General features: G+C 46.1%; 1 protein-coding gene across 1 annotated transcript; it reads left to right on the top strand.

Moving 5' to 3' along the window:
* Positions 1-13,364: 13,364 nt before the first annotated feature.
* LBH (LBH regulator of WNT signaling pathway) lies at positions 13,365-43,366 on the top strand. Its single transcript, XM_069233816.1, has 3 exons — positions 13,365-13,677; positions 18,904-19,000; positions 41,224-43,366. The coding sequence occupies exons 1-3, from the start codon at positions 13,652-13,654 to the stop codon at positions 41,410-41,412; spliced, it is 312 nt and encodes a 103-aa protein (XP_069089917.1). The 5' UTR covers positions 13,365-13,651; the 3' UTR covers positions 41,413-43,366.
* Positions 43,367-72,089: the final 28,723 nt, after the last annotated feature.

Raw genomic sequence — 72,089 nt, 5'->3', positions numbered from 1 at the left:
TGGGCTATCTGGGACCGTGCAGGGGACAGGGATGAAAGCTTCAGTTTTTGACAGCGGAACCTGCTTTACAGATCCCATTGTCAAACACTGAAGTGTTTGCTGTAGCTTGCCTGCAGCTGCAGAGCTGCAGCCAAGCTACAGCAAACAGCTATGTCCTGGGGGTTTGCACCCTGGGACATAGCAGAAGCATAGCAGGAGGGCTGCGGGGACTGGTGGTCTCTAGAGCCATCAGATGCTCCTCGAGGGGGGCTGTGCAGCCTCCTCCAACAAGCTCATAGCGCCAAAGAGACCCCCTTTCTTTTTTTAAATATTTGCCCTGGGGAGATGGTGGTCTTCAGGGCAGGGGGGGGGGGTGCAGCCCCCACTTCAAATCAATAACATTTTGCCCCAGGGGGCAGTGGTCCCTGGGGCAGAGGGTGGGGCACATTCAATCAAAGCCCTGGGAAGATGGCAGTACACGGCCTCCCCACATATCATATAATAGCCCCGGGGAGGTGGCGGTCCCCAGGGCAGTGGGAGGGGACCAGGAGGCCCCCACCCAGAATTTCTACAGAAATGCCTCCAGGACTTGTCCCAACCGCAGGCTCTATAGTAACCAAGCGTGAGAGACTGTGCTTCCATTGTTTTTTATGGTGGATCTGCAGATCCACTGTGAGTCCGCTCGTAAAATTTTAAAAAATGCTTCTTAGCCCTGGGGAAGTTCCTTTGGGACCCCAATAAGGGGTCAGGGTGTTCGTACCCTGGCCCTTTTTCTTTTTTTGTTTTACTTTTTTTGGGGACCCGGCTTCTTTAATTCCTCCAAAACAACCGAACAGAAGTAAACCAAAACAAAAAAGGTCACTTTCTGGACCAGGACCTACCTTTCTCCCAAATTTGGTGTACTTCTGTCCAGTAGTTTTTGCACTATTGCTGTTCAAAATCCCTATGGAAAAATTAATGGGGAAAACGTGTTTTGGGACCTTCCACTTTTTCCGAAACTTTCCAGGCAGCAGCTGACAAGACTGCTAATTTTTTGGGAAAGTTTTGTGAAGATTCGTCAAGTGGAGCCAAAAAAATGCTTTTTATATAGAAACTAGGTCCTAACTATAAATACCTAGTGGCAACTCCCAGTAGGTAATACAAAAAATATATATATATATATATATATATATATATATATATATATATATATATATATATATATATATATATATATATGACTGCAACTCCCAGGAGGCCCTGTTTCTCTAACTCCAAACACCAGACCAATGGTCACTTGCTCAAACATATGTGTTAGTGAACTCTCAAATGAAGTGTACTCACTAGGGCCGAGAACATGGGTCAAGTGTATGTACTAGAGAGAGTCACATGACTGCAACTCCCAGGAGGCCCTGTAACCGTAACTCCAAACACAAAACCAGTGCTCTCTTCTCCAAAGACCAGTGTATGTCAGTTCCCAAATGAAGTTTTCTCACCTGGAGGGATAACATTGGTCAAGTATTGGAAAATAGTGAGAGTGACATGACTTCAACTTGCAGCAGGTTCTGTATCTGTAACTCCAAACAACAGACCAGTGTTCTCTTTTCCAAAGAGCAATGCATGTCAATTCCCAAATGAAGTTTCCTCACCTGGGGGGATAACATAGGTCACGTATTGGGGAGTAGTGTGAGTGGCATGACTGCAACTCCCAGAAGGCACTGTAACTGTAACTCCAAACACTAGCACAACATTCTCTTCTCCAAAGACCACTGTATGCCAATTCCAAAATGAAGTTTACTCATCTGGGGAAGAACATTGATTAAGTATTGTGGAGTAGTGAAAGTGACATGACTGCAACTTACATCAGGCCCTGTATCTGTAACTGCAAACACCAGGCCAGTATTCCCTTCCCCAAAGACCCCTGTGTCTCAGCTCTCTATTGAGGTGTACCCACCTGGAAGCAAACCATGTGTATAGTGTGTATAGTACAGGAAGCAATATGACTGCAATTTCCAGGAGGGACTGTCCCTGTGATTCCAATCACCTGCCCAGTGTCCACTTGTCACAATGCATCTGTTAGTAAAATCTCAAATAATGTTTAATCACCTGGGAGGATACCAGTTGTCAAGTGTTGGAAGTAGAGGGTGTGACGTGACTGCAACTCCCAGGAGCCACTGTTTTTCCAACTCCAACCACCAGCCCAGTGTACACTTGTCCATATACCCAGGTTTGTTAACTTTCAATTGAAGTGGACTCCCCTGGGAGGATAACATGTGTATAGTGTGTGTAGTAGAAAGAGTGACCTGACTGCAGCTCCCAGGAGGCACTGTTCTAGTGCCTCCAAACAGCAGAACAGTAGTCACTTGTCCAAAAACCCTTGCCTGCTAACTCTCAATTGTTGTTTACTCACACGGGAGAGACCTAGAACAGATCATGCTCAACTCAAATGTAACTGGTCACTTATTTCCATCTTGAACTGCTAAGCCAAGATTAAACAATTGGGGACAGGAAGGACAGCTCACCCAGTGTACAACAAAAAAGATCTCCAAGGCCTCAAGATGCATCACCAGAATGGTATTGGCAGCAGACACATTTACAATGCACGGATCACATGATGACTTCAATAACATATACAACAAACTCCTGGGACTGCCTGCATCACAATCCGCTAGGTCTCAAAATGGACAAAGCCACGTCCTGCCCAACCACTGTTTTGCCTGCACTGGTGGCAAGATGGCATTTTTAGCCCATCCTACCAAGTGCTAATGACCTGCACAATTCAGCAGCTGCTTGACTGTAATGGAATTGGCATGCTTCACAAATGCCAGGTCATTACATCCAATAGCATGGGTACCTGTCTCAATAATATTAATTGCAAAACAACTATGTACAAGGGCATTGCAAAATGTCACTGTAAACTTTTGGAGGTAGATGTCACAATACAAGCAGTAATATTGTATCTTTCACATCAACAGGCTGCCACTGGCTACTCAGAGCTCACAGAAGAGACTGCCACTACTCCCACTGATGAAACACTCAGTGAAGAAGAGACTCCTGGACGTCTGAATGTGGAGGACAGTTCTAGCCCATCTGGACAACCTGGTCAGACACCAACAGTGAGTTTACTGTGGCCACATCAACACCTCTCAGCCCAGTTGCCTCAACATGACATGCAGTCATTCGCCACCCAACCTGTGTCCCTAGCACAGTGGCAACCATTTTGTGTCCCCCAGTCCAAGATCCTGAGTCACAGCATGACAACTTGGACAATGATGGTCCTGTAACCAGTAGGAGGGGGCACCCTGTGGCAAGGGTACAGAACCAGTCCTGGCCTGCTCCTGAACAGGACACCATCAGCCACGTCTTGGAGTCTGTTGGGAGTCCCAAGGCATGATGGGCCAGGGTCTTGCAGAACTCTGGGAGATCAAGCAGCTGCAGAGGGACATCCATGAGGATATGCTTTGACAATGGAAGGTCCGCAATACCAACATGGCCTCCCTAACAGGGGTTTTGAGGGACATAAACACCACCCTGATCAGGGATCATCAACAACAACCTACCCCTTCCTTTGGCGCAGCAACACCTGGCCCTTCATCGGAGCCAGCCACTGGAAGGGAGACCTGTCAGGGGAAGAGCCCATTTTAGACACCCCTCCCTCTGTAGCAGCAGATCAACCCCAAAGAAAGCTGGGATGTCCAACAAATACTCCAGGAGGTACGGATGGCAAGACACTCACCACTGCCAGCAAGTGACCTCTTCCAAAATTACTTCTTTTGTGTACCACATATTCACTCTGTTGACTGTTCTTCAACCACCTCCCACTTCCAATGGAAGGAGTACACTGGACTTTGGACTGACCATTGTGTGGCATCTACTCCATTGATTACATCCACCATGACTGAACAATTCACTGTTCTTTTTAAACCATGCACCAATTCATTTTAAGGCGTATTTTCTCAATAAATCCATATTTTGTTATCTAGAGATGTAAGACCATGTAAAGTAAATGAGGAAGACACAAGATACTAATGCAAGGAGGGATATGTAACAGGTACAATGTCCTGCTAAGGGTTGCTACCAACACACGCAAACACATCGCTACACGTGTCTGGTCACACCAAACATTTTATTTCACTGTACAGCACATAGGCTGTCCATATGTCTGCACTGTTTGAGATAAGAATGGCTGACTCAAATTGTGTCAAGGTAGCTATACCAAGGTACAGCCCACAAAATAAAGGGCCTTGTCAGACATTGCCTTGTAGAATAGGCAAACAGAAAGGTGAATGCTGTCACCAGCTTGAGCCTTATTACATACAAAACCAAAGTAATCCAACGTCACATATACCAAGGTACAGAGGGCAGTACAACAGTCCTTGATCACAGGTCCAACAAAAGACAATGACCATGCACCTGGTGGTATGACACAAACCTATGTCAGTGTTATGACACAGGCACTGTGGCCTGCAATGACGAAACACATCTACAGCTACATAACGGTCATACAAGAAGAGTATTTAGCCTATGTGAAGGGTGAATGCCTTGCTTTCACTTGATGACAACATATTTCATGCCTGTATGATCACACACATGATGAAATTGGCCCAACACAGTACAATAAACAAGTGCAATGTGCACATCAGGCCTTCCACACAAACACATTTCAAGCTGCCTTGGCTCAGGTCTTATACACCCCAAATCTGTGACCTACATTACCTGGAACAATCCATGTCCACTTCCTATGTCGAAACAGCATCACATACCTGCCAATTTTACAACTCTGAAATGCCCACATGAGGATGTCAGGCTGGAGGTACCTGGACAAAGACAAAACAAGGAGTATAGGCTTGAAAAAAGTCTGATTACACAATTCATATGGCAAGCATCTGGAAAGGAAAGTACATTGCCATGAGACTGACAAAAATAAAGTAGCTACCTCAAGATGGGGATGTGTCAAAGACTAACCCTTCAAGCACCGATTGGCTAAATATTGCACAGCATATGCTCCCCAGTTTTTGCCAAAACACTCTACTCAATACATTTTGACAACTACAGTTCTTCATACAATCACAGTCATTATGTCACATGACATACTTACACTCATGAAAAGTAGCTATTGATGAGATCTTCCAGCAAGTCAGCTCCTTACTCTTCACCACTGTCATCCTCACTTGGCATTTCAGAAGGCTCATCCGGTGGCACTGCAAGCTCCCCCCCTCCTCTGGGATGTACGGGATATTCCTCCGCAGGGCAATATGTGGAGCATTCAAAATGCCATAGTGATCTGACACACCTTTGCGGGGGAGTAGAGGAGGGCTCCAGCAGTCCGGTGCAGACACCTAAATCTGGCCTTCAGGAGCCCAAAGACCCCCTTAACTATCTGCCTTGTTCTTCTATAGGACTCACTGAAGCCAACTTCCTGTGGCGTAGTTGGACATCAACAACCAAGGAAGGTATGGATATGCATAGTCTCCTGTTAAGAAATATGACATATGTGCAACAATTGCAACAATTGTGGCACCAGACATTGCAAACACACAAACAGGACAGATATGACTTACCAACCAGCCAGGCTCTCTCTGGACACAGTCTTGACATCAGCCGGGGATAGAGCTGTTCCGCATTATGAAGGAATCATGGACTGATCCCATTTAACAAGCACAGACCTGTGAAATGTATAGGTCTGCCAAACATACAACATGGACGTTGATGGAATAGAACTTCTTTCTGTTGCGATATACTTGTTCATTGTCACGCGGTGGGACCAACCCAACATGTGCGCCATCTATAGCCCACACCACATGTGGGAGGCGGGCAAAATCATAAAAGTCAGCCTTCACATGGGCTAAATCCTCACATCGAGTAAACTGGATGTGGCCTCTAAAATGGCAGCTGCTTGACCTAATCCACTGGGCATTAGGAAACGCCTGCGACAGTAGGTGGAGGTCGTCATGGCGGTAGGCAGTAGCAACCGTGGCGGACACAGGCATAGGCTAACATTGTTTCCAGTGAAGGTCTGCGTCCGGTACCTCTACCCCGCCCTCGCTGGTGCTGCTAGTTCGACGCCCTCCACCACCCGCGGGCACCCATCTGCGCCTCAACCCTGGTGTCTAGTGGTTGCCGTAAGTATTGTGTGTCTGTCTTGTAACTGTCTTTCTATTGTGCCTTTTTTACTGCTTTATCTCCATTTTTCAGCGTCTTTTTCCATCCTGTTAGCCCTTTTGCCTTCTCCTCCTTATTTTTGCCTGTTTTCAGCTTGTCTTAAGCCGTTCTCTCTGCTCGCCCTCTCCCGCCGCTGTGTCCCCTGCGGCCCGCACCCCTCGCGCCCCTATTCGCCCACCGCTCCCGCCTCCGAGCTGCTCGACCCTCCCTCCTCCCCTTCTTAATGGCGCCTGCTGCATAGTGCAAAGATTGACCCCTGACCTGATTTAAGATTGGGATTTCCTCCCCACGCCGCGCAGCTCCACCTGACTGCTTCCGTGCTCTCTACCCCACCCTCGCTGCTGCTGCAAGTTCGAGGTCCTCCACCACCCACAGGCACCCGCCTGCGCCTCATCCCTAGTGTCTAGTTGTTGCCCGTAAGTATTGTGTGTCTGTCTTGTAACTGTCTTTCTATTGTGCCTTTTTTACTGCTTTATCTCCATTTTTCAGCCTCTTTTTCCATTCTGTTAGCCTTTTTGCCTTTTCCTCCTTATTTTTGCCCGTTTTTGGCTTCTCGTAAGCCGTTCTCTCTCTTCGCCCTCTCCCGCCGCTGCGTCCCCTGCGGACCTGCCTCCCTCGCACCCCATTCGCCCACCACTCCTGCCTCCCAGCTGCTTCTCCCTCCCACCTCCCCTTCTTAATGGCGGCCGCAGTGCGGCCGTGCCGTTGGAGCGCCAGAGGCAAGCCTGTCTGCGCCCGTCTGTGGCTGGACCGCGCCTAGTGCCAGACCCCCACGTTCCCCATGCTGCCCGACGCTGCTACAGTGCCAATGATCTCCATGCCCTCAACACAGGCCGCTATGCCACCCGCTTCCAAGCCACCCCAAAGTTCAACCACGGACCCTTCTCCTGCCAGAACTGCAGCTTCACCTGCCCCCAAGCCGCCAAGCATCCCGTCAGAACCAAACACAACCACCTCAGCTGCATCCTCCTCAACACCTGCTCAGTCCCCAAGCACGCCGTCAAACTTTGGGACCTACTCACCTCATTATCCCCAGACGTCGCCTTCCTAACCGAAACCTGGATGAACCTCTCCTCGGAACCCGACATCGCCATAACCATCCCTGAAGGCTATAAGATCACCCGCAGAGACCGCACCAACAGACCAGGAGGAGGGATCGCCATAGTCCACAAGAAAACCATCAGAATCTGGACCAACACCGAGGACGCCCTTGACGCCGCCGAACTCTTACATTTCCAGATTCACATTTCCAGATTTCCTCAGAGGAACTCTCGTCTACAGACCCCCCGGGCACCAGCCACAGTTCAGTGACTCCATCACCGATATAATCAGCACCCACGCCCTTGCCTCTACAGACTACATCCTGCTCGGCAACCTCAACTTTCACCTCAAGAACGCCAACGACAGCAACTCCACCACCCTGCTAGACAACCTCGCCAATCTCGGTCTCAAACAACTTGTCACGACGTCCATCCACTCCGCCGGCCAAATGCTCGACCCCATCTTCTCCACCAGCAGCCACGTCAGCTTCAGCCATACCACCGAACTCCACTGGACCGACCATTGTTGCGTCCACTTCACCTTCCAGAAACCTGCCACGCACCACCACCCACAACAGATCCCCCGCCGCAGCTGGAACAAGATCACTGAAGACCAACTGATCTCTACCCTCACCCAAGCCCTGCCACCCATCACCACCGACCCCAACACAGCCGCCCTCAACCTCAGACAATGGATAGATGACTGTGCCAACACCCTCGCCCTATCAGGAAACCCTCCAACAGATGCACCAGCACTAAGGCCATCTGGTTCACTGCCGACCTTCAGGCCTCCAAGCGGGAGTGCCGAAAAATCAAGAAGTGGCGCCACGAACAAACAGAGAGCAACCACACCGCCCTCAAGATCGCCTTCCGCAAGCACCACCAGCTCATCCGGACCACCAAGAGATCCTTCTACAAAGAACGCATCGACAACAATGCTCACGACACCAAAGAGCTCTTCAACATCTTTCAGGAACTGGCCAACCCCAGGTCCTGCTCCAACGACACCCCACCTTTCGCAAGACCTCCGCGACTCCCTCTCCACCTTCTTTCACCGCAAGATGACAGACATCCACGACAGCTTCAACACCTCGACCCCACGACCGCGGCTGCCACCACAAACCCCGACGCACCGGACCCCAGCCACACCAACCCCTTGCTCTCCTGGACCCACATCAACGACGAGGACACCATCAAAACCATGAGCACCATCCACTCCGGCTCACCATCCAACCCCTGCCCCCACCATGTCTTCAACAAAGCAAACGCCATCACCGCCCCCAACTCCGTATGATCGTCAACAGCTCCTTCAAGACCACCACCTTCCCGGAAAGTTGGAAGCATGCTGAAGTCAACGCCCTGCTAAAGAAACCTGAAGCGGAGCCAAGAGATCTCAAGGACTACCGGCCCATCTCCCTCCTGCTTCGACACCCTCCGGATGCTCTGCAAGATCTTCAGATGGATCCCCACCGAAACCAGAAGGATGGTCACCCAGGCTCTCGTCAGCAGCAGAATGGACTATGGCAACGCTCTCTACACAGGAACTACGGTCAAGCTCCAGAAAAAACTGCAACGTATACAGAACGCCTCCGCACGCCTCATCCTCGACATCCCACGCCGCAATCACATCTAAGCCCACCTGAGAGATCTACACTGGCTCCCCGTCCACAAGAGGATCACCTTCAAACTCCTCACCCACGCTCACAAAGCACTCCACAAAACCCACTGTTTGTATTTTTTTTCCTAAGGAGTAAAACACATCACCTCTTCATATATCAGGAAGTCCCACAGAAATCTACTGCGTTTAATCCATTTGAACTTCTGTGGTGGAGGGTTAAGAGTTGCTTCAAGTTGATCAGAGCTGGCTGACCGTGTAAGCACCAAGACCATATTGAGACTGTGAACATACGGCAGTACCTCTTGGAACTTGGAATTCCAGGTCCTTGGCAACCAGCTGATGGCACAGACTAAGAAGATGCAGAACAGGGGGCATTACTGCCATGCCAACTCATATAATGAGTGGCAGGAAGTCTTGCTACTAGTCTGCAAGCAACAGGACAGGATTGAAGCTACTTGGACAGGGCCTGGCAAGGCGGAATGAACTATCAATTACACCAATTGTGAGGAAGCACCCAAGGACAAGCCTGGGGCTCAAACATGTATCATGTGAACATGATAAAGCACTACCACAGGCAAACTGGGGAGGCCTTGTTTGACTTCAGCCAAGAAGACCCACATAAAAAGGATGACCAGTCCCCTGATCTTCTGGTTTGCTACCTATATGATTCTACTTTTGAATCTGTGAAGTTCCCGGGGGGCTCATGGAGCCCCGGTGGGGGGGGTTATAGCAGGTGCTCCACACATTTAAAGACACCTTCTCTAGCTGGCCATGCCACTATACTAACGAGCCCCAGGGTCAGCCCTAGTGCACATCAAGCGGAGATCATAGTAATGTTAACCTAAAGGTTTACTGGGTGAGCCCTACATTCCCAGTTCCCAAGGCAAAGAGGACCACCAAGTTCTTTACTGATTTTACTGACATCAGGGTACTCAACCAGGTCACTAAAGGAATTGCCTGCCCTCTGACTACAGTGGATGAGATCATAGACAAGCTGGGACCATCTCAATCCATCTTTACAAGTGATTTGAGACAACAGAACTGGCTGGTGTTCATCTGAAGAGGCTGCAAAGTACCCCTACAGGAAAGTCTTTGTGCTCCAGACTGTCCACAACCCACTGACCTGTCTGAACCCATCAGGGGATGCAAGTGGAAAGCTACTCAGGTGGTCCACTGCACTGCAAGGATACAAATTTAGTGTAGGATACTGGCCACGAAGCAGGAACACCAGCACACATGGTCCGCCACGAATGCTCTATGAAAAAAATGGTTAGTGTTCAGGACCATGGGGACCTGATTTCAGCTGCACAACTTCCAATCCAGGGCTGGTGTCATGTCAGAGCATATGTGGTTGCAGATTGGAGCTCTCCCCTGAAGGTGTTTTATTTTCTGTGCACTGTGTATTTTGGAATGTCCATATTTTTCTCATGCATGAGTGGATTGCATATAGAGCTGGAAAATGTTCATTGGTCGTGTGTGTGTGTGCGACAGCGAGAGGCACAGTGGTATAATATATGTGTAGATTATGAATGAGTGAAAAGATGTCTGGGGTTTGTTCAGTCTGTTCTATGGGCCAGATCAGGTCTTCATTTTAGGTCTGCAAACCCACCTCTTTACACTATAGTAACAAAATGGAGACCACGCAGAAGGGTGTGAGGAGACACTGCCTGTCATGCTCAGTCTTAAGGAGGTGGTTGTCTACCCAGGAGTCAAGTCTACATTAAGCATGCCCAGTAATACCTGGCAGAGGTGGGAGTCACTGTCCCAGAACCCCTCGAACCATAACCACACCATTTACTCACCCCTTGCTCCAAATGCACACTATGATGTTATGGTAGGGAACACTCTCAGGGAAGGCCTATTGAAGAATGTTGATGGGTTTCCCAGATTATACATCTTAGCCTGCAAGGGAGGCTCTATTGGTCCTGGGATCTTATCTGGAGAGGAAAGGATGTGGTCTGCGCTTGTTCACAGAACCCATCCTTGGCTGTCTTGAATCTCCCATGTGCTTTGAGGGATAGGGATGTCTGTGTTGAGGCGTAAGTGATGCGTGTTTCGTACTCCCATGTGCACTTTCTTGATTTAGTGTTTACTACAGTGTGCCTTTTACAAGAGCTGGGTTTAGAAGTATAGAGTATATTCTTTCAGAAACCTGCTGTTTATTTTACGCTGGTGGATTTATGCTTCCTGACCCACTTTAAGGGAAACTCTTGAGCAGGAGCGTCGTGAACACCCCGCTTTAGAAGGTACAGTGGGTGTGGGGTTCTTGATGGTTTCGTCTGTCTGCAACTCGACAGATAAATGCTCGTAATTCACATGAAATGTGGGTGGGTGAGTGAATGTGTAAGTGAAAGTATGGGTGGACGGATGGGTGCGTGAGTGAAGGGTTGCTGGAAGGATGAGTGAAAGTGAGGGTGGACAGTTGGGTGGGTGAAAGGGTAAGTGGGTGAATGGGTGGGTGGATGGATGGGCAGATGACTGAAAAAAAGATGGATGAGTGGAAGGATGGTTGAGTAAAAGAATGGATGGATGAGTGAAAAGTAGGATGGATGAGTGAAAGGGAGGATTATGAATGGATGAGTGAAAGAATGGATGGATCAGTGAAAGGATGGATGAGTGAAGGAATAGATTGATAATTGAAGAGGGTGGTGGATGAATGGGTGGATGGAAGGATGGGTGATGGTGAAAGGGTGAATGGATGGATGAGCAAAAGGATGGATGGAAGCGTGAGTGGATTAGTCAAAGGATGGATGGCTGAGTGGAAGGATGATGGATAAGTGAAAGGGAGGTGAACGGATGGATGGAGTGAAAGGGTGGATGGATGGGGGAGCAAAAGGATGGATGAATGGGTGGATGGAAGGGTGGATGATGATGAAAGGGTGAATGGATGGAAGAGAGAAAGGTTGGATGGATGGATGGAAGCCTGAGTGGATGAGTCAAAGGATTGATCGCTGAGTGGAAGGATGATGGATAATTGAAAGGGAGGTGAATGGATGGAGAGTAAAAGGGTGGATGGATGGGGAGCGAAAGGATGGATGATGGATGGATGGATTAGTAAGTGAAAGAGCGGATTGATGAGGGAAAGGATGGATGGGTTTGATTAATAGGTTTGTAAATGGATGGATAGGTTTGGATATTGATGGGCAGACGGATCTACGGAAGGACAGAATGATGAAAGACTGAAATATAACTGAAAGAGTACAATGTACAATGTAAATATGAAATGATGGATACCAGCGAGTGCATTGCAGGAAAATGGATAGGTGCTTGGATGAAAGAGACAAGAGCTCTTCTGGGGAGGGCTGAAGTGACTTGCTTTGGTTGCTTGGTTGCCATAAGGGCTTTGCTTCAAAGTGTGGGGTTCGGAAGGAGGGGGTGAGCCGAGGAGGGGGATGGAGGGTAATTTTCTGGCTGCTCCCTTGCTCTTGAGGGTCAGGTGCCCAGGCACCACAAGGGAGTGTTGTGCAGTGCAGACTTTTCTTCGCTCAGGGCCTCTGTGTCACGGATAAATATATACTGAAATGTCCACAAAATAAATACAGAAAAACTGGAAGCCATAATCGTAAGATATAAATGCCAAGACATAAAAAATGAGTCGGCTTTGATCACCGTGGCCAACGTTAACCTCACAACAGTGCTAAATACGCATTTCATTGAGTGTTGCAGGGACGAATAATGCATGTAATCCTGCTGCAGGAGCCAGTCTTTAAGGTACGGTATGTACTATAAGGAGCAGCGTATGCGAGCGGGACGGTCACGGGGGAGGGTGATTGGTGCAGAGGAGGATGAATGAGCTGTTGCAGATGCCGTCCTACTGCACTGGAGGATAGGACTGCAGGAGCTGGTGACTGGCTGGAATTTGCTGGAGCCTCTGGTGATGCAGACGCTTCTACAAGGGTGGACCGCCCTCTGAAAGGACAACTCTTTCCCTCCGCCTTCTGCCATTGATCTTGCCTCTTTAAACCAGCCGCCTGCGCGTTCCTCGATGATCTAAAAATAGCTCCCCATTGATAGGGACAATAAACCCGCTATACCTATTGTGCGCATGCGCAGCAGCGCCCACCCGCGCGCTTTAGATGAAAGACGTCACTACAATGGTGAAGCCCACCGTTTGAGCGCAGCCAGCAGAAGAATAGAACAAGGAAGTCTAGTGAACAAACTGTGCAGCCGACTTGGCATATTGTAGTACAGAGCTGAAATATTACATGACATACCATCAAAATGTGCATGTTTCAACATATTTTCAAATCGCACACGCTAGACTACATTTGTAACATACAGACAGAAAATTTAAATAAAAACACATTTTTTTAATCCATCGGGTTTTAATAGCATATAATAGGAAGTTGGTAGACAAAAATGTTCTTCTCTTTTTTTCCCCAGAAAAAAATATGTTTTTACCTTACATCTTCACAACACCGATGTTTTTATGATACCTCCTGTATCATTGACACATCTTTTTATTCTATCAATTAATCAGCTGCTCAGGCCTGGTTAGCTGTGCGCAGCCGCATAATCCACCATGTGATTGGATGTCGCGCTCGAGACAGCTCCCCAGCCCACTGGCTGAACCTGAACCTGACGCCAGCCATCAGCAGCGCCTTCTCTCAGAAGGACCTGGCACAGGCCATTCATGAATTTGGTGACGTTAATGGAGGGGGCGTGCTCTCTTCCGGCCACGCCCCTGACTTTATAAAAGCCCCTGGCCGACGTTCTTCATGTAAGAGTTAGTGTGGCAGCGCGGATAGTTCTTAGAGAGTAGTGTCAAATCGGGTCCCTTTTGTAACCGTGCTTCAAACCCAGTGATCTGCTGCAGCTCCCCTCTGGCGTGTCATTACCAAAACCAGGACTGTGTGCCTTCTTCCCGGACTTCATGTCTGTATTTTACCCCATACACTGGTGAGTAGCTCTCTCTGCCTGTTTTGCTCGCGGGAAAGTTAGGATGTCTTTGCGTAGTTTCCTTAAGCAGCGCGAGGGCAGCTTGGGTTAGGGATGCTTTGCATGGTGTCAGTATAAAGGGTTCCCGTTTCTCAAAGAAAAACATATATTGATTTATTTTCTTTTTTTGCAAACTATTTATTAAGGAATTATCCTACCCCCATTCGATATTCTGTGGTTAATGAAATTAACACGTCATGTTAAGGCTGCTTAACAGTGGACATTATGATTGCCATAGCTTTCGTGTAAGGCCCCTCCGCATGTTGTCAGCACGCTGAGTGAATTTGTTGCGCTCTTTGGTTTAGGAAAAGGTTGTCGCCTTTTTGTTCGACTTGTGTGTTTTTTGTGGGGGCTGCGTGGGTGCACGTGGTGTGTCATGCCTCTTCTCGGGTGCATTGTGGTAGCGTGGGGGTAATTTCTCTAAAACTCCCGGAGCCGATGCTGGTGGCGGTGGTTTTGCCCGTCGGTGGCCGTGAACTGCCTTCAGACTCACGATGCTTTGTATCGGTCGTACTGCTGCATTGTCCCCGTACGCCCCCTTCTCCCCAAACCCTGTGCGAATGTCGTCACAGCCCTCAATGTCTTTGTGAGCCTCGAGGCACAGGACAAGGCGCCCGGATTGGACCCCGATTGGCACACCGCGATGCCCTACGTCAAACCGCGAGAAGTCATGCGGTGGATTAAGGGAGTAAACCAAGTAGTGTGGAATTGTGCTCTGCGGAGTTCTGGTGGAATAAAGCGAACCACTGCGGCGGTAGTGCCCAGCATTGTCCTCGATGTGGGATGAGACCTCGCGGTTCAAGTCGTGGCGAGATGTCCTCGGGGCAGTTAACTAGTGGTGTGAAAAGTGCTGTACGTTGTCGTTTGACATGGTGGCGATATATGTGACAATACCGATGGGTTAACTTGGTGATATATTGGACGAGTCATAATTGTGGCAGAGATACGCTACAGTAACAGCAAAACCAGAATCCGACAGTGGGTGGTTTTAACTGGATTCTCTTGAGGCGCATTGACGATATGACGTTTCGTGTGGTTGTGGTAATGCAGTAGGCCCCATGGGGTAGAGGCTGACGTCCCTTGTGCCGCATTTAGTAATGTGGCAGAGAATATTCCGCTGGTGTAGTGGACTGTGCAACTCGTTTTAATAGCTTCATATGGCAATAGGTTTCGTTTAAATACGTAAACCACACAGGCGACGTGCTTCGCCAGGTCTTTAATTTAAATTAAAGCAATTGTGTATTTCTACACTTTGAAACAAAACGCATTGTTCCTGGAAAGAGTCGAGCTTCCAGCCGCGAACAGTTGCCCTCAGTATTCTACGCCTTGTGCTTCGTAGTTCGTACTGGTGAGGACTAATTGCTGACAGTGGTGTTTCCGTTCAGTGTCCCCTTAGCAGGTGTCTCTACTCTATAAAGTACGCGTTGCGAGTCTGCGCGTGTGAAGTTTGCAGTACGCACAGGGAGGCGCAAGGGGGCACCCGACTCCGCTTTGTTCTCAGCCAGGAGGACTTGACGGCAAAACCTAAGAAAGACGCCGCGAGAACCAACCAAAGTCTTAACATAACTTTTTCGTTAGTTCAACAACGCATTCTAAGTACTGTAAAATCAGTGGTAGTAATTTAAATTCGTTGGAATGCAGAGGGTGAGTTGGCGTTGCTTAGGTTAATTAATGCAGTTGTGCATTATAATCAGTGGCAAGCCGTTTCCCTTAATGTGGCATCACTGTCTCGTGTCACTTTTTACTGTGCTGCGGACGTGTAGCACATATTTTAATAGTGGCTTGAACGTAGTGTCTAATTTCATCTAAATAGCGCCAATTAAGGCGCGAACCTGTGTTGATACTTCCTCAGCTGGAGCGTATTTTGGTTCAGCTGGTAAGCCCACCCCAACACCACTGCATCCTTAACTGTGATGGGCGTTGCCATACGCTTGGGATAACCTTTATCAGCCGTTAGCTTGTGTCGCCTTTGTGCTATCAGATGCGAAGGGGACAGCGTGTGCCGGTTTATCTGACCACCCTTGTCCCTAGCTGATCCGAACGCGTATGCTATGCTCGGTTCTCTCCCGGCGTGCTCGCCTCATAATAACTTTGATTAAAGGCTGCAGCAAACCGTTTTGACATTCGCCAGCTGTGAATGTTGCTTGGCTTGTGAGTATCTCACGGTATGTACTCTTCGCAATAGTACCTTCCCTTTAAAAGGCGCCTTAAAGTCGTATCTAAGCGCTTTAAATAACACGTTTTACAACTGCCAGGAACTTATTGTAATCATGGAAATATGCCCCAGTTTAGATTCGGTTGTGACCTGTTTTATGTGCTTCAGTCGTCCCCTCGCTCCTCTGAGCCCTGGTGCCACTACTCGTGTTGCACTAGTGTTACCTACGCCCATTGTTAATGGCCATTTTTTTAACTTTGCCTTGGGTATGGCTGGAGATAGACAACCGCACCATTCTCAGCCCACTGTGCAACAAACATGCTTGGGACTGCAGGGACACATTGCTTCTTTACCGCTGCCTTTCAGGGCATGCAGGTATTTGCGGCGGTAAGGGCGTTGCTTCTGTTGGTGCAACAGGTGCAGTGGCACCATGGCCTGATTATTTCTGTACTCTGATTCTAGCAGCAGTCAGGGGGCAGTTTCCTTCCACTAGGGTTCCATGACAACCTGGCTACGCTGCTGTGCGGAGCCCCTGGGAGGTGCCTGCTCGATGCCCAGCAGGGCCCCGCGGTACACAACGTTGGCGCGGCTCGAGTGCTCTGAACGCCGCGCTTAGAGCTTGTCAGTGGCTCACTTATCCACGCACGCGAGCTGGGCACCGAGGCCACAGTGTGACCCTCTGCCTCTGTTCTACAGGCGCGTGCCGTGGGGGCAGTGACTGATGGGCGTCTGAGCTGGGTGAGGTGGGCGAGAGAGACTGGCATGTTGTAAAGCTGGCTGCATGACGTAGTCTAGCGCACTGGATGGCACACACTGGGTCAAGTTTTTGTGTTTTACGCTCACTAACTCTGTCATACGTGTCTGAGTATTTTGTGCACGAGGCATCCCCGCACCCACTGTCTACTCCTGGGGATCAGTCCTTTCTGGGCAGCGGATGGAGTGAGGAAGTAACTTCTTGGATGCACAAATTATGACGGGTCTCGAGGACGTTGGTTAAAGTAAAGAAGGGATTCTGCGCCCCGTTTACAGCACGGCCATGAAAGTAGCCCCTTGATGGATCTCATACTGGTGTCAGCACCACGCGGCGCTTCATGTTTGGAGTCACACACCGGGAGGGCAGTATGCGGAAATGAAGCTCCCTAGAGAGCTGAGCCCTCCTGGGATACTGCTGATCTTAACATTCAGTGGTCCCCTTGGGCCACTGTTGGGCAAGTACAGCTGAAGTGCATCCAGATCACCTTTGCACAACAGGACTGTGCTAGACTGATATCCTATTCTCACCTGGATTTGCACACCTGCGTTTACACAGACAATTCATTCTCCGCCGTGGCATTATGACCTTGTATCAAAAGAACAGTCGCCCCTATTCCCTTGTTTAGGCATGTTAAAACCAGGAACATCTGCCCCAGACTGCTGAGTGCATCAAGGAGGCAGAGAAAGCGATTGTGTTTATGGTTTTGTATCCCAAGAGCAACAAGTGGCTTCAAACCAGGTGGGCTCTGAAGGCAGAACTTAGGATTTCATTCACTTGGACTCTTTCAACAGGAAGGGATTTAACCTACCTTGTTAAGTTATGGATTTACACCTGGCTGCAAGGTTTAGTTACATAGTTCTTGCAAGGGATGCATTTGTCTTTCGAACCAGTTCTCAGCCTCGATTAACTTGCCTAGAATCTACCTCTGGGAAACCCATTCTTTTTGGATGGATTACTCTGCAGCTGTCCTATTTAGACCCAGTTCCTGCTAGCTCCAGTTCAGTGTTGGTAGCCAGCCTTGTCCTTGGGCTAGAGTGCTGTGGGCCTGTGCTGTACCTCAGCACCAGTCGTCTAGAGTACCATACAGAGCTGGCTACCATTCGCAGCTTCCTTCCGGTGGCTTGTGGTGGTGGTTTTAATATACAGAAAGATCAGTGTTCATCTCTTGGGTGATACCTGCCTAGGATGAGCCTATCCAGCATTGACAGGTCTGCTGCACTTTCAACATGGAGTCTTTCAACTTGTGTGTACATGTTCCAGACACTGTTTCACAAAGAATCTCGCAATGCCAAGATCATTTATGTAAATCTCCCTGGGGCTCAACCTCTCCAGACAAGTGCTTTATTCTAGTGGTTTCCAACCCACGGTCTGAGGACCCCGTGGGGTCCATGAAGCCTCCTTAGGGGGTCCTTGGCTGCTTAAAGATTAATATTAATAGATTAATAAAGTGCATATAAATGGAATGGCTAAATGTGTAGTTTTAAAACGTACTGCAAATGTTAAGGAATTTGGAATTGGAGGCTAAAAATTAAATTAGTCTCTTCAGAATGATTTGAGAGAGCAGTGCAGGAGCATCAAACTGAATATAATATGGGCGATGTGTGGCTTCAAATGAATTCAGAAAAGCTCCAACCTTCCTATTAAAATTATTTTTTTATTTGCAAATTAAATAACATACCTGTGTACACGTTTGGAAGGCTGGATTATGTATTCTTTGTGTATTGGTTTGCAGTATAAATTATCAACAGTTTTAGCCGGGATCCCTGGCTTCCAATAGTGACTCAATGGGGGTTCCCGAATTTGATTAATAATTCAGTGGGGGTCCCTGGTTTCAAGTAATGATAAAGTGGGGGTCCACAGAACCCAAAAGGTTGGGAACCACTGCCCTATTCCAATAAAGTTAATAATTCAGGCAAACATTGGTTGGGATTTTCAGTCCTGTTGGCTTATACAGCCGATGGGCTTTTTTTTTTTAGGTCTGATATACCGTCGGTCTTTCAGAGGAATGAATCTGCTGAAGTTTTGATTGGGCACATCCGGAGAGTGAAGTATGTCATAGATTCCCCAGGGTAGCAGTCCAGTTTCTGCCATCTTTTGCAAGAATGCATTGTCTGTATTTGTCGTGTATTTTTGTGGGTGATTTCTGTAGTTCGTACCAGCATAGATGGTTGGTTGTAGCATTGTTTAGATGCATACAGTCAATGTCCTGTGTCAGTGTTAACACCGGTTTTTAATGTGTGGCTGCCCCGCTGAAGGTATGTTTCTTTTCCCCATACAGCTCTGATTACTTACGATCAGCTGAAATGACTGAGGTGATCATGAACTCCCCACAGATGGATGAGATGGGACTCAGCCCCCGCAAGGACTCCTATCAGGTGAGTTCTGTAGTGAATATCTAACATAATAATCTTCACCCTGCGTTTTTTTAGGATGCTTGGCATGGAGAATGGCACCAGTGCTATTGGTGCATTGGGTGGCCTCATATGAAGATGCTGTTCTACCTTTTATCTACATTTAAATTGTTTTGGACTGTCAGTGTCAGGGGCTCGCACCCCGTTTCCTTTTTTTTGCATTAAAATGAAGATTGCAAACATGGATTGCTTGGGAATAGCTCTGGCCTATTTGGTCCTCTCACAAACCTGGTTACATTTTTATGCCCAAGTTGTGAGATCATGCTGTACCTTTAGGAACTCGGGAGCACCATAGGGGAACTGGTAGGCCATGGTAAGACTAGAGAAATCTTCTTCCACCTGTGAGCCAGTACCATGCTTAAAGGGTCGGCCATCCGCAATTGTTTCTCAAGGGCCAAAGGAAGACATGAAAGAGGCTCTTGTGGGTTCCAAGGAAAAAACACTCCCGTGACTAACAGTGTATTCACAAGCATGATCTTTGCACAGAAGATCCTCCCAAAACATGCCAAGTAACCCTTCAACCTAAAGCGATGTTTAGGATGATCTAATTCGAACTGAAGACCTCTCTCCCTTAACCTTTCTTACATACAGCCCAGTTTGGCTGAAATGGTCACTAATTACTTGTTGAACATTGATCAGTTAATGGCATGCTGCTGTGTCCTGAAGTATCTGCTCTAGCTCTTCAATACTGTGGTTTTACTCGAATGCTCACTGTGCCAGATGCCCTGAATACATGTGTATCAATGGTTGTACCTGTGGGTGCCTTGTTACATTTTCTTTCATGGAGTATTAAGGCAGTGTTTGTAGATAGTAAGGATAATTCTGTTGTTGCAGCCTAGTTTTTTACAAGTGTTGGTTTTGGGTTAACTTCCTTCATCACCTCTTCTCTCCCGCCTTAAAACTTCCTTTAATGTAATAAATCCCAATGGGATGGGGGTGAACCTTGTACTTACGTGATTTTTTGTTGTTGTGTATCATTACTTATGAAATACCATGCAAACAGCATGTTCGCTCGGACGCTGGTATGTGCTGGGTGTCAATACACCACATTCCACATCTGATCCGTAGCAAAGGCAGACTTGCTTTCTAATGAAAATCAGTCTTTACGACCATAATCCGCTCCATGACGTAAGTTACACAAGCTGCAGATGTTACAACTGTTTACTGATAGTATCGGATCTCCCAGAGTATTACTGGAGTGTTTGCCACTCCTTCGTGCAGCATCCCTCGAGTACTCTTTGGCATGCGCTCTTGCTGTGGTGCTCACCTTCCTCTGTCATTAGGGAGCTCGGTCTAGTCGTGAACTTTCCCGTGGTCGCCTCATACATGGCGGGGGCTGCTCTCCTGCTCTCCTGCTCGGCTTCCAGGGAACTAATTAGATCCGCTCGCCTGGCGCAATGATTCGTGGGTGAAAGGTTGAAACTGGAGCGGTCATCAGATGTGATGTGGCCACACTGTCGAGCGTGCTGTCACGTGGTCTACACTGTACCAATCATTCAGAGACGCTGTACACCGACCTCAATTTTGTGGAGTCTCGCATCCACAGAAGGGAGACACACTTAAACCATGTTTCTGGCTACTTCAGCGGTGGAGTGAGGGTGAGTGACTATCCAGCAGTATCTCTGCTGCCGCCACCTGTTCTGATGTAATGATTGCTGGCAAATCCCTGGCGTGCCTTCTGGCCGGTTCCCATTTGATGCCTCGATGCGCGGTGTGTAGGAAGTGTTATACATAACATTAGTGTTTCAAACACTGTTTTCGGACACCTACAGTGACTGGACTTTGACAGTCTCATGGTGTTGGTTCCAACCTTGAATACTGATAGCGGTTCTTAATGTTACAAAACAGTGGCTTCCGAAAAGTAACCTTCTTGGGGAATGTTCCTGAACAAAATCGAACAAGAGTCAGCTTCTAAGTGCAGCACCAGGAAAGTGCAGTTATGAGTTGCAGAATAAACCTACTTGTGGCACCAGCAGTCAGAATTGACTGGGCAGTAAATAGCAAGGCGGCCCCTACGGAAGGTATGGGGGTGAGGGTCTGTTTTGCGTTTTCATGAGGTCGTGTGTGGGGTTGCCGGTCAGCCCTGTGTGCAGAACATTATTTCTAGTTCTGGACTTTTATTGAAAGATTAGTACATGCCTTTGAGGCCTGGACAAGGAAGGAGTGACCTCAGGTGCTGCTGAGGATGTGACGTAAAGTGGACTGGAGTGATGACTCTTGTTTTCACTTCTAAGTGTACTCTGGCACTAATCAGTCCTACAAGCACCTACTTTGTGGGGCCAGTTGAAGGACGTTGTTTTTCCTTCTGCCTTTCCTTGTGTAGTACCTCATGCAGCCTGATTTCATGTAGCGCTTAGATCTGCCACCTTCCCCACTAGGTGCTTCATAAGGCTGGCTATACAACTTGATGGGAAGCATTGTGGGCCTTTCAAGCAGACTTGTTACGGAAGAGCTGACTGACCATTCACCTCCATGCATTAAGTACGAAGGGCTCGTAGGGTGCGCCGCTTGTCTTTATATAGCATAGGAAAATGTTTGCACAACCAGGATTGGGTAACGTCTCGGCTCGGGTGACAAGAAGCACTGGCTACTCTAGCAGTTTGGAAGCTGTCATCGGAGCATCGCAGTGGGAGGGACCCCAATGGTGTGCACTCATCTCCACAGTGAGGTGGAATACGCGGCAGTGACTGCTAGCAATGTACCCCATTTGTTTAGTCTTTGGAGACGTGGTCTTGAAGGACACTTTTGACCTACGACTGACCTACTCCTGCAAATGAGTGATTTAAAACAGTTTTTCTACATTTGTAATTATGGTGTAAGTTTGTCAAATGAGCACAAAACCTAAACACATTAGATCTCCCGTGCTTCACTTGTTGTTCACCGGGGATGTGCCAAGAGTTGTCAGGGAAGTAGCATCCAAAAGTGGCCTACACCCCCGGTCTAAACACTTTTCAGGTTTACAAACCTGAAGCCCATTTCTCAGTTAAAATGAGCCATACAAACGGTGCAGAAAGTACAGAACACCAGTCACCAGATTTTCACAGGTAGGGGTGGAGAACGGGTTTAATAATGAAAATATTTTAAAGCAAGACTCTTTATTTATGTATTCATTTTTTTGAATCCATACACTGTGGACTGGTCCTCATAACATTCCTAAGTTTAAGAATTTTTACAAGGTTATATTAAGTGTCCAACATTAGCAATTTAGCTTGTGGAAGTCACAAATTGTGCCTGTTTTAGTCGACCGGACAAATGATCTGCCGGTCATGGCCCTGCATACGAGGATCATATCCTATTAATGGTTTGAATTGGATTTGGTTTAGTTTGAAGGAATTTACAAACTAATTGTTGATTCTCTCATAGTGTAAAGAAGTCTACTTTCCACAACCATATGCTATGTAAGTGGTTCTAGTCTTGTTACCGATCTTACCTATAAAGACATACAGAATAGACCATAGTCTATTTGTGTATCTTTTTTCATTCTTCAAGCTACACCCAAGCGGGTTGAAACCGGTCCTGGGTTGCTTGTTCAGATTAAGGGAGGAACTGTCCGGGCAGTTCAGGTTGGACTGCTCCTACTGGAACAAGGTCAAAACTGATTTGCATATGGCTCGGTTCAGACGGAGGTAGCATGGTTGGCAAACTAATTTGTGGGTTGCAAGCATTCTTCCCGTCTCATTTTATGTGTTTGAAGCTTGGATTTGCCTGATCAAGTAGCTGACTTCGCCTGAATTGTTAGGCCCTCCTTAAATAAAACCAGTCATCTTGCTATAAAAAGTCTTAATAGCTAGCCTCAACAAGTACTTCCATTTAAATAGACCTTTATGAAACCCCATGCGTTATGCCTTTGCATATTGGTGGTTCTTTATCAGAATGTATTGACAGCTATTTTGGTATTCCATCTTAAGCCCCTTCTTGATGAAGAAAAAGCCTGCTGGGATTTGGATACTTTACCAACATGGTACCTTCTGATTTATCTGCACTGTGGCTATGATTTAGAGCCATTCTTATTAGGTGATGGCAGCCATTTTGAATTGCTGTGAGCAGCTCACATCTCCCATGACAGCATTTTTGGTACCAGGGACAGCCTGAATGCATGGGGGTTGGATTCTTACCCACTTTCGCTCCAGAGGGCTGGACAGGCCTTTTACTCCTCTGGGCGTCTTCCTGGTGGGCTGAAGCCAGTGGAGGCAGCGTGTAAGCCCTGGCCACCACCAGTTGTTTCCCAAGCACCAGGAAGTTAAACAGTCGCACGGGGATGTTTCAGGAGTGGGAGGGATATAGTAGATGGTAGAAAGCGGTAGACCATGGTTGGAAAGGGAGTTACAAATGCAAAAACAAGTGATGGACGGAATGCTGAACATTGTCAAACATTCACCCCCAGTCACAGATCTGGGTTTAATCCATCGTTTTTTTGCTGCCCATGCCATTCCAGTTTGGACCCAGCCATATGCAAATCAGTCTTGACCCTGTTCCCTGTGGGAACAGTCCAGCCCGAACTGCTAGGCCAGGTCTTCCCTGGACTGGAAACAAGCATCCCGGGACCGGTTTCGGGGTTTCACCCCTCATCAGCCAGGCTAGCTTGAATCCAGTGGCATGGGAAGCACGGGACCCACGTCTGGGCATACCCTTCCCACATAGGGCGACAAATGCAAAAACAGCAAGTGATGGAGTTACCACAAGGAGACTATGGGGCCAGGGCTGGTTTTGAGCATTTTTACCCGGGCTGCTTTTGGTTCCCCAGTCCGGCCCTGCCACAGCCTTACTAAAATGTGGAAGACGTTGCCTGCTTCACCCGCTGCTGGATTGTGATACATTAGACGCTATGTGCGTCGTTTGGTGTCCCAAGAGCCTGAGCAAAAGGCCTGTTTTTAGTCATGGCCACACTCAGCCTTTCTGCTTATTCTTTGATCACATCAGCAGACAGCATGGCCGCCTTCCAAGTGGGCAGCCCATCTCCCATCCTATTCACAAACCCAGCCAGGCCACTTGATCTGAGTGGGGGCTTTTCACTGTGCGGCCTTTGTTAGTGATTACAGGAGTGTGCGTGTGTTTTTTGGGGTACTTTTTTCCCAGCTGCCAGGTAAGTGGCTGACCTATTGCAAGTGTGCAATTGGACCTTGGGACGGCGCTGTCAGTCTTAATTAGTAATAATCACTGCGCCTAGCAGGTAGCTTTCATCTGTCTGGTGTCTGGTTCCCCCATTTGCATTGCTGAGCTGCCTCCCAGACCATCTCCTTTGCTCTACAGGCGGGGGCTGTGCTGCTGGGGAGCGTGATGGAGAGGGCGCGCTGGATCCTCTCTAGGGCCACTAACATTTTCCGCTCCTGCTGCCAAATCCCCTTTCACTAGAAGTCAGGTTTCGGTCATCTGGCTGGTGGACAAATACAGATCATACTGAAGTTGACGGTTTTCGAGCTGGTATTGCCTTTCAGTTCACCTAGGTGAAATGTGAGCATTGGTTTTCCATCCCGCAGGCTCTGCCTGAAGTGGGCAATGCTTATTAGCGCATTCTTTGTGCTGAGTGGAGCAGCCATTCGGCCTCAGCTGCCCCTCGAACAGGAGGGGTGGACAGTGGCAGAGCTGGTGCATCCTCTGCTAATAGCATCACTGACCTTGGAGTCCATAACTGAGCAGTAAAGCCCGGACATACAGGCAATAATGGCTGTTAATTACTCGCCCCACAATTGTGGACCTAAGTGGCAGGCGACTGGGGGGGGGGGGGGGGTAGTGCTGTGCATGAGCTCACTAGAGCAGTACACTGGAATAACCGAGCCATGGCAAGGGAAGCCTTAGGATGGTCTGGTAAGCTGCCAAGATGCCACTCCGGATGCTGACAATTTGCATGAGTCTATATTCATTTTTTTAACATCCAGACTGATCATCTAGTCTTCACTTAATACTGTGACTATTGGCATCTGAACATAATTGCATTTTTGTGGTTTGGTAATTAAAATGGATGCAGGGGTACCTTTCACAACATGCATTTTGGTAATGGGTCCTGGGTATGTGGATCAGCTTAGAACCCCTTTAGATCTAGGTGAGTCTTTTATACAAACTGAGTCCACTCAAACCCCCAACTTGTCCATGGTAATAGGTGCCAAATTACATTTGAACTCTAAAGGCTGTAATCTGAACTGAAACTGGCATCTCGCAGTATGCACACTGTATTATGAAGGAAAACGGGAGACTAAACATTGAAAATAATGATTCATAAATAAATGCTCAACAGTCCTGTGTAACCATTGGTAGATTAATCTTTTCACATCATCCAGAGAACATGGTCATTCACTCTAGATTGAGACAAAACACTGAAGTTGTATAGCAAGACGCATATAATAACTGTGAAGTACGTTTTCGAAGAAAACTCCTAGGGTAGTGGTTCCCAACCTGTGACCCGGGGGTCCGCAAAGCTTCCTCAGGGGGGCCGCGACTGCTAAGAAAATTAAATATTAACAGATTAGGTTTCCAGCTTTCAGTAATAACTCAGTGGGGGGGCGGTCCCCGATTCCAATATTGATTCAGTGGGGGTCCCCGGGTTCCAGTAATGATAGTGGTCAAAAGGTTGGGAACCACTGACCATACACAATAGTGGTATCCACTGTCTTGGCTGGTACAGTATTGAAACCATCTTCCTCGCAACTCCCAATAGATGAGTGAACATAGTCACAAATGAGGCATCCAGCCCTTTGGTAGGGGCATTAGTCTGAGTTTGCAGAGCGCATAGACTACTAATCATGGATCTGCACCTTTAAACACGATTTAGATCCAGTCCGCTGGACAGAAGCCTACTCTGCATCTGTTCTTCCAGGCGTCCATCCGTTCGCATAGCTGGGGATGCAGGACCAGTGTAGGCCTCAGTTGCTGGTCTCGCAGTGCCCAGTTGACTTGAGAGGGAGTGAAAAGGATGCTGGCGCATTCATTTGTATTATTTCTGACCCCTGGACTCCATAATTAAGCACGATTGCCTGGACATACAGGCTACGATGGCTGTTACAATCCCTATGCCCACCGTTGTGGACTTGGGTGGCAGACCTCTGGGAGGGGTATTGTATCTAAAATGACTAGGGCAGTGGACACTGGAATGACCGGGAGCTGGCAGTCACGGAATGCTTCCTGAGTGGGGCTGTACCAGTAGTTATTGCCTGCAAGGGATGCAAGATGATTGGCTGATAAATTACCAGAGTCACTGTCTGAAGAAAGATGTGAAGCTTTGGCAGATGCTGTTGCAGCTGGCCATAAGAGCACACCAGTCAGAATAGAAGATGAACCTCAAAGTAGTAATCCCTTCGTGGTGTCAAAGCTTGGCCCTCTGTCACTGCCTTCATGGCTCCTCGGACTTCGTAGAAAGGACACTGCCATGGGGTGCCAAGGACCAAATGGGGGACGTGGGGGCTTTGAACGGACATCATACCACGATGCCGCGGATCAGCGGTTCCCTCTGAAGTGTTAGAATTTTCAAGGGGAACACTCCCGTGTAACTTGATTTCAGGGACCTAAACGGACCACTGACATTTGATATTGACTATACTTGTGCGCCCTGGTCTCCAAAATCAGACCCTCCAAGGATGGAGGTACGCAGCGGCACGGGCAGACTCACCACGCCCCTAAACGCATTTCCCTCTAGGATTGGTTAGCTTACTTTTGGGACACTAATAGCGAAATCGTGCCATTTTTTTTTATCTGGCATAATGCCGCTTGTGGTGAAAACAGCACGTGTACTTGCTACGCAGTTTTATCAGCCTCCGAAGGATGGAAGGCTGAGCCTCCCTTTCCTGGTTTTGAGCTAGACCTGCAGAACACTGTTCGCGCCACAGGCTCGAACTGAGTGAGCCTCCTGGCACCTAGTTAAGGAGGGAGTTCAACTTGACTGATGTAAATCGAGTACAACTCCATACAGCCTGCTCCAGGGATGTCGAGGCAGTTTAATTGTATACGATCTCTGCCTAAAGGGAATTACTGGGAAGGCATCTTCCCTCTCCTTATCATAGCTCTCCCCGCCCTCACCCCTCCCCAACCTCCGAGAAGAGTTTGAACACGGAGGCCGGGCTAGGGCGCGTTCACTGTTTCAGCTTGTTTTGCGCTCTGCCGTGATTTAAAAGCATGAGTTAGTGGAAAAAGTTGACCTCGGGGTCGGCCTCCTTGCAGCTGTTCCAGATAACGTTATTGAGACGCCGAGCGAAAGAGCTGAATAACATTTTCTGCAAGGAAATGAATTACTATTTCAATTTGAAAAATTGACTGGCTGTCTTTTCTGCTGCAATCGCGTTGTGTAATCGAGTGATTAGCGGGGCAGTGAGAGGTTTGTTCGGACCTGCTGGGGAGAGGGCGATGGGCGGGGTCTCCGGAAATAATGTTTTTAAACCGAAACCTTGTCGAAGGCCGCACGCCAGTATAGTACCTGCCCTAGTATGCCAACATACTTCGTTTGGGGGCAAACGGGAGTGCTGTCCCACGTGTAAGGAAACAGTCATCCACCTTTTCAACAACACTGAAGTCATGGTCTTGTATTTAACTCGTTGTATTCTGGGAGATGTAGTTACCGTAATTGGACCAAGGTTCTAGATTGCTTTAAAGAATGAAGGACCTCACAGCAATAGTATATTTATCTAGTAACTACTACTAGGGATAGGTTGGGCCCAGCGAGGCATGACTCGCGCACATCAGGACTACATCCAGGGAGCTTGTGCAGGGTTCCACACTTGTGTTTCTCTCAGGAGAAGCGACTTCACACAAGAGGTGGCTTCCCCTAGTAAAAATGAGTACCATGCAGTGGCCATGCAAGGTTTGATTGGAGACACCTGCAGAATTAAATTGATGCCACAAACGATTAGTCGGGCGTGGTCTTAAACACTTAATAGCTTGAGCATTACTTTCTTCCGGAATACCTAGTGCAGGAAAATCTGAGCGCCTAGATGCCTTCAGGAGCCACCTTAGTTCCATCTTATTCCTAGAGGAAGTCAGAGGTGACACCAGCTATGCTGATCGGGAGTAGTTTGCCATGTGGAAATCCGTAAAGATGTCCCTGTGGCCAGGTGCTGAACACCCAACCTTTTTCCCGGCTTTGCCTTGGCCTCTGCAGCTATCTGCGGGTACCCCCTGGTGATTATCCAACCATTGCCAGCAGTTTCAAGTTAATGGGCCTTTTTAAATTTGCCGCTTACTGGAATTCTGGTGAACTGACTTAGAACCACCTTTTTAGTTCCTTGACGGTAGCCTTATATGCTACTGGTCTCTTGTGACTCGTGGCCCCATTTACAGGCACTGGATGCCGTTTTTTGCACTCGCTCTGAGTGGTGGTGTGCAGACATTCTGCATGATTGAAGGTGGGCCTGAAGAGGTGTTGTGGGAAACTTCAAAACACAGTACTCACTAAGGGCCAGATGTAGCAAAGGTTTTTACCCATTCTGTGTCTATGGGAAAAAGTGTTCGTACATATAGCCCTAAGATCGGTGCTAATTTTCCAGTAGACACTGGGAATCTTAAGTGAAGTAACCGAAGGGAATGACTGAAGCACAGTAACGAGTGATCCTGAGGCAGGGTGTGCTTTTGACTGATCTTGTGGGCAGTCTTTAGACCATAGACTTCAGTATTGCAAAGCACCTTCATTAAACTGTTACAGAAGGAACTATAGCGTTTAGACCGTAGATGCTATACTAACATTTGAGATTAGATCTCTCGCTGGGAAGGGCATGAGAATTCTGGTTTCACGATTATATCCTTATTAGACATTTAGTATATTGGCGCGTATTAGTGCAAACTAATAGAAACCTTACCAAGTGTCACTCGGTGTATGTAGCCCACATCAACTCACTGAGTAAACCCTGGACTGCTCCACAGTGCCACGTCAACTAATTTAGATTAAACTTACAGGGGTCCATTGCTCTGTAATTAACATTCCTGCCCATCTTTGGAGGAAAGCTTTTTACTCCAGTATGCCACATAATCTGCACAGGTATTTCGTAGCCGGTTCGTTAACTAGTCTATTTATTTGTGCAGCCCAAGTGAAATCCAGGATGACCTTTTATCACAAGTTTTGTTGCATAATATTGCGGTTAAGGAATAAGCAGGTATTCTGAATTTAGAAGCGTTTGATTTTTATTTGCAGTAGTTTCTTGACCTTCTGATGGTAAAGGTGGCATGCCTTCAATGCTCAACCTCCGTTTTAATTCTTGCTACAGACCACTTCAGCTGTAATGTGAATTGTTACATGTACCACCAATGGAACGAGCTTTTGGTGAACCACTCAGCAATGGCTTTCATATTTCTCATGGTTTGCCATTACTTGGATGGGCTGTTTATTAAGGCAGTGGCACTTAATCAAAGGTTACGTTGTCCCTTTCGTCTCACTCGTTTTTAGTGATGGACATCAAGTAGTCCATTTGTTAGACTGCAGATGCAACTTGGTGTATTGTTTGCATGTGTGTTTCGAATTTACCTCGCACACATTGACCTAATTGCAGATTTGTGGTAGTTTTTGTCTAGGAAGCTGGTGCTGTCTGGAACTCTTATCCTGCAGCAGAAATTGCAAGAATGCATTAGGAAACTGGCAACCAGCCTACTAGGCTGAGGAGCTACTTGCAGCCACAAAACACCACCAGGGTGTGAAGCATCCGCCTGAACACATTGCTTAGAGGAATGTTGCATGGTTGCAAATCCAAAACTATGGAGGAGGGAGGCTCGAAGTGGGCTAAAATACAAAAGCAAATCTGGTAGGTGAAAAGGGTTACTCGATTAAGTGCAGGAATGTAGGACAAGAGAAAGCCAGGTCTCAAAATGCTAAGTAAAGACTGAATGAGGGAGAAATTTACAGTATGACTATAAATAGTTCTTATGGGATAAGGAGGGATTATATAATCACAAGAGGTGTGGGGTAGTAGGAACAGGGGGTAAGACTGGGTTGGTTAAAAGACTAACCCAGTCTTACCCCCTGTTCCTACTACCCCACACCTCTTGTGATTATATAGTTTCTTTTGGGAAGCGGTGTGGGTTAGCCTTGCTTCCCTTGCTCTCTTTCTGTGTATTTATAAGGAGGGATTAATCTGGTAAAGAGATAGGAATTGCAGGATTTAGCCAATACTCTTCTAAAGGCAGAAGCATTAAGGTGTAGACCATTATGGTCAGCATGAACTTGCATGTCATTCCGTGCACGTATGTATGTTTGCCTGTAATGTTGCTGTGTGTCTGTGTTCTGTTTGCATCTAGTGTGGTTGGTCTTAACAAACCTATTGCTTTTGTTGCTTGTTAGAAGATGCCTCCACTACAGAAGTTGAAGGTTTGTTTGCCGGCTTCCTGGATGACTTGTTTGACTTCAGGATGTGTATTAGAACTATGCATCGATCGAGGCACTTCCATGTTATAGGTTGAAGGAATGATTGGTTGGCGTGTTTTTTTTGTTTTTGTTTTTTTTTGTGGTCCGATCATTGGCATCTGTTAATCAACCTTTTTGACAACATTCAGTAACTGACTTTCTGCCAAACATTTACTAGTGGTAGTTTTCTTCATTTTTTTTTTTTATACAGTTTACTCTTCAGGTGTATATGGCAGTCATTTACCAGAACAGTACAACCGCATTAGAACTTCAATTAAAATCTGTGCGAAGATTTCTTGTCATTTAATCCCTTTGCAATGCACAGGTCACCCTTTTTATACTGGCACTGCTGGTGTGTGGCTATTCACACATATATGATAAACCACATAATGTGACAATGATCAATCCAAAATGGTTGTATGGTTTCCCTTTTTGATGAAACGAGTATTACCTCCTTGTCTGCTCATTCCAGTCCATGCAGCCGACTGGAACCAGTTGGCTTCTTTTGCATACAGTCCTATGCTCTCCTTCCCTGTAGCATGACTTTTCACCTATTAAAACCTGGTTTGTCGTACTCATAAGATCTATGGTGGGCAGTTTTGACGACTCCCTTAGTTAAGTTTCTTAACATCTAAAGGGTGCATAATGCATTGTACAAAGCGGGGGGGGGATTCTGTTGTGTTTGTACAGTGCTGCATAACCCTGATGTCAGATTACCTTCAGTGGATGGATAGCACGCTACTTTGTAAGTTTGGTTGGAAGAGCCTGTTCATACTGTACTGTGACTGTTTGATCAGACGTAGTGACCAGAGTTGCTCTTGTGTCACATGAAGCCGTGCTTGTGTGGAGCTAGAGGAGTTGACTTCTCTGGAGATAACTAGCGTTGCTTTACATGAGGCCAGTTCTGAGTTGTGCATATTTGTGGTCAGCATGTGCTATAACCAATGCTTGATCTGATCGGTGGTCCAGAGGTCCAGTTTACTGGTGTGGAATATTCCTCAGACCATCCTCGACACTCTAAACCACCCCCACGTAACTGGCTTCATGCATGTTGGTGGGATCAGTTTGTCCACATTCGTGCTCTTCTGACACCCCTCAAGAAGGCAATAATAAGCCTGTGATTTAGCAGTTAAAGGGAAACGTGTGAAGGTCCATAATAGAATAGCCTCGCGAGGGTATAATGTGGACTGGTGAGAGGTGCATGACTGATACCTGGTTAACAATAGATGTAACATCACCGTCACCTCTTGGAATTTATTAAAACTTGTAATCCGAGTTTTCAGAAAAACAGGATTACAAGCTCTAATACTGGGAGGAATTGGACGCAACATGTAGGGCCGGATATTTTTAGTTTCTGTGGAAGACTCTCAGAAAGGAGCCGACCACTGAGCATTATTTGAGTCTACCTGGCTCTCTCTTTCCAGAAATCTACATATGAACTGTGGGATCAGGGTATAGCGCATTTGTCAGAGTTCAATTGCAAGCATCCCAACGAAGCCAGACTGAGATGGGAACTCAAAAATGTACTTGAGTATAGCCATGCTAATAGGATTCTCAGCCCTGGTGGAGTACCTGTTTAGCTCTAAAAATATAAACGTTTTCTTTGGGTCCTGTTGACAAATCTTTATTGCAGTTTTCAGTACAGTCGTCCACCTGACTGGGCCTGTCCGTTAACCAGACAGGAATGCACCAAACAAATTCTAGCAATTGGCGCACAATGTTCTTCCTCGATATATTAAAGTCCTTGGAGCAATATTTCTGGTGAGGTTACTGGAATCGCCACCCTGGGCAGGAATTCTCAAAGGTTCCGCTGTTTTTTTATGAGGTCTTGAGAATATAAGAACAGTGCATTAACTTGCATCTTATGAAGGGGAAACATGTCAAGATCAAAAAAGGTGGAGGGAATTAGTTTGACTTAAATGGACTTGTGTAGTGGATTGATTGGGTAGACTGCTCCATGTTCAGGATAGGGGATGAAGAAAGGTTGCTAGTGCTATTACAAAGACTTCATTGACCTCTAAGGTCTAAAGTCTGTTAGGCAACAGGTGGGATGTATTGCCCTATGAGTTTGGTTAACGGGTTCACTAAATAGGTGACCTTCCACATTGTATAACTAGGTTATTTCCTTTCATGTAGCCCCCACTCACCCACCCGAACAAAATACATATCTGAATAGTCCCCTTCTGCAGTATGTCGATAACCTAGCCCTCCTATTTAGAACCAAGCCTGCCCCAGACAATTTGGTAACTAAATGTTAATGTCATGGAAACTCTTTGGCTGAAAACTAATGTTCTTCAATAAACATGTCTATTGGTCTGAAAAATATGAAAACTACAGTTAAGGTGAGTGGTGTTTTGATGGAGGGTTACTTTTTCATACTTTGTCATTTTGATGTAAAATGTGATTGATGCACCCTGGTGTCTACAAAGACCACTAAGTTCACAAAAAACATGAAAGGCAACATTTCAAGGTTTTGCTAGAACTAAGCGGGGAGGGGATCGCATCTTCTGCCCTATAGGGCAAATATCTTTTCACTAACTTCCTATCTCTCTGGTGCCTGGATATGCTAAAATGAATTAATTACTGATTCACTGAAATGATTACACTGGTCTCCTAGCCTGCTCCTGTTCAGCCCCAACCTTTTACGTAAATCAGGTTTCTGGTATCCAGAAGATGAAATGAAATGTCTCTCCCTAGACCTGTGGGTGTTTGTGATCTTAATGATTTGCAGAGTTTACCAGGCTGATTCTAGCATGCTCTTTGGAATGAACCCTTCCACCTCTCTTATTTGATTACTCTACGTGCAGTCAAAACTAGGTGAAAGTGGCTGCAATGAAACATGCTGCCTATTGGAGGGGATGCTACCTCCCTCTTGTAAGGATTGCTCAATAGTTCTAAGTTTTGCCTTCCTGATGGCTCAATCTGCCTGGTTGCAAAATAATCACTGTTGAGTTAATGGGCTTACAACTTCTGTCCTTGCTTACCACTGGTATAGTTTATCACTTATTTGCTTGTTTCTTATTCAGTGCCTTGCAGTCATCTTGTTTTTCTCCTCTGGACCCTAGCCTCTTTATGTTCTTCTAATAGCCTGACTTGTATCCTTGCATTGCCTACATTCAGGGAACTTTTTTTCTTTCATTTATCCGCAAGTCCATGTGTTTTCTATGTCCCTCCCACGTGTGCTGTCCCCCCGAATTCCTCAGTTAGTGGTTTGTGTTGCAAAACTGCCCCAGCTCATATGTTGCTCCGCCCCGCTTATTATTTTTGGGATTGCACTTGCCAACCCCCTCCTCCCAGCAAGGTCCTCTGTTGCTCCCACTTTAAATGTTTTCTTTTTTCAACACCCTCGTCTGTATCTTTTCCATTACTCTAGTGAGCCCCTCTCCCCAAACCTTGACTGCTCCTCTCGCCCCCTTTTCCCCCACCCTGGCATCTTCCTACCCATTTCTTCCCTTTCCATCCTGTTAGTATTTTTGCTGTCTTGGGAGGTCCGGCCCTCTACTTTGCTACCAGGTTGCACCTTACTTCAAACACTCTTTCTAAAAAAATTCTTACATTTTTATCATTTGGCATTCCAAGATTCCCATCTGGGAACATAAAATAATTGTGTAAAGGGTGAAATTGAGAGACTTGGAAGCACAAAGCTGCTCAGTCTGTTTTCTGTTTCTTTGAGAAGCTGCCAGGCCAAGCTGTGCCCGCAGTAAGGAGCAGTATGAGGTCTGATAATTCACTGTGTGCTCGGTAATGAGTTACTGTGTTTTCAACAGTAGAAGGTGTTTGCGGAGTGACGGTACCTGGGGGAGAATGGCTTTAACCCACTAACCCCCTATCCTCCTCCCCTTGGCTTGTTGCAGGCAGTGGTTCTTGCTCATACACATATCAAGGAGGAAGTGGGGCATCTTTCACTTGGATGAGGTGCATTTGTCAGCTTGGGAATGCCTTTTACTTGATGGCATTGAGGGAACTGCTAGCTCGGATGTGGAATGAACAGCCACCGTGTGGTTGAACGTACTTTGTTTTTTTTGGGGGGTGAACAGGAAAGTGCCTTTAAGGTTCTCCTGGGTGGCAGTAATTCTTTTGGGGGAACGGAGAGTCTGGTGTGGGCACATCCACCCCTCGGGAGTGTTGGGAAGGGGAGGCCTCTGGGGAAGGGAAGAGTATTTTTGAGGTGGTGGAGAAAGGCACATGAGTGCTTTTGGTGAAGATGATTTGGGTTGGGTGAGTTTGAAGTTGAAGGAAGGGTTGTGAAGCTGACAGAATGACCTTGCTGGTTCTGGGGAGTTTCAGGGCATGTTACACAAGTTGGGGCCTTTAAGGGAGATGGATGTCAGGTTTTGGATGAAGTATTGGTGAGGTTGTCAACTGTACGTTGTAAAACTTGTCCTAATAAAGTGGCCTTTTCTGCTCACAGGCCTGGGGTTGTCTTATTGCACGATGAGGCTTTGTGCTCACTCAGCATTTGGCTGTATTAAAGCAAGGCTGTTAAATTTTTAGGTTGTCACCACAACTGCAGTGGTCAGACAGCAAGTGATATGGTGCTTGACTTAGTGCCCACAAGACAATATTAGTGTTATATTTTCTGCATTTCATAGCACACTTTTCCATTATGTAGCATGGATTGTGGTTTTTAACAATTTTACCATGCACTGTTGAAGGACTGTCAGGCTGCTTATTCAGGCAGTGCAGCCAGAATCAGCAGATCATGAGGAATCAAAAAACATGATATAGACATTTTACCTCTGTCCTCAAACTAAAGCACTGCTGATGAACTGGGAGCGTGTTAAGCCCCTAAGGATTTTGTTGCACCATATCAAGACTTGGTCAACATGTAAACCAGATATCAACTAACATTTCAGAGTTAAATGTAAAGCACATTTGGCTTCACAATAAGGACTGGTGAGTATTATAGTGAAAATCAAAAGGGTTTATTTGAAAACTAAAGGCACTTACAGGAAGTAAAATTAAAATGGCAAAGTGTCAGTAATTGTCATATAAAACGTGAAGCTCAGAATAAAATGTTAATTATAAAATGGCAGAGCAGAGTATAACTCAGCTCAGTAAATAAGCCATAAATCTGATATCAGATCAACAGCCCTACCTTCTAAAGATCAGGGGAGAGAGCCAAACACCCTCTGGGTGAAATATAATCCCGTTCATACGATGGGTGTGAATGTGTAAAGTCCTAGAAATTCCACCCAATCTTGTTTAAGAAAAATACATTTTAAAATCATACCTCACCCATGTCCCACAGAATTATAATAGGTGGGTCCCATCCCCGGTGCTCCTGACGCACAGTTCAAATTCTGCCACAAATCAAGGCTATTTTCTCATGGAGATCGCATCATGATCCCAATAGGCGAGACCTTGGGAAAGCATTCACTATGCAAACACAGCATGAAAACAAAGGTTGAGAACAAAATGCAAGAATGACACTGTGTTGAAAACATGGTCTACAAAATCTTTTCTACACTGGGTGCACAACTTTAAAAGGACAAAGATGACTGCAACAGGCAGCAGAAACATTGATATCTAGGCCTACATTATGCATGTTAAAATAAAAGGCTTCTCAGTAGAATATCTCAAATTCAGTATGTTATTCACACAGCGTTAATACAGCTATGCTTTTCTTTAATAAAGCACATGTAAATAGCATGGTCTTTGTGGTATAGAAGCTCGAGGCAGGATTCAGTAGATGTACTGTAAGCGATGGCCACTTTGAACATTATATTATGCAGATTTACATAGAATGTTTTTGCATTGAATGGCAAACCACGAGGCAGTGTTTAGCCAAGACCTTTTGGTTGTATCAGTGTGCATCTATAGCTTTCAACCACCTCTTCATCCATTTGTCTCACTCACATTTAAAAAAAAAAAATGTTTAAGCCCAATACAGCATGGGGCAGTGGGTCAGCCTACTTCGTCCTCTGATTAACCTCACTGAGTGACTGCATTTTGCACTTTCACAATTAGCACATCACCACCCAAGGTGTGAGCACAGGCCACGTTCCACGTTTTATCAGTCCTGTGCCCTGCCATGCTATTGTAAGTTCCTCTTGAAGTGTCCTTTGTTTATCTGACTGGTGGTATTTCACAGCATAAGACTGCTTCCATTCGAAACAGTTGGGTATCAGTCTCTTCTGTGCCTGCAGCACACAAACCGAAAGCTTCAATATTATACATATGCGTTCATAAGGAGAATTGTTCAGAAAACATTTATTCTGGACTCGGTTTACCAATGGTTCTTTAAAAAAAACTTTGCCCATGAAGAAAATCAGCCTTTATTGTGATAAAGTTGCAGCACTTGAAACACTCTTGTGAATTTGCTTCTTTTCTTCCTGCTTTTTCAGTCTGTTTTTCTGTTCATTTTTTCCTTGCTCCCTTCTGCCTCTGTTATTCATTTATTGGTTCTTGCTTTATATTCTTCTCGCCTGGCAGCCGGTGGCAGAACTATTGGCTTTTTCAGGTCTGCTAGCCAAGACCTTTCGAGTTCACTAAATGTGTATGACTTACTCGTAGGGGTTTGCAGCCACACTTCATTCATTTTGTCTGTGGCTTTCATTCACATTTTTCTACACCCTACTTAAGCACCCAAGGGCAGAGCGTCGACCCACTTCAGCCAATGGCTGATTTAACTGAGTTACCGCATGCTGCTGTTTCACAAGGAGCACATGCACACAAAGTAGTCCAGTCAGAGTTGGGAGGCACTGTGGTCATGTGTGTTTTTGTTTTTTTAAGACCAGAAAACATCGTTTTCAGATTAGCGAGCACTCAGCTTCTTGAACAATAGTTTTGCCAAAACCGTCACAAATCAAGAATTGACAGATGGCAAGCTGAAAACAGACTCATTGGCTTTGCCAGGGTTTAACGTTATTTGTTAACCTGTCCACCCTTCCTAGAATCCACACATCGGTTACTTTCGCTAAAAATCCTGTTTAACAAGGGTTAAAATGTGGGTACACTAAAGGCTACCCAAGTCCTGGACAAACAATCCCAGAAGTCGCCGGAACCTTGCATCCCACGGAACAGACTGATGTAACACATGCACTCTATAATATAATTAAAACATCCACAATGCAGGGGGGAGGCCAGGCAGGGTAAGGTTAATGAAGCAAAGCTAGAGCTGTGATAGAATCTAACACTAGTTCCTGGGAATGAGGCTGCAATAACTTAACCACCATTCTCTTGGCACTCGACTAACATTGCTTACTAACCTTTAATGGCACAATGGAAAGCCAGATCTGTTGCATCCAGTTTTATACCATTTGCCTGCTTTGTAAATATTCATTTTCCTTATATCTTTCACTGATATTTTAATTATACGTGACTGCATTTCATTCGCCATCCTAATTTACCTCATTTGTTCAGAAAACCCCTTCAGAATCACATTTAGCTCAATTTTCCACGTTACCAATAATTAGTGGGCTCTAACATTGGGCTTTGGGGTCAGCTAATTGCTCATGATTGGTTGGTTTTCACATCTCTCAATTGCTTTCCTTATAATATAAATAGCTTTTCTTCAGTTTCTAGTTTGTCCCTCACTTGAGCATTTCTTCTTTATTATCTTTAAGTGAATGAGTTCTTTCCTTCCAGAGCTTACATTCAGGGAACAAGTTATTGGTACTCCAGGGGAGGTCATGTATGTGCTTGCTCTTGTAGTGCTTCATGTTTGTGTCCCTGCTACACCCATGCTTTCCTAGCTGTTCCCGGTTTGTCCATTGGTTTCTCTTACTCTCCATCCCACTCAGCTAGGGACTGGTACTTTACTGAAATGCCATGATAAGATGTTAATAGCCTTCTCATTTTGGTTCACACATTGTATGCCATACAGGTAATTTAAAAAATATATAAACAGTATGGAAAAATTGCAAATCTTGTCCAGACAACAGTGCAAATTGTGTTGCATATAAATTTGCCACTGTCAGAAATAGGGTTATTAATTTGGAAGATCAAGCACCACCACCAACTTGATAAATCCACTCTGGTCTGAATAAAACAGTTTGGAGATAATCTATGCTCAACCCCTGGTAACCATGGCACAAGCAGCAGGCAACCCCCTGACAAGTGTGTGCTAAGTTCAAGAAGTAACAGTTTTAAAGTACAATAAAATTCCCAAACCAATTTAGAAAATAAGACAAAGCTCATAGCTTAAGGAGAAACTTGTTAGATGGTTAGTTTTTAGGCAAAAAGCACCTACAACAGTTTGCAGTGGTTAAAGTCAACCACTTTAGAGCAGAACTCGGATACAGTAGGTGGGGTTCATGGTCAGATTTTATTTTCAGACGTAGGGCATGACTAGGAGTTTGGTGGTCCATGGACTGCCGTACCTATGATGGCGGTCTGATCACCAGATTAGGATGCTGGCGATTGGACCGCCACAAGACCACTGCCAGGATCATGGATCCCAACACATTGGTGGTGGTGCAAGTCATGGTTAAGCACGACTGTGCTGATGTCGGCACGGCAGTGCGTGCTGATCATGACTTGCCTTTCCATGAAAAAGACCCTGCCATGAAAAGGCCAGCAGAAAGGCAGAGATAGGGCCACAGGGGGTCCATGTCATGGAGAGTGCAGATGCTGTCATGTCAGCACACTCTGAATGCGCACTTCCGGCAGCACCAACAATGAGGTGGCATTGGCCTCGGCTCTCCTTGAGGGCCAATGCTGCTGCACTGTTTCCACCGACCAGACCGGCAGGGAGGTCATCATATGGCGGTCTGGCCTCCAGTTTGGTGGTCAGACTGTCAAACTCCTAATTAGGCTCTTGGTTTTACACTACTGGGAAAGCTTCTTCTGGTCAGCCCTAGGTCTGTCAAGCCAGATCTCCTGCAGGGTCTAGCCCTCGTTAGTCATCTGGGCTGTCTTTGAGGCAGAAGTCCTTCTGCTTTTGTGTCCGTGAAGCAGTTAAACTGGCAGCCAACCCCTTAACTCTTGGAGAGCAGTTCCAGTCCCTGGGTGCCAGCAGGCTTCAGTAGTCCTTGAGTGACTCCTTTTCTGGCTTCTGCTGGAAGGATTCTTCTACCAAGGCTTTCTTTAGCTGGAGCCTTCATGTCCAGGAGTGTTCTTAGAATGTAAATGGAAGTCAGTTATCATATACACTAGCCAATAATTGAATAATTGGTGATCCTACTGGTGATTCTACTGCCCAATCCTAACTAGGTTTAGTCCTGCTACCTCGTTTTGCAGCACTTTTTCTTATTATAAAATTACCTAGGAGCCTTCCTTACCTGACAAGTTCCCTCCTACTGTACCTGGCACCTAACTGTCTAGATGGTCCTGGTGATGGAGGAAGCCCTCTTTGTCCTGCTAAAACTCAAATCCTTGTTAAGTGGCTACCAATTGGTCTTTTCTTGTCTCAGAGGCCAGCCATCGTCCCCTGAGCCAGGTCTTAAAGGCTCTGAGCCAAAATGTTTCAGCTCTGGAAGTGATAGGTGATAGAAATGGTTTTCCCCTTGCTGTGGCTGGGGGTGGTCAGGCTGTCTAGGATGTTCTTGGGAATGAATAGGAGACACCCTCCCAGGTTTCTTCAAGTGAAGAGGTAGAGCTAAAGATGCTCTGTTCTGTCAGCTGTTCTGTCCACTCCATATAGTTAATCCTGACTAAGTGGCTAGTAGTTCTGGACGTGAGGAGTGGCAGAACTGGTTTTAAGCTAGTTTTGGCACAGACAACCCAAAATACGTTTTTTATAAGGCCACTTTCTGCTCGTTATCAAGTCTTATTTCACCATTAAATCAGATTGTAAATACTAAGCAGGAAGTAACTTTAGAGCATTGTGGTAGGCCTTTCACAAGGAAGATGCAAAATAAAGATTTTAATCCCACCCAGGGCTGTTAGAGAAAGGTATAGCCAGGTCTACAGTGGTAAAGCTTTTGGCCTTCATTTTACTCTGAGGGCCCACTAACCCCCAATTCATAACTTGTCCTGTTTTTGTGTGTTAGCATCCTGTCTTGAGGGCTTGCAAGGAATTTTTCTATATGGCAAAGGCAGTTTTCCTGGACTGTCTTGTGACTGCATTTAATTTTCAATGCCATATGCATACTTATGCAGTATTTAGTTAAATAGACTAAATGGGGAGTACCAATGTATAGCATGGATTTAGATGCGAAGCACAGACTTTACTACTCTTTCGCAGTGGTAACGTGCAGAGTCCCATTGCCAGCAAAATAAGGTTCGGAAATGGCAAAATCTGGCGTGGCCATGCAGAAACAGTGGATTTGCAGCAGCAACTTTTTCTCAATGGTGTACAGTTTCTCTACATATGGTCACCGTAATGTTCTGATGCTTTGTATTGCCTTCACTGGCTCTATTGGTGCCAATTTACACTTCTTGCCCTCTGGCTTTTGTTTACTTGTGCTTGGTTTGATTTTTCTTTCTTAGTCTAGTCTGCCCTACATGCACTTTACCTTACAGTAAAAAAAATCTCGAAGCCAGTTCTGTTCTTTACCTCTGTAGAATCGTCTGTTTATTACTTACAAATTACCCTTTCACAGATTACGTATGCCAACTAGGTCGACTTGCAGTGATACCGAGGTTAGTTTGACCTTCGCCATGCCTCTTAAGGCTTAGCCCAGCGTTTTTGATGTGGAGCCCTCCTGCAGATCCGTTCTGTGGTGTTTTCATTACTATTTATAATCATCTTTTTCCCCTGTTCCAGTTTCCCACTTTACCCGCTACATCACATCTTTTCCTGTTTTTGCCAGTTAGTCTGCCAATATTTGCTAGTTAACAAAACTTATTTTTAAACCCATTTACCTAAAGTGTATTTGATTGCAGTCTCTAAATTACGTGATTTACCTGCACTATTCTGCAAAATAATGTAAGAACTTAATCTGTTGCGTCTGTTTCAGCTGTTGAAGTTGTGTTCTTTTCTTTCTCGTAGATCTTTCCAGATCCAACAGATTTTGACCGCTATTGCAAACTGAAGGACCGCCTGCCCTCCATTGTGGTGGAGCCCACTGATGGAGATGTGGAGAGTGGGGAGCTCAGGTGGCCCCCAGAGGAGTTTGTGGTTGAGGAGGAGAAGGAACAGAACCACGAAGACACAAACCAGCAAGGGGAGGAGCAGTGAATGGGATGCTCTAGGAGCGATCACTCAGCGTTATCATCTTGAGGGAGAAGACTCGTATGGCCTGAATTAGATTAAACGGCAAATCCAGTTTGCGATGGAGGTTTTTGTTTTTCTTTCATCCTAGTGAAAACCTAAAGCCCTCAACATGCCAAGCCCTGTATTCAGAGGAATCAGCTAGAAATGTTTGCTGTTTTAGGTGGTTATGACTAGGAGTGTTTTCCCCTAAGACCACAGAAACCAGAGAAATTGGTGCCGAACTTGAAAAAGGACACTCTACGTTCAACAAATTGACATTGTGCAAAGCTGAAGCCTTGTCTACATATGCTTTTCTTCCCTTAAAACTTATGAAGTTACAAATAAGTTTTAAAACGGGATACAGCGCCTAGGGCTGTTAAAGTTGAGATCAAAGTATGGAATTTAGCTGGAGAATGTCACCACGAGCATTTATGCAACCATAAAGCAAGTGTGTTCTGATGTGGAGTAACAAACATACTCATGAAATGTGCAAGTCCCTTATCTTTAAACTGTCATGCAACTCGCGTAATTTTAGCACTTTGTGAGGGGGTGGGTTTCCTTGGTTATGTGGCCCGACAGCAGGGTCATGTACCTATATGGTAACTGTATCCTGCTTTTTTTTTTTTTTTTCCTCGGCCTAGGAACAAGCAGCCTTTCAAGAATGCAAATGAGGGGTGTGGAGTGAGTTGTCCCTGATGCTAATTTTGAATTGTGCAATAAGTAAATAGAGGTGATGGTTTGCAAAGTGTCTGGGACAAGAGCGTCCCATGGGGTGCATGGAAACTTGGTAACCCAGTATTATGAGGGAAGCACCAGCTCCTGCTTCTGAGACCAGTATTAACTGTTTGGTTCATGGCCTGTGGGCGGTATGCTGTTGGGAGTCTGTCTTCCCTTTTTAAATGTATACAGACATGTTGTAACAATATTTGGCGCAACCCCCTTTGGTTTTTATTTCCTCTCTCCTGAATGGCCTCTAGCTTCAGCACTGGTTTTGAGTAGACCTTTGTTCGCCAAACTAAGCACCACTTCTCTCCTTTAAATTACCTTTCTGACCAGGTAAAAAGGGAAATGTGCACATGTGAGGAACGGTGGAGGATATATAGAATTGTGAAACAACCTTTGTCATTTCTTCCGGTTTTTCAAACATTGTGTATGTGTTTTAGGATTGATACCTCATGAGTGTTAAAATGCTGTTTCGGTAGCGGGCAGTGGGGAACGAGTTGCTTGCATATCAGATGGTCCCGATTTATGTTCTTGTCTGTCTGTAACATATTAGCAATAAATCCAGTTGTGTTGCAGTTTCCAACTCAAGGAGCAGTAAGCCAGTTCTTGTGAATATTGTTGCTTGTGACTAGACTGTTTTGAACAGTAAAGCTGATTGTTTGCCATGGACGTCACACTGAATCCGTTCAGTATTTCTTGGTGTATAGTCTGTATATTTTTTGTGGCATCATTGAGATGCGGTTATAGGATGTTATCCCTTTGTGGAGTGTCCTTGTCACATCAAGGAATGGAACATGCTCCTGAATCACATAATTGATTGGCTCATTCCATTGTGATGTGTTTCGTCTACTGATTCGTCAGCTGATTTGCTTGCCAGAGAAGATGGACATTTGAAACCTTTCCAATTACATGAAGCAAAAGGAAGTCTACCACGCCCCTTCCTACTCTGTTGGATGTTCAAATTCCAAAGGGAACACTGTCCAATCCCTTAAGGATTTCTGTATACTCGTCTGCATCCTTTGGACGTTATTCGTGTATTTCTTGTTAATGTATCGGAGAACAAAAAGCACTCAAGTAAAATCTGTTGTACTATACATTATATATACTATATTTCTGTAATTCTTATTTGAGGCTCAGGGAGAAGCTAGAATTTTTTTCAAAACTTTTTTTTGTCACTGTGACAGTTGTAAATAAACCTTTGAAATGCTTTCCAAAACCGTGGTAGTTATTGAGTATATACAACTTTTCTGGTTCCCTCTGGCAAAATGGCTCTCAATTTAATGGACTCAGCAAATCCCATAAGGCATCACCTCAATGCTATGAAGTGGGAATGTTTGCTGTACCCATATAGGCATTTGAAAGGGTCCATGAAGCACCGTAAAATGAAAATTAAATTGAAGATAATTTTTACTAGATAATGTGCTACTCACACCTACCCAGGTTTCGGAGCTTACGTTGTGCATGGAGATTGGTTTTGAGACGTTACCTTTCCTTGGCTTCCAGCATATGAAATACAGCACTAATGTCCCAAATACTTACTGTAATCTTACTTACTCCAAGGCTTAGTCTTCCTCATGACAGTCCGAGATACCCTCGTTTGTGTGACGAGGCAAACCGCACAATGGAAAGAATTGGGTCGCGCAGGTAAAGTGTGGATTTGTTTGCTGGGGGAGGAAAACTGAGGGATCTATTCAAAAACTACATGTGTTGTGCTTTAGCACCACGATAGCACTACCAGAGCACCACAGAATACTATTTGCATACCTCCAGGTGGAGGTCTACGCCTCTCCTATCTTTTCTATTTGGAAATCTCTGCACCGACTGCCAAGCTCTCTACTTAAAAACGTTCCAGTAGTAAATGTGTGGTGGAGAGAAGGGAGTGGCTGGAAAATGTGGGCTATTTAAGATTAAAGGGGAGAGGTTAAAGGAGCAATAGGGAGTCGTTCAGGGAGGGGCTTAGGTTGAGACATGCACCCACCCACAAAAGAGTAAGCCCATGTATATTCAGACTGCACTTCTACTTGGTAAATGTACTCCAGCACAATACATGGGCAACACCCTCCCAGAAAAAAGAATGTAGGTTGGAACTTAAAATAGAACCCCATGAAAAATAACGTTGAAGTAAATTAATGTATCAACTTCCTAAAAACATGAATTGATTTATTTTAATGTAAACAAATTAGAAGTATTACATATTTTACTTTTTGAATTAAAAATGTAATATTTAACAAAATAACTAAAATTGTATATAATGTTTAGTAACATGTTTAACTTAATATAATTTTTTTACTTTAGGCACTTTTTAAAAACATCTTTAAAATGTAATTTATTTTACTTAAATTAAATCTTTAGTTCAGCATATTTAATTGCAATTTAATAGTGCTGCAGCCTTAAGAAATTGTACTCTATTGAGATATACAATTCACATTTAGCTCTTACTTTTTTATTTTTTTTATTTTCCCAACACTTTACCACCCCAATTACAGAGGTCTCTGCTAAGTGTAATGAATGCCAAATATGGTCTGAAAGTCACTACTTGTATTAACTTTAGTCATACAACATTTTTATTGACTTTCTCATTTCAGGGATGAGGACCATACAGGTCCACTCTTTTGACTAACTTTACACTTGAAAATGGTAAATAACCTATGGTAGTAACGTTAGTCAAGTGTAAAACTAAACTTCATGTTTAAATTTACTCAAGTGTAAGTGTTCCTTTGTAAATATTCCCCCGGCTGTATTCAGCGTTGTTAACTGGTCATGGAGTTCATTTTTCTTGTGCCAGGTAAAATTAGTTATGTTTCTCCCAAACTGGCAAATGTGCTGGCTGTTGGTAAACTATTTCTCCAAGCCTTTGTTTGAGAGATCTGTTTCTTCACAATTTGTATTCACCATCCTAATCTTAGAAGCACTGTTCTACGTCCAATATCTTGCTGTGGCAAATTTTATAGTCTAGTTAATTCCTGGAAAGTTTAAGTGGCCACATTCCTTTGATCTGCAGCATTTATTTAGGCATCTTGTTTTTTTACAAGTATACTTAACTCCAGTACATCACATCCAGCCACTTCTCAGCTCACAAGGTGTCCTCAAGTGGAATTAGACATACGATCATATACAGGATAAATAAGATTGTGTAAGAACCCTTCTCTTTGCTGTAGATAGTTGCTAGAGATCCATTTCTGTGGCACCAATTGTACATAGTGCATTGTTTTAAGTTCCAGGATGGCTGCCGTATTTAGAGCTAGCATACCAACCATCTTTGAATGACAGAATTTGTATGGAGAATACCATTCCACAATGGGCTCCTCATTTAGAGGCAATGGATGCACTAGATGATCCACTCTGCAGATGTAATGAGTGGCAAGCAGCCCATTAATGCGGTTTGTAGAGTTGTGGTATGCTCTCAAATGGAAACAAAGAGGGAAATAAAGGAACCTATAAAAGGAGGAAATAGAAAACTACAGCACTTCCCCACCAACCCAGGCCCTGAAGCCCATTCATTTTCAGATGGCTGCACATGTGATCAGACCAGTGCCACCACTCACATGGCAAAAGAGCCAATGGCTAAAGTGGGCTTACTTGTGCTTATGCTTCCATGGATGGAAGTAGTGTCAATGGAACTGCATGTCCTAAACCAAATGGCAGAAAAAGGATGAGCCCTTATGTATGTGTACATATGTTTTTTTTTTTTAATGTTTAGTTTTTTAATTAAACTATCTTGGCAGACAAAAAAGCCTGTCAGACCTTTTGAACATATCTTAGCAAGAACTATTACAATATACATTTTCTGCCCCAAGGATTGTAAGAGGGTAATAAACTCCAAAACCCTGGTCTTTAAGGTTTTCTGAGATTCCATGTGACAAAATAGGTCTGCCGGCTTTAACAGAGTGCCAAAACAATCCACCTTAAAGCCTACTGGATTTAACATTTATGTTGCCTAATTAATAAATCAGGCCTACTGCCTAAGTCATAACTGTTAATAAGCACATCCGTTTGAGGGCATCTGACAAAACTGTTCCCAAAGAGGCCTATAGCCTTTTTCATTGACTTGTCACCATAACCAACTTGGTCCTACTCATTGAACATACGCTCTCCTTCAAGGCAACCATTGGATATTGTAATGAAATTACAAATAAGTGCAAACTTAGTTGTTAAAACAATATAAAACCTCTTAAGAGGGCCTAATAAGTATGATCTTAGCAAAGAACCTTTATCTCCAGGTGTTCAACTGGATCCTCAAAAGCCTGGCCTACTACAGTAACCTGTGGGGCTCCATATACAAAATAGTGGCCTGCCGGGCTTAACTCTGTGTAATATTCGTCCTTGAACACCTATTGCTTTTAACAGTTGCTTTTCACAATGTCAAGCTACTGTCTTAGTCTTAATTCAAGCTCAAGAGTAGGGAATTTGGAAACAGTCAAATAAGTCCATGGCAAAGGTTATAAACCTTATAGGATTATTACCATAACCAGGTCCTACTGAATTACGCCTAAGCTGACAGTTATACCAGAAATATATACAATATTACAGTTGGCTAAACGTTATGCAGCCTTATCAAGGGACTAACCTAGATTATCACAATGAAAGGAATGGATCCTCAGGCTCGTTATGTAGCAGTTACAACACCAGACCCCTTGCCTACTTTGTTAATTTGATATTTCTTGCTACAAAATGCCTACCTACAGCCAGTAACAGTGTAAAAACTTTCATTTAGGGCATATCAGCTCTAGCAAATGGTATGCACAATGACAGGCCTCCTGGTTTTGTCATTAGTTAACAAATCAGACCTAAGGCAATGGACAACTTGGCTCAGTGAACCTAACAGGGCTATAGCCTTTAGTGTTGGCTTGTCACCATGGCCACCTTTGGCCGGCTCAATTTAGCATGTGCTTTTCAGGAAGAAGCTATCAGGCATAAAATTACAAAGTAAGGGCTTGACTAGGATTTTCAGAGCAAATCTATCCCCTTAGCTGGTCATATGCAGCAACCAGCACCACACCACTTGCCTACTATGGTAATTTGTGAGATTCCAATTAACAAAATATGCCTTCAATTCAGGTTAATAACAATCTACCCTTATGCCTAATGACTTCACATGATTTTTCTTTCTTTCGATAAATGAGGCCAACTGCAGTGTCACATTTTTATAAACAGATCAGGCTTCTATCCTTGGTTTACTACTGTAACCACCAATTCTGTTGTATAAGGTAGGTTTCCCACAAACCAAATTGTAAGTCGAGCACTTTTTCGGTGGTAGCATATAACTTCAGTCCAATCAAAGGAAGTACTGGGGAGAATCAACATGTGGGTGCTCGCTGCTCACTGCTGCAGAAAGCTGCTGGCTGCAGCTGTCTGTTACCACTTTGCCCATGATATTTTATTATTAACACCGACCTGTCAGTGACTTTATACTACTTGGAATAAAGTGGGTACTATCACTATACAAGTGGTCAGCTGGACCAAAACTATTGACTTGATTCCATTCAATAAACTTACTAAGTGGTTCCCAACCTGTGGTCTGGGGGTCCTTTGGGGGGTGGGAGACTACTTAGAAAACGAATATTAAAAGATTAATAAAGGGCATATAAATAAAAGCAAAAATTAAATCTTAACATTTTTCTTCTTGTATATTTGATAAATGAATACATATTTGGTGCATTTGTTTGGTAAATGCTTGTTTCTGTATTTTTTGTGCATTGTATTACGGTTCGAATCATCGAAAATAAGGAGGGGGTTCCCTGCTTCAAGTAATGAAGCAGTGAGGGTCCCCGGATTCGACTAGTAATTCACTGTTGCTCCCTGGGTTGCAGTAATTAAGTGTGTGGGGGGGGGGGGTCCAGAGGAGTGAAAAGGTCAGGAACCACTGTAGAAGTTATACAAATGTGATTTCTTTAAAAAAAAAAAAAAAAAAAAAACATTCAAATATACAAATCTCGGGAATGAATTGGGAACAAACTAAATATATATATTTATCTATATTTATCAAATATTTCTCCTGAAATAACGAGCCTCGGTAATGGCGGTCTGACATGGGATCAGGAATCCCATAAATATAAATCCAGTATTTCCTTATCCCATTTTCAAGGAAGTCAAGACACCTTCGGACAGTTGCAAACATATATTAACAATAATACGAATGGCTTCCTCTTGGAGGGATAAGGAAATACTGGATTTATATACATATATACATATATATATATATATATATAGTTTACTGGGTAATACTAGGAGACGCCACTTCATAACTGAAACGAGCGGACAACTGGAAGTAAAACTGACAGCAAAATAAAACTAGATGAAGCCTCAAAGTCTAGTATGTTTGTGCACTGAAATAAATGAAACCCCTTCTTTGGCCAATATGCAGACACTAATAAAATGATGCTAAGGCCTAGTAAGATCCCTAAATCGCATAATTTGGTGGTGCACCTTAGTTGCTGCATGGCTGTTAGTCGGTAGGATTACCCATCGGTGCTTGTGAAGCCCATAGCGGAGTCTGAGGTGGTCTCATCAAAACGGAAGCTTCAGTCCTCCAAGCTGGGCTGTCTTCCAGGGATGTGAAATGAGGCGGCGGCCGCTAATCTTCATATGTGATGCCTCAAATGAGCCGGGTGTTTGGGAGACACCAGATTTTGTGGTGTTGGGGGCTGAGTGAGGTAAAATTATGCCTAGGGCTCAACTGGGGCTGCGGTGGTTACACAATGATTCCTGGAGAGCTCAGCCGGCTTAGGGCAGCGCTTTCAACACCTGCCAGGAAATAAAAAGCGCTTTCAAGAAAAACATGGAGTACCGGTTAACTCCTGGAAAGGAAGACGCCCTGTTTCCATCACTTCAATCAAAGGAATCCTGGCAACTTCCAGTGCTCTCATACTCTGAAGGATACACTCTTATAATTACGAATAAAATCAATAAAACGTGTTGCCCTTTTTAATGTTGTGTAATTGCTAAAATATGCATAACACGCTTGTCATACCGACCTAACAATCTCTAATTCTTTCCTATAATGTGACCTTAAATACCCAGTTCCTCTCCCCAAACTCACTGGCCAAGCTTGTATAAACGCTGTCCAAAGTCTGAAATTCTATATTCTAACACTGCTGCCATCCAGTAACTTTCTCACGCGTTCCCTTTAATCACGGCGCAATTTGGAATGTATATCGTACAGTCTGCTGGAATAGCAATTAAGTTCCATCTAGACTAGAATTTGCATGCAGCTAATAGTATACTGTCTAACTTGCATAATATGCCTAACTGCAACATTTAAAATAGCACTACAGACTGACACCGGCCTCCACAGTAGCCTGCTACTTGTCTGCAAAGCCCTTCACTGCATAGCCACTATCTATATCTAAAATACAATATTGTATGGTTCTTTTAAGTTGTTTGTCATGATGTTTCTATTCAGTAAAACGTTTTGAACCTAAAATAAAAGCTTAAGACAAACAGCATTGAGGGTATTTAAAAAGGTTTGCCATTTTTTTTTAATGCAACATTTATTTCTGATTTATAGACCTCTGTGTATGTATGCACTATTTATATTAACTGAGCATAGCCAAAAGTCAGTGGAACGCTGCAGGGTCAGAGGCAAAAATGGAGGCGACCTGTGTTTGGTGAGAATCGGTGGTGTGTGTATGTATCTATATATATGTATGTGTGTGTATATATATATATATATATACACACACACACACACACATACAGTGCAATGCTCTTAAAATTAAAGATTTAGGGGTGTTTTTAACGTTGCTCACCTTTGACATGCTCCAAATGCACTTCCATCTGAAGATTCCACTTTTAAAACAGGCCTCCTCCCTGTGACCTGTCTTGCAAGTCCTCAACAGACGAACCTTCGCACTGTCACAACATGGTAAATATTTATCACCTGGCAGCTCCCAGATACTCAAAGCAAATGATTTCACAGTTAAAGCAATGACACAGGTTCCCCAAAACGTAGCTATTCCCTGTCCAACTCCCATGCACTGTCAACTGAACACAAAAAAGCACATTAAAACAAAGACAACGCAAACACATTTACATGTCCATTGACTCCGCTTTAATCCATTCTACGTGCTCTTCAGACAGCTACCAGCCAACTGGTGAATAACCATCATAGGCAAAGCTGACGCGCTGTTGTCTTCTCATCCTAGATGATATCCTGGTAGCCTTCACATCTTCTCAGCATGAATGTGATACGCACATTTGTGGGTTCTGCTTTTATCAATCTGACCAGCACATCCAGATGGGCACCACCACTTGTCATTGGCTGTCGGTCACCAGGGGCATCTGACAAGATCCAGGCTTTCCCCTCAGTGACTTTCAACCTGTATAGGGGAGTTATGGTTCTTGCTTGCCCGTGAGAGAAACAAGATCATTTGTGCGGGGGGAGAGGGCAGGCAGTGTGGGAGAATGAACACCAGGCTGTCAGCTTTCAGGCCTGCGAATCCTCAAAGTTGGAGTGTAAGGGCCCCAGGTGTCCATGTAAAAGACAAAAAAAGGTAGCCAATGTGCACCTTCAGCAGCCTGGGTCCAGTCAAAAGCTAGATGTGGGTACTATCAGTTCATCATCCCAGAATGCCTCAGTTACCTGCCTTAAACATGTAACCATTGTATTCTGCAACTTTGTAACAATGAGTCCATCGTGCATAATGTTTGTAGTAAATAGAAGTTTAATGCAACAAAGGAGCCCACGACCAGGAAAGCATTCAACCAGTCAGGCAGCAGCAAAAACTGACCCTACAAAACTGAACACCTTCTGGAAGTGGAACACGTGTTGAATATACACAAATACAGTAAGTAGAATACTGAAAAGGAATAAAGAATGTTATACAAAATGTAGAACAGTACAGTGATGGAATAATCATGCTGGAAAAAGAATCACCAGACATCACCCCTTTCCTTCCAATAATAATATTAAATAATTATTTAATTGTTATACCAGACAAATCACAATCTCTATGTTTTAAAGGCAACTTGATATCATTTGTGATCAGCATGGGTCTTTCCACCTGATTTTTCCACATTTTGAATCTTCAGTCCTAGGGAGTTCGCCACAGTAGGCCTGGGAGATTTGAGTAGGAAAGGGCAAGCAAGAATCAGAATTATTTTCTACTGGAGTGGAAAAAGAAAAGTTGTCTGCATTGACATCAACATTTCTACTGAATAGAACAGATTCAGTCCCAGAGGTAAAATCCGCCTCCAAATGTGTCCCAATATCAGTAACCACATCTTCAAAATGCTCCTTCCTTTCAGTCTGCATAGTAATCTCACCTTGGGAATCCCAAATGGATACCACTTGGCTTTTGCTCCACCATCCTTTACCACACAGGAGAACTGAGGTTTTGGGAACCCTGGCTATTTTTACTGCAGGTGAGAATCTGAACTCCCCTTTAATGCCTTTTGTAGGTTTTGTGGTGGGAACCATGTGCCTCATCTCAAATTTTAGTTTAAAATTCCTCTTATCAAAAAAACATTTTGTTCTTTTCTTGTATGCATCAGATATCATCCTTGTGTCATCCAAGCTTAAATTGTCAATTTTGTGAAAGTGGGAGGAGCCTAACCAATTGGGAAGTATAAATGCATTGGGATTCCTGCTCCTTAACAACCTAAAAAGGGTTACTCCAGTGGTAGAGTGTGGTGTAGTTAAATAAGACCAAACTTTCTCTCTGAAATACTTATCAACACATAGACCAGCAGACAACTAGTTTTTATCCCTTCTTTAAGAATACGGTTAGGTCTTCAAACTAGGCCATTAGAGGCCGGACTATAAAGTGCCACTTGCAGATGTTTTATATCCTGTGAAACCAAAAAGTAAAATCTATTGAGAGGAAAAGTATGTCCCATTATCAGTAATAATATACTTAGGTGGACCTTCAATCATGAGTACATTTTCCAAAAATCTTAAGGCACTTCTAGTGGATGCAGAATCAACAAAGAATAATGAATCCATTTGGGATAGTAATCCACCAACACAATCAAAAATTTCATTTCACCAGTTAGTAATTTAGGACCTGAAATATTAATAGCTTCTTTCTCCAAAGGTCCTCTAGGAAGAGGTAAAGTACATAATGGTCTCTCGGTGCTTATCTGAAACTAGGCACTCAGGACAAGCACTCACCAGCTTAAAAACTTCATTATCCATGTTCGGCCACCGGTAAAATTGATGCAAATTTTTGGTTGTGGAGAAAACACTTAGATGTCCACTATGAGTACTTTTAAGACGACCTGCCCACAAGCTAACCTGCCATTTTCACATGGAAGGTCAGAGGCTAGCTGCACACATGCACTGAGATTAGAAGTAAGACATCTGTCACGAGGCCAGCCTTCCCTAACATGATTCATCACTTGTTTGAAAACATAATAAATTTCCGCAACTTTGAACCATTCTAACTTCGAAAATACTTTATCACAGACACTCATTGCATCTACAAGTGCCATAACACACACTTGTTCACTGTCGTAAACATCATCCCAACAACTCTTTGCGAAGCATTCTGGAGAGGCAGTTCACCCTAAAGTTCTTTCCACCTTGTACATATTTTACTGAAAAATCATACTTCTGACTAAACGAGCTGTGGTATTACCGTGTCCTTTGCCATTTAGTAAATAATCCAACGGTTTATAGTCTGTAAAGTTATCAAAACTTGTTCCCCAAAGGTAGGATTTAAATTTCTGAACAGCCCATTAAATACTACTGCTTCTCTCGATAGGGCTGTAGTTCATTTTTGCAGTTTTGAGTAATCTGGAATTAAAAGCAGTTTTGGGCCAAATGGTGAATAGTAGAGTGTACTATTCACCATTTGGCTCAAAACTGCTTCCAAACCATACATGCTGATGTCGACATTTATGATGCACCTTTTTTCAGATACAAAGGGTAATACAGGTGCCTCAAACTAGTTTCTTAACTTCCTCTGATGCCTTTGAGTAGATGACGACCAATCAAACTTGGCATGTTTCTTAAGCAGGAATTCCAAAGGTTGAACAACCATGGCATGCCCTGGTACAAAAACTGAATATTCACAAAACCCTACGAATGACTGTAGGATATATTTGTCAAATAGAGGAGGAGCTTTCTGTATGGCCCCAAGGTTGAAAAATTTAGGACAAATCCCTTCTGAAGATCTAGGCCTTCATTACAAGTTTGGCGGTCAGCGTACCGCTGTGGTGGAGTTGGTGGCCGCATGGCTGCGGGCCTGGCAGTGAAGACCGCCAAATTTCAAGTCTAGGGAAGGTACCTGCAGTACACAACCAAATCACCATTCGGCCAGCCACAGCGGAAGGGCTGGCGCGCCAGGCAGCAGCCATTAGGCAGTATCCCACGACCATATTATGAGTTTGCACACTGCCAAGATTTCCAGGGCAGAACCACCGCCACCAAAAGCCTGGCGGAAACGAACAATATAAATGGGAAAAAATACCTTCAGGAACACAGGCACGTCTGTAGGTGCAATGGCACTGATTTGCAACTCCTTCCAGTCCTCGACCTGGCCCTGCAACGGCAACCATAACACCAACCGTAAGTACACCAGCCTAGCACACACTGGAGGGAACGACATTAGTACACACACACACACGACAAGGAAAGCCATGCCCACACACATACAAATAAACTCCTGTACCAACACATACACGCCAATACCCACAACCACCATACATACATGTTTAAGGAAAGCCAGGACTATGTAGGTAAGATCGACACCAATGGTGTAGTGCTGCATAAATAAAATATATTGCAAAAGTGTGCAAAAAACAATGAACATACAGGCCCAAGGGCCAGTCCACAATCCATAGTGCCCTGAGCACAACCTGACCCCCTCCCCAATTTGACTACTGAGAGCAAAGTGCAGGCCTCCCCAGGGCAGGGGCATCAATGGGGAGTGCAGGCACCTCAGCAGTGAGGGGAGGTGTGCTTGGGGGCAGGGGGAAATGGCTTTGGGCTTGGAGGCTGGGTCCTTCTGTCTGGGCCTGGAGGGGGTCTATAGCGGTGGACTTTGCTGGGGTTTTTTTTGGGCTTGCCCCTGGAGGGGTGGGACTTAGCAAGGGTGTCGGGGGACTGGCTTGGCCTTGGAAGTGAACGGAGTGTGCTTGGCCTGGGAGGTGGAGGGTGTAGGCTTAGGCTTGGGTCTGGCAGCACGAGCAGTGGATATGACGGGGCGGAAGTGGCAGGTGGTGGAGGGGCATGGGCAGGGGCAGTGGCACGCTGGGATGTGGAAGGCAGGGATATAGGAAGGGTAGCAGGGCACTTTAAGGGTACAGGGAAAAGCCACGGAGGAAAGATTTTTGGGGACACATGAGAGGTCAACGGAAAGACGTTTGGGAGTGGGTTTGGTTGTGAGGTTAGTATGTGGATGTGCCATGGGTGCAGTTGCGTGGGTGGATGTAATGTGTGTGCTGGGAGGCTGTCGGGTGGGTGAGTGTGTGCGTTTAGATGTACTGGGAGGAGGTGGGGAGGAGATGCAGGTAGATGGCAGGGGGAAGTGTGAGTGTATGTTGGGGTGGTGTCTGCATGTAGGGTGGATGTGCTTCATGTGGGTGCATTGACAGTCTTGGTGTCTGCGCCAGTGGTGTATAGGGTGCATGAATGGGGGTCAGAAGATGTGGTGACGGTGGCAGTGAGGGCACGTGGCAGGAACCGTGACTGATATGATGCTGCCTGCAGGTGTGAGTGGTGTGTCGACTGTGAGTAGGGAGGTGGTTGGGGAGTCGGTGCAGGGTGTGGATGTTGTCATGTCTGCATGTGTCTCTTGAGTGTGTGCATGGCGGTGGTGGCGTCTGTGGTGTTTGGCTGTCCTTGCGTACTGTGTCTGTTATTGTGGATGTGTGTGGGTAAGTAGGTGTGCCCTAGATGGGTGAGGGGAGAAGGATGTGGGATTGGGAACAGGTAGCTGGAGGGGGGACGGAAGAAGAAGGGACACTGGCTGCCATCAAGAAAGAGACCAGAGCCTGAAACGATCTTTGTAGGTCAGACAAGGCACCCTGAATGCCTTCCAGGAGCGCATTGCACTGTTGCATCTGGGATGCCAGTCCGTGGATGGCATTCACAACAGTTGTTGGCCCCACAGAGATGGACCTCAGGAGGTCAATAGCCTCCTCATTGAGGGCAGCATGACTGACTGGGGCAGGGGCAGAGGTGCCTGTGGCGAAGGAGATGCCCACCCTCTTGGGTTTGTGGGCACGGACAACTGGGTGGGGAGCTACAGGGAGGGCAGTGCTGGTAAAGGGGCTGGCCGATCCGGTCTCCCCGTGGTACTTCCCTCACCCTTCGTCCCACTGGTCCCCTCAGCTCCACTGGTGTCAGCCTCCTGGGTCCCGTGGGCTAGAGCTTCCCCACTCGCCGGTGCCCCTTCTCCTTTGCCAGATGATGCTGATGCACACAAAGACAGAGGAAGACAGAGGAAGACAGAGGAGGACAGAGGGGGGAAAGGGGAAAAAAGAGAGAGAGAGAGAGAGAGAGAGAGAGAGAGAGAGAGAGAGAGAAAAAAAAAAAAAAAAAAAAAAAAAAAGAAAGAAAGAGAAAGAGATAGTCAGACCGACACAGACAGACAGGGTGCAATCGGTCAGTGCCAGCACAATGGTCACACAGGGTAGAACATCATTTGATGTTATGACATTATACAAGATGTCCACCTCTGAACATCCTACAACTTGGCAACACCATGGGGGAAACCACAACAATGCACATGTCTACCGCTGATGGTTAGACTGTAGCATATATCTACATAAGGAGTGTCATACCCGCTCCACCTGTCCAGTACCTGCCCACTACCCATGGCCATTGAGACAGGCATGCAAAGGACTGGACACCCAACAGGATCCTGCACGGCTAGTTGTCAGGCCTCCTTAGCTTTAGTTTAATAGGACTGTCACCTCTTGGTGCACCCACCCATCATACAATCAATCAAAGAATTTATAAAGCGCGCTACTCACCTGTGAGGTCTTAAGGCGCTTGGGGGGGGGGGGGGGGGTCACTGTTCGAACAACCATGTTTTGGGGGTTTGTCTGAAGAGCAGGAGGTCTTTGGTTTTGCGTAGGTTGGTGGGGAGGGAGTTCCAGGTTTTGGGGGCGGGGAAGGAGAGGGACCTGCCGCCTGTGGTGGTGCGTTGGATGCGGGGGACTGTGGCTAGGGCAGTGTTGGCTGATCGGAGGTTGCAGGTGGGAGTGTGGAAGTTCACTCTTTCATTGAGGTATGTTGGGCCGGTGTTGTGGAGGGATTTGTGTGCGTGGATGAGGATCTTGAATGTGATTCTCTTGTTTATGGGGAGCCAGTGAAGGGTTTTGAGGTGTGGTGAGATTCATTTGTGGCGGGGGAGGCCAAGGACGAGGCCCGCGGCTGTGTTCTGGATTCTCTGGAGTTTGCGTGTGAGTTTGAGTGTGGTGCCGGCGTAGAGGGCGTTACCGTAGTCTAGTCTGCTGCTGATTAGTGCATGGGTGACTGTCTTCCTGGTCTCTGGGGGAATCCATTTGAAGGATTTTTTTATAGTGCGGAGTGTGAGGAAGCAGGAGGAGGTAAGTGCATTGATTTGCTGTGTCAAGGAGAGGGTGGGGTCCAGGATGATGCCGAGGTTGCGTGCGTGGTTTGCGGGGGTGGGTGCGGGTCCTAGGGCGCTGGGCCACCAGGAGTCATCCCATATGGTTTTGTTGGGCCTGAAGATGATCTCGATTTTGTTGGAGTTGAGCTTGAGGTGATTAGTTGTCATCCAGTTGGCGGTGTCGAGGAGAGCTGCGTGTAGGTTGGTTTTGGCGGTGGTGGGGTTGCGGGTGAGGGAGAGGATGAGTTGGGTGTCATCTGCGTAGGAGAGGATGGTGATTCTGTGTGATCGGAGGATGTTGGCTAGGGGAATCATGTAAATGTTGAAGAGTGTGGGGCTGAGAGAGGACCCTTGGGGGCCTCCGCAGCGGATCTTGGTGGTGGTGGAGTGGAAAGGTGGGAGGCGGACTCTCTGGGTCCGGTCCGTGAGGAAGGAGGTGAGCCAGTCTAAGGCTTTGTAGCGGATTCCTATGTTGTGGAGGCGTGTGCGGAGTGTGTGGTGGCAGACATTGTCAAAGGCTGCGGAGAGGTCTAGGAGGATGAGTGCGACGGTCTCGCCTTTGTCGACTTTGCTCCTGATGTCGTCAGTGCATGCGATGAGGGCAGTTTCCGTGCTGTGGTTCTTGCGGAACCCGGATTGTGAGGGGTCAAGAGTGTTGTATTCTTCGAGGAAGTGGGATTGGCGTGTGTTTTGACTAGTTTCTCGGCGACCTTGGCGGGGAACGGGAGGAGGGAGATGGGGCGATAGTTGGAGAGGATCTCTGGGTCGGCTTTGTATTTTTTAGGAGAGCAGTGATTTCCGCGTGCTTCCAGGGGTCTGTGTAGGTGGCGGAGTCGAAGGAGGAGTTGATTATGTCGCGGAGTATGGGGGCGCTGGTTGGGCTGGCTTTGTTGTAGATGCGATGAGGGCAGTGGTCTGAGGGGGATCTGGAGCGGATGGAGTTCATGGTTTTTTCGGTTTCTTGGTGTGTGGTGGGGGATCATGAGTGGGGGTTGAGTTGGGTGAGTGGGGGGTGTGTGTGGTGGGTGTGTGTGGTATGAAGCTGTTGTGGATGTCCCGGATTTTGTGGTGGAAGTGGTTGGAGAGGGCGTCACATAGGGGCTGTGTGTGTGAAGGGTCTATGTTGCTGGCTTTGGGTTTGGCTAGTTCATTAATGATGGTGAAGAGTTCTTTGCTGTTTTGGGAGTTTTTGTCAAGGCGTGTCTTGTAGTGGTCTCTTTTGGCGGTGTGTATGAGTTGGTGATGGGTGCGAATGGTGGCTTTGAGGGTGGAGAAGTTGGTTGTAGAGGGTTCTTGTCACCATATTTTCTCTGCATGGAGGCATTTGCGCTTGGAGTCTTGAAGTTCGGGGGTGAACCATGGGGCGTTCTTGATGTTGCGGGTGGCGATGTGTTTTCTGAGGGGGCTAGTGTGTCTGCGCAGGTGGTGATCGATTTTGAGAGGTTGTGGGCTCCTGTGTTGGGGTTGTTGGTGTGGGGGGGGGGTGGTTGTGAGCCAGTTGGGAGTTCAGGTGTTCTGTGGGGATTTTGTCCCACATGCGGTAGGGTGTGGTGTGTTGATGGTGTGTTGATGGTGATGGTGTGTTGATGGTGTTATGTGGGGGGTTTGGCAAAGGAGAAGTGGAAGCAGTGGTGGTGAGTCCAGAGGAGTTCGGTAGTGTGGGTGTAGGCTATGTGTTGGCTTGAGGTAAAAATTGCGTCGAGCATGTGTCCTGCTGAGTGGGTGGGTGCGGTGACCAGTTGTTTGAGTCCGAGGTTGGTGAGGTTGTCTATGAGGTAGGTAGTGTTGTGGTCTTGTAGGTTCTCCAGGTGAAAGTTGAAATCACCGAGGAGGATGTAGTCTGTGGAGGTGAGGGCGTGCGAGCTGATGGTGTCGGCGATGGTGTTGCAGAAAGCGGGGTGTGGTCCTGGTGGTCTGTAGATTAGTGTACCTCTGAGGGTGGAGTTGTTGTTAATGTGGATTAGGAAGTGCATGTGTTCTGTGTTGTCAATAGTGTCTTGGGAGCTGGTGGTGACTTTGATGGTGTCCCTGTGTAGGATGGCGATGCCACCCCCTGGCCTGTTGAGGCGGTCCTTGTGTTGGAGTTTGTATCCCTTGGGGGTGGCGATGGCTATGTCGGGTTTCGAGAAGGGGTTGGTCCAGGTTTCCGCGAGGAAGGCGAAGTCGGGTGAGTGTGAGGTGATGAGGTCCCAGAGTTCTATGGCATGTTTGTGGAGGGAGCGGGTGTTGAGGAGCAGGCAGTTGAGGCGGTTGTGGTGGGTGGCGTTGGTGTGGTGCATGAGGGTGTTGTTGCGGGGTGTGTTCTGTTTGTGGGGTGGTGTGCTGCAGGGCTGGTTGATGGGGGTGGGGGCAGAGCAGGTGTGTGTAGCGTTAGGGGGGTTGGGTGTGTTGTCGGGGGGGTCGCTGTGGTTGGTGTGTGGTGTGAGGGAGGAGGAGCAGGAAAAATGACAGGTGTGGCAGGTGAAGGGGCCATGAGTGTGTGTGGGGCTGGAAAGGGTGCAGGTGGGGCGTGAGCCTGGGTTGAGTGAGTGGAGGATGAGGGGGAGTAGGCTTGTCTGCGAGGGCAAGGGGGACTGGCACTGGGTGCGGTCTTGGCGTGGACGGGCACAGACGGGCTTGCCTTTGGCGCGCCCGCTGCGCGCGTCCTCGCCGCGGCTTCCATAAATGGGGGGAGGGCCAGCTGGGAGGAGGGAGGGCTGGACAAATGGGAAGGCTAGGGGTCTGGGGCCGCAGGGGACGCAGCGGTTGGGGAATCAGGAGCGGAGAGTAGGAGACAAAGGAAATGTAACGGTGAGGTGGAGGAGGGAGGAGGGAGGCGGGAGGGGCCTCAGGGGATGCAGCGGCTGGGGAATCAGGAGCGGAGAGTAGGAGACAAAGGAAATGGAACGGTGAGGTGGAGGGGGAGGCGGGAGGGGCCGCAGGGGACGCAGCCGCTGGGGAATCAGGAGCGGAGAGTAGGAGACAAAGGAAATGGAATGGTGAGGTGGAGGGGGGAGGCGGGAGGGGCCGCAGGGGACAGCGGATGCAGCGGTTTGTGGTATCAGGAGTGGAGAGTAGGAGACAAAGGAAATGGAACGGTGAGGTGGAGGGGGGAGGCGGGAGGGGCCGCAGGGGACACAGCAGCTGGGGAATCAGGAGCGGAGAGTAGGAGACAAAGGAAATGGAATGGTGAGGAGGTGGTGCTGGGCAGCGGAGCGGGGAGCGACTTGCCTGCTTAAGCAGCCTGCCAGCTGAATGAGGTCATGGATACACCCCTGGCACAGTGGTTGGCCAGGACCAATCACAATGCCCTGACACCCCAGTTCTAAGGATCCTGTTGCCATGTGCTGGTAAGCACATCTAGCAAGTTGGTGGCTACACAGTTCCTGCATTGAAGGAGTTGGTCCCGCGGCCACTGAATGCATGGCATTACTTACACCTGTGACGTAAATCCTACCCAGATGGACGCAACCCATAGTGGACATCATGGTACCTTGCATCCACGCCACAGCTACCCAATGGTGCCCACCCAGAGCCACCATGCCAACATATGTTGCAAGTGTGAGTGAGTACTTACCCCCATGTGGCTGCTGTGCTGCCCTCAAGCACCCATCCCAAGGGTCCGCACTTGCTTGGCGATGGCATACCAAATCCCCTTCTTCTGATGGGCGCTGCCCTGCATGGGTGGAACATGCAGAAGAACACAGTCATGTAGACTGGCATCCCTGGGACAGTAGTGGACTGCACACATCACATTTCCACACGTTGTCAGCCAAACTAGCCTTAGGCCCCTCACCCATGTCCATGGTTCATTCAAACTGCCACCTACCAAGGCTCCCATCCCCATGTGCGCAACTCACATGCAGGTCAATGACAATGGGCTCACCTGCTGCTCTGGTGCAACATACAAGTGTCCATACAAGTGCAGGCCCCCTTCCACGATCCGCTCCAACTCTTCCCGGGTGAAGGCTGGGGCCCTGTGTGCTGCGGGACATGGCATCTTGGCTACCAGAGTCAGTACACAGCACTACGTGCAGTGGAGGTCTACAGTGCACGAGAATCAGGAGTCAAGTGAGCATGGGCACATGAAATGGCAGTCTCGGCCGCCGCGGACGTCACCGCTGGCGGCGATCACCATTAGCTCTGCCTCCCATTGGCAACAGTGTGAACCAATGGTGAGTTGCACGGCGGTTGTGACCGCCTACCACCATGATGTGTTACGCCAGCGGGATGATCTCACTTTCACTTGTCCCATGCATGCAGACAGGCAGCTACCATTTTACATTTCAAATGTGTTATGTGTGTGGAAGTTAATACGCCATGCTACTATGGTGCACGGCATTGTACATACTCTCCTGTTCCCAGGTACTATGCACGGTTGGGGATGAAGAATGCACCAGTGTACAGGCCACCCTGGAGGAGCATCACATGATCCAGACCTATTGCCTGAACCGTGTCACCATAATGGAACTGGTGGCCCAGTTGGAGCCGGATCTGTCGCCTGCCATTGGCCATCCTAATGCCATCCCCCCACAGTTCAGGTGTTGTCAGTCCTCCACTGCCTTGCCTCAGGCTCCTTCCAGGTCACAGTGGGCCTCGCAGCTGGGATATCACAGCCCATGTTCACCAACATCCTGAGGGATGTACTGTGTGTCCTGATTAAACATATGTCCAGCTAAATCTGGTTCTCCTGATGTGCAGAATTTCCACATGTAATTGGGGCCATTGATGGCACTCACATTGCCCTGGTGCCACCCAGGAGAAATGAACAGGTGTACAGAAACCGCAAAAACTTTCATTCGGTCAATGTGCAGGTGATGTGTCTCATGGACATGTATATCTCCCAGGTGACAGCCAGGTACCCAGGCTCTGAGCATGATTCCTACATCCTGTGGAACAGCAGTGTCCCACACATGATGGCACCACTCCAGAGAGACCTCACCTTGCTCGTCGGTATGTACCCCAGCCTAAGTGTGGCCCTCAGCTCTGAGCACCCTTGTATCCCTGCCCTATTACCCTCACTGTCTTGACATGCCTCTTCCCTCTATACACACAGTTGACTCTGGCTATCCCAAACTGCCCATGCTCATGACACCCATGAGTCATCCTACCTCAGCTACAGAGGACCGTTACAATGAGGCCCACGGTCGTACCAGACGGGCCATAGAGAGATGCTTCGGTCTGCTGAAAGCCAGGTTCTGGTGTTTGCATGTCTCCAGGGGTGCCCTGCTCTACAACCCACAGAAGGTGTGCCAGATCATTGTGGCATGCTGAATGCTGCACAATCAGGCCCTGAGGCGTCAGATCCCATTGCTGGAAGCAGAGGAGGGGGTAGCTGTGTCAGTGGCTGATGAAGGGGACATGGGGAGTGATGAAGAGGAGGATGATGAGGATGCAGTTGACTCCAGGGCAGAGCTTATTCGACGTTACTTCAGCTGAGATGCAGGGATGTGTAAGCTTTGTGGTATGTTTACTCTACAACTGTCTGCCATGTCCCTGATGCCACCTTTTAACTGTGACCACTGACGCTTTTGGTTGCAGCTCTGACTCTGAGTGGGTTTGGGGGGTGTCAAATGTGCCCATGACTTAGGTTGTCACAGTGCACAGGTCAGGGCCATAGTCAGGCAGCTGTTGTGCTGGGGCACTGGTACCATCTATGTTTGTAGAATGTTCCCTGAGCTGCCAGTGCAATGTGTGTGCCACACAGGGTTATTGCATGTGTGCAGCATCTATCCTGGGATTTGAATTTGGGTGGCAGTGCTACATTGTTGTTGGTGGAAGGGGGCATGGGGTGAGGTCTGGCGCGGGGTGTTGTGCGGGTTGGACCATTGGGTTGGTACTTGTTAATGTGTGTGGGTACTGGCCGTATGGTTGTGGACCTGACTGGCATATCTGCTATGGATTCCTATTCCTGCAGTGATTTTGTGTGGAGTTGGCATCTGCGACTCCTACTGTGATTGTTGTCCCTGTCTTGCTCTACTTTCAGGACAAGGTTGTGGTGTTCTGTGGTCCCTGCTTGGCCTGTCGCCTCCATTGACACATATGTCCAGCCACTGCCTGCTACACATCTGTCTTCCTGGGTTTTTGCTTCCCCCTCTGTCACCCTCCCATGAATGTGCTGGGCGATGGGTTGGCAGTTGTACACGTGTTGCCTCTTCCATGCGTACTTAAATAAGTAAACACGAACTGTGCTCGATAGTTGTTTATTTGGTATGTACAAGTGTAAGGGGTATGAGTGGAGTCATGGGGGCGGAGATCATCAGAGTGGTGAGTCCAGTTGTAGGTAGTCCAAGTCCAGTGTGCTGGCAATGGGTAGACGGAGATATAGGAGTGTACAGTCAACAGGGTGTCACATTCACACACAAGGGAGATTTTTCAGGAGAGAGCCACTTCCTGGCGGTGGTCGTAGTCTGGCTATCAATGCTGGCTGGATGTCTACTTGGATGTCCTTGCTTGGGTGGGGTTCCTCATCTACAGGGTTCGAGGTGAAGGTGTCCTGCGAATCTTGTGGCACAGCCTCCATGCCACTGGCTGCCGCTGACATGGTGGGCTGCAATAGGATGTGGCCAGGCCAGTGGTAGGGGCCAGCTGCTAGTGGACAGGTCCCTGAGCACCATTACTATGGAGGCCATGGTGGTATTGAGGGCCTGCCACTGCTGCATGGCCTCCTGATGGTATTACCCCTGCAGCCACGGGGCTCCTGCACAGTAGCGAGGATTTGGGCCACTGTGTCCTGGGTGTGCAGGTATACACCCATGACTTGGTTGAGGCCCTCCTGGGCAACAAGTTGGTGTTGCTGTCCTGACCCGTGGCCCACGGTTCTCCTCACACAACCCCTGGCTTCCTATGCCTGTGCCTCTGGCACATTGTGCCCACTCCCTGTTGCTCCAGGGCCTTCATTGTCTAGGGTGGGTTCCCTTGACTCTGGCCTCTGTACTCTGGGGCACACCTCTGATTGATGGGTTCCTGGGGCACAGGTTTGGGGTTTAGCGTCTGGCTGTGGTGTTGTTGCAACATGGGTAGGGGTGTACGGTGTGTCCAGGGTGGGTGTGCCGTTGATGGACTGTCCAGTCATCTCAGATGGCCCGGGCAGGTCGTCCTCATCCAGACATCCAGAAGGGCCTTCATGGGGAGGGCTGTCCGAGCCTGGCCTTCTCTGCAGGGTGTCAGTGGCATCTGTGAATGGATACGGTCGATGTAAGTTGTGTGACTGTAGATGTTATGTCCCTGTTGTGATGCATGCAGTGGCTTGACTAGCTTCCCTGTGCTGGCATTGACAGCTGCTGCACTGCAGACATTGATTTGGTTAGGATTGTGGGTGCTGTGGTTCTTCACGTTGTGGTTGACATCCATGCATTAGAGACAGGGTGTGTGGGGATGGTGGGAGTGGGGTGGGGTGAAATGCAGAGGAGGGGCATGGGGTGTTTGGGAAGGGGACAGTGGGGTAGGTTGGAGTGTGATGGGGAGCCATGCTGAGTATGGGTGTTTGGTGTTTGGGGGGTATTGCTGACTTACCAGTGTTGAGCCCTCCGCTGATGCCAGTCAGGCCCTTGGGATGCAAGATGTCCAGGACCTTCTCCTCCCATGATGTCAACTGAAGGTTAAGAGGTGGGGGCCCACCACCAGTCTTATTTAAGGCTATCCTCTGCCTGGACTCCATGTATCGGACCTTCCCCCTAAGGTCGTTCCACCTCTTTCTGATGTCCTCCCTTGTGTGTGGGTATGTGCTGACTGCATTGACCCTGTTGACAGTCCTCTGCCACAACTCCGTCTTTTTGGCTATGGATGTTTGCTGTTCGTGGACTACCATGATCTGTGGCTTGACTCTGATGACCTTGTCCACCATGACCTGCAACTCACTGTCGGTGAACCATGGGTGCTTCTGGTGTGACATGTTGTGGGGTGGGTATGTGTTGTGTGTGTCTGGTGCAGTGTAAGGTGTGTGGTGATGTGGGGGTGTTTGGGTGTGTGTTCTGGTGAGGCATGGTGTTGAATTGTGCAATGTGTGCCTTGTGATATTTGTTTGCTGTGTTTGGGGTATGCTTTGTCTCGAGTGTGGCTGTGGCTGCTCGTACCTGTTGCAAGGGATTGTTGGTGGGGGGTGTTATATGGTGGCATGGTCAGGTGTGCGTGGTGTGTGTACAGTTGTCAGGTGTGGGGTATTTGATGAGCCAGTGTGGTGTTGGCTACTTTCCGCAGTGCCTTTTTGTTCCACCACAGTGTGAACCACCAACATTTTCCACTGTGCTCGAGGTTGGCTCATAATATGACGGTCAGAATGGGGTCAGCGTGGCAGGGCCGGTAGTTGAACAATCACTCTTTCGCCGTGGGTTGACCTGGTGGAGTTGGTTTTGTGTCTGTATTTGGGCAGTTTGTGTTTTGTGATTCGTAATCCAGCGGTCACTAGACTGCCACTACTGGCGGTATGGTGGTGCCATTTCGCATGGCGGTCTTGCCCGAAAACCACCAAACTCAATGAGGGCCATAGTGTGTCCTTTATAATCCACTTCCAAAGTAAAGAGTTTGCGCTTCTCAAATCTATCATCCCTTTGTCTTATTGAGAACATGCTCATGAACGATCAAGTGTTGTTTAGCATCCGCAGTGTAAATTAGGATATCCTGAAACATTTGAACGTTAGACACCTTGCTAAATAGCGCATCCACCATTCTTCTGGAAAACGCTTATAGCTGAAGCAAGTCCAAAGGGTAATTCAAAATATTTATAGGCACTGAAAGGTGTGACAAAGGTGGTAAGATCTTGTGAATTTTTGGAGAGTGAAATTTGGTGGTAAGCTGAATGTAGCTCTATGATGGAAAAATATTTTGCCTTACCAATATTCGCAAGCCTTTCTTGGATGTGGGGCAAGGGATGACAGTCAACCACAATGTTCTTGTTAACGGTGCATAAGTAAACACAAACAAAAATATCCCAATTGTTTGCATGCTATTACAAAGGGTAACACCCATTCAGAAGAAGCTGTTGGAGTAATTATACCTTCAGCACATAGATTAGCCAACAAAACCCTAAGGTAATTCTGAACACTTAAAGGTACAGGTCTAACCTATGAGCCAGAGAAACAGCACCACTTCTGCGTTTAATATTGTGAACAAATCCTTTTACCGTACCTACTTTTTTAATTAAAAACCGCAGGAAATTCAGTGATCATAGAGGTCGACAAGTTCTTATCAAGACTTATAGCAAAAACAGGAAGTTCTCCCAACACAATGGGATAATCAGAGGCTGGTTTGAGATAGAGACCTAACCTTGCCAGGGTCATATACCCAATGATGTCTCAGCCTTTGACTGCTACTTAAATCTTGGTTTCGGTTTTTCTTCCTAAACACTCAAGAGAACTTGTGAAGAAGCCCAGCATGTCTGTATCAAACTCTCTAAATGCTTTAGGGTTAACGTCAGTGCACTGCAACTTAGTTTCACCTTACCAATGTTCAAGACGTGGTGTCTGCGATAATTCTTATAGGTGCACCTGAATCAGCCATTACTTTCATAGTAATGTCCACAATGGTAGCATCACAAACTGGACCCTTAATTTTCTTATTGTGTATTTCTAAGATATTAATGCCAGAACCAATGGTAAGTACAAGGTCATTCAACCACTCTTACATTCATTGATGTCCACAGTACTGATTTTTGTGTCATTCCTGTAAACTAATTGGAAGTGACAAATTTTCTTGCAAGCATTACATTTTTTTCCTGTAGTAGGGCACATCGGACTATTAACCAGATGTCCTCTTGGACCACACCTATAACAATTGGTTGATTTTCTTCAATCGCTGCTTTTTGCTTTTTGTGTTTACCATACACAATATTTCTACATCATCAACATAGCTCTCAAGTGAATGTCCTTTACCAACAGTTAACACTTTGATTGAAACCAGTGATCTTTCAATACTTTTAGCAATGTCAATAGTTTCGTTCAAAGTGGGATGTCTACAAGTGTTCTTGATTTTTTTTTTTTGAGCAACAATTGAAAATAACTTGATCTCTAATATATCGAGCGTTGAAAATTGCAATTGGAAGCCAAAATGCGTAAGGCAGCTACTTATTTCTCAACATTTTATTCACTTCCATGCCTTCTTTTGAAGAAGTTATGTCTCTCCTATCGTAAACCTGGCTCCTCTGAAAAAATTGCTTCCTCAGTCTTTCTTTGGCTTCAAAGTATACATCAAAGTCTCCCAATTCACCTTGTGGAACCTAAGCCTTCAGTAGGTTATCAAACACTCTCTGACCTGCTTGCCCAAGATGACTGAATAGAATGACTGTTTTTCTTGGCGTGTCAAACTTTGTGTTGTCAATGGCCACCAAATGTTTTTCAAAAATGCACAACCATTCCTTACATTTTATGTTTGGTTTTCCTGGCAGTTGTAAGAAGGATGATGGTTGCGATTCATGCTGACAGAAGGCCGTATTAAATAAGAAAATCCCTGGATTAAGCCAAGAAACAACACCAAGAGGAAGATATACTGAAGGAAGAGATAAATGACTGTGAAGAGTTTTTTCTTATATAGCTAGTTGTTAGTTATAAATTAAATGAGGCTGACCCTAAAAATAAGAAAAGGTTAAAAGTGTTCAATTCTGTACTTTCAAGTGTAGAACGTCCCAATCTAAGATGGCCGTACTTTTTCTTTGTTTATAACCATGATAATGCTGTTTTTAACCCTTTAAATGCAATGGACGTAATGGTTATGTCCGTGGCTGCACCTCTCAGGCGCCAAGGATGTAACCATTACATCCAGCTACCAGCCCTCGGGGGAAGCGCTAGCGCTCCCCCTGAGTGTCGCCCCCCCCGCACTACCAGGTCAGGGTTGGAAGGGGAATCGCCATTTGCTTCCAGCGCATCACCCAAGGAGGAGGTAAGTTTGCGATGCGATTGGGCAGCAGGAATGCCAAAAAGACACCAGGGAATTAGTGTGTGTGCGTGTGTTTGTGTGTACAGTGTGGGGGAGCGCCCCCTTGGGCAAGGGTCACTCCCCTTTTGGGGGCATTATATTTATCGCCGTTTCTGACCCCACCGGGGGCAGATCTGCCTTTTATTTTTAGGCCAATCTGCCCTCAAGGGGGGCAGAAAGCCACTAGAAAGCAGGGATTGTTTTTGTGTCTGTTTTTGTTGTGACATCAGGGATTTTTTTGTTTTCTTTTTTTTGTTTTTTTCTGTGTTTGGGGGGCGCACCCTTGGGCAAGGTCACCCCAAAGGGGCAAAAAGCACTATTGGGCAGTTCTGCCCATTGGCCTATTTTTTAGGCCCATCTGCCCCCAAGCGGGGCAGAATCCACGTAGCGCCAGGGATCATGTGTGAACCCAGAAATGTTTTGAAACTAGACACCCCAAGCAGTCCAGGGAGATGTGGCTTGCCTGGATCTCCCAACTTTTCTTACCCAGACTCCTCTGCAAACCTCAAAATGTGCTTAAAAAAAGCATATTTTCCTCACTTTTCTTTGTAGGATCACCGCTCCCGCACAGATTTCCTACCACCCAGAGTTCCCCTCAGTCTCCCAAGTAAAATGATACCTCACTTGTGTGGGTCCCCAAAGCAGAGTCAGCTTAAAAGATGTATAAAAGAAATATATGTGCTTATCAACTGTGCTAACCCCTCAATCTCTACAGGTTTGTCTAGCTTTCAGAAATGTTTGGGTTTGGTAGGTTTCCCCATATGGCTGCTGAGCCCAGGACCAAAAACGCAGGTGCCCCTCCCCCCCCAACAAAAACAGTTTGTTTTGTATTTGATAATTTTGATGTGTCCACATAGTGTTTTGGGGCATTTCCTGTTGCGGGCACTAATCGTACCCACACAAGTGAGGTATCATTTTTTATTGGGAGACTTGAGGGAACGCTGGGTGGGAGGAAATTTGTGGCTCCTCTCAGATTACAGAACTTTCTGTCACCGAAATGTGAGTAAAAAGTGTTTTTTTAACCAAATGTTGAGGATTGCAAAGGATTCTGGGTAACAGAACCTGGTGAGATCCCCACAAGTCAAACCATCTTGGATTTTCCTAGGTGTTTAGTTTAAAAAAATGCATAGGTTTTCTAGGTTTCCCTAGGTGCCGGCTGAGCTAGAGGCCAAAATCCACAGCTAGACAATTTGCAAAAAACAGCTCTGTTTTCTTTGGGAAAATGTTGTCATGACCACACAAACTTGCCAAGTCAAATCAAAGAAGTGCATGAGAAAAGAAAAGAGATATCCTCAGTGGAGACAGCAAAGCCGAAACTGGAAGAAGGTTTGCAGAGTAATCTTGTGCTTATTTCCAAGGAAGAATCAAGAAGAGAAGATCCAAGATGGCCGCTGTGAGTCCTGAAGGTTAGTTACAGTTCTAGTCTTGCAATCGGTTGGTTGCTAGGTTACGAGCTCTCCAGCTGGAAGCCTTGCACTTCAACCGAGGTCTGACAGGAATCAGCTGTGTGGAGAGAGAGCGCGCTTCAGAACAGAAACTCCTGTGAGGTAAAATTACATTTGAAGATTATATTACAGAAAACTGATAAATATTGTCAAGGTTTATTCGAAGAGTTTGATAGTAGACCGTTCCCGTGGAAGTTGGCAAGGCTACAGAGTTAATGTATGAATTAACCTTATGTTTACAAGGTTCTTGTTTAAGATATTAAAGTCAAAGAAAAAACGAACTTTAAAAGAGCAAGTATCTACAAATGTCAAGGTTATAAACAAAGGCCAAGTTTAAAGGAGAAACGAACTGTTAACAAATAAGCATTTACAAATTCAATGGTAATAAACCAAAATAGAGTTTAAAAGAGAAACAAACTTAAATAAACAAGCATTTACAACTACAAGTTATCGACAGATGTCGAAGTAAGGAAGGAGAAACTAACTGTAATAAACAAGCATTTACAAATACAAGTTATCAACAAATGTCGAAGTAAGAAAGGAGAAACGAACTTTAATAAACAAGCATTTACAAATACAAGTATTGGCAGAAGTCACAATAAGACAGGAGAAATTAAATAACATCAGCTGATTTGAAGAACGCATTATCACCAACTACTGTATATATATATATATATATATAGCAACATAAAACCAATCTCTAACAAAGGTTGAGAAGTTCTTCCAGAATCAGTAATAAGCATTTTTTTAAGAAGAGCTATCATTTATAGAGAGAAGCAAGGCTACAGAGAACTCAGGGTGCTGTATCCAATCTTAGATGTGAAGAGGCAGACTGAGTACTGGCGTTCATCATCTCTGTGGCAGTCTCTCTACCATCCCATTCCCCTTTCCCCCTCCGGGGTACTCAGCACGAAGGATTAATATTCGTTGTGAGTAGCTCGGGTCGGGACTGAGGAGTTATCTTCTGCTTCTGAGGAAATCGAATTGAAGTATCCTGACAAATGTGATGTGTCCACGTTGTGTTTTGGGGCAAATCCTGTCGCAGGCGCTAGGCCTATCCACATAAATGAGGTACCGTTTTTATTGGGAGACTTGGGGAAACGTTGGGAAGAAGGAAATGTGTGGCTCCTCTCAGATTCCTGAACTTTCTGTCACCGAAATGTGAGGAAAACGTTTTTTTGGGCCAAATTGTGAGGTTTGCAAAGGATTCAGGGTAACAGAACCTGGTTAGAGCCCCACAAGTCATCCCATCTTGGATTCCCCTAGGTGTCTAGTTTTCAAAAATGCACAGGTTTGGTAGGTTTCCCTAGGTGCCGGCTGAGCTAGAGACCAAAATCCACAGCTAGGTACTTTGCAAAAAACAGCTCTGTTTTCTTTGGGAAAATGTGGTGTCCAGGTTGTGTTTTGGGGCATTTCCTGTCACAGGCGTTAGGCCTACCCACACAAGTGAGGTACCATTTTTATCGGGAGACTTAATGGAACGCTGGTTTGAAGGAAATGTGTAGCTCCTCTCAGATTCCAGAACTTTCTGTCACCGAAATTTGAGGAAACATTTTTTTTGGGCCACATTTCGAGGTTTGCAAAGGATTCTGGGTAATAGAACCTGGTGAGAGCCCCACAAGTCACCCCATCTTGGATTCCCCTAGGTGTCTAGTTTTTCAAAAATGTGCAGGTTTGGTAGGTTTCCCTAGGTTCCGGCTGAGCTAGAGGCCAAAATCTACAGCTAGGCACTGTGCAAAAACCACATCAAATTTCAATGTAAAAATGTGATGTGTCCATTTTGAGTTTCCTGTCGAGAGTACTAGGCCTACCCACGCAAGTGAGGTGCCATTTCTATCAGGAGACTTAGGGGAACACAGAATAGCAAAACAAGTGGTATTGCCCCTTGTCTTTCTCTACATTTTTTCCTTCCAAATGTAAGACAGTGTGTAAAAAAGACGTCTATTTGAGAAATGTCCTGTAATTCACATGCTAGTATGGGCACCCCGGAATTCAGGGATGTGCAAATAACCACTGCTTCTCAACACCTTATCTTGTGCCCATTTTGGAAATACAAAGGTTTTCTTGATACCTATTTTTCACTTTTTATATTTCAGCAAATGAATTGCTGTATACCCGGTATAGAATGAAAACCCATTGCAAGGTGCAGCTCATTTATTGGCTCTGGGTACCTACGGTTCTTGATGAACCTACAAGCCCTATACATCCCCGCAACCAGAAGAGTCCAGCAGACTTAACTGTATATTTCTTTAAAAAATCTGACATCGCAGGAAAAAGTTACAGAGTAAAACGTGGAGAAAAATGGCTGGTTATTTCACCTCAATTTCAATATTTTTTCATTTCAGCTGTTATTTTCTATAGGAAACCCTTATAGGATCCACACAAATTACCATTGCAGATTTCAGAATTTTTTCTCCTTTTCAGAAATGTTTAGCTTTCCGGGATCCAGCATTGGTTTCACACCCATTTCTGTCACTAACTGGAAGGAGGCTGAAAGCACAGAAAAATAGTAAAAATTAGGTATGTGCCAGTAAAATGCCAAAATTGTGTTGAAAAATGGGGTTTTCTGATTCAAGTCTGCCTGTTCCTGAAAGCGGGGAAGATGGTGAGTTTAGCACCGTAAACCCTTTGTTGATGCCATTTTCAGGGGAAAAAACACAAGCCTTCTTCTGCAGCCCTTTCCCCCCATTTTTTTTTTTTTTAAACTAAGTTTTCGCTGTATTTTTGCTAATTTCTTGGTCTCCTTCAGGGGAACCCACAAAGTCTAGCTACCTCTAGAATCTCTTGGATATTGGAAAAAAGGACGCAAATTTGGCGTGGGTAGCTTATGTGAACAAAAAGTTATGAGGGCCTAAGCGCGACCTCCCCCAAACAGCCAAGAAAAGTCTTGGCAACTGAGGGGGAAAAGACCTTGCAGTGAAGGGGTTAAAATGGTGAGGAAAAAACAAAAGTGATACACCCAGTTCATTCAGGAGTGAGATGGTCTAATCCAAGATGGCTGTTTGAGTGTGATGTAATACACTGTCCCATTGCATTATGGGAGACGCTTGGCACGCAGAAGAAGAACAGCAGTCGAGAGCATGCT

The sequence above is a fragment of the Pleurodeles waltl genome, chromosome 5 (genome assembly GCF_031143425.1).
Source record: "Pleurodeles waltl isolate 20211129_DDA chromosome 5, aPleWal1.hap1.20221129, whole genome shotgun sequence".
Classification (NCBI taxonomy): domain Eukaryota; kingdom Metazoa; phylum Chordata; class Amphibia; order Caudata; family Salamandridae; genus Pleurodeles; species Pleurodeles waltl.
Note: the sequence above shows the minus strand (reverse complement) of the source record. Positions and strands in the feature narration are given on the sequence as shown.

What these genes read in the sequence shown, in the direction of transcription:
- LBH (XM_069233816.1), top strand. Translation starts at nt 13,652, where the DNA reads ATGTCTGTATTTTACCCCATACACTG. An exon ending in GTATTTTACCCCATACACTG is followed by an intron (nt 13,678 to 18,903) that starts GTGAGTAGCTCT and finishes TTCCCCATACAG; the next exon opens with CTCTGATTACTTACGATCAG. An exon ending in CCCGCAAGGACTCCTATCAG is followed by an intron (nt 19,001 to 41,223) that starts GTGAGTTCTGTA and finishes TCTTTCTCGTAG; the next exon opens with ATCTTTCCAGATCCAACAGA.